The 71,846-nt window shown below is 39.9% G+C and overlaps 2 protein-coding genes across 10 annotated transcripts in view; both read left to right on the top strand.

Moving 5' to 3' along the window:
• Positions 1-22,675: 22,675 nt before the first annotated feature.
• On the top strand, positions 22,676-67,859 carry CPT1A (carnitine palmitoyltransferase 1A). Of its 9 annotated transcripts, none has more exons than XM_080620135.1 (22): positions 22,676-22,789; positions 27,057-27,244; positions 33,122-33,333; positions 36,866-36,944; positions 37,070-37,232; positions 38,034-38,173; positions 38,577-38,748; positions 41,982-42,083; positions 42,875-43,012; positions 43,690-43,767; positions 44,445-44,552; positions 45,561-45,648; positions 47,594-47,789; positions 48,887-49,075; positions 49,638-49,743; positions 51,413-51,529; positions 52,369-52,533; positions 53,553-53,687; positions 56,441-56,593; positions 57,732-57,836; positions 61,567-61,659; positions 64,678-67,859. In XM_080620135.1, exons 5-22 carry the CDS (start codon positions 37,092-37,094, stop codon positions 64,762-64,764), a joined length of 2,313 nt encoding a protein of 770 aa, XP_080476261.1. In that variant the 5' UTR covers positions 22,676-22,789; positions 27,057-27,244; positions 33,122-33,333; positions 36,866-36,944; positions 37,070-37,091; the 3' UTR covers positions 64,765-67,859. The 9 variants fall into 9 exon arrangements, with proteins under 9 accessions (XP_080476261.1, XP_080476256.1, XP_080476263.1 ...); XM_080620131.1 differs by lacking the exon at positions 33,122-33,333 and adding an exon at positions 23,038-23,169 and having other exon boundaries at positions 22,679-22,789; XM_080620130.1 differs by lacking the exon at positions 33,122-33,333.
• Positions 67,860-70,688: 2,829 nt separating this feature from the next.
• Positions 70,689-71,846, top strand: part of TESMIN (testis expressed metallothionein like protein) — a gene marked incomplete at both ends in the record, with an annotated part of 14,742 nt that continues 13,584 nt past the window's right edge. The window contains 2 exons of the mRNA XM_080618190.1: positions 70,689-70,807; positions 71,706-71,846. The exon at positions 71,706-71,846 is cut by the window's right edge and continues 352 nt beyond it. Of these exons, the coding sequence (XP_080474316.1) occupies positions 70,689-70,807; positions 71,706-71,846 (260 nt within the window). The remainder of the gene's footprint in view (positions 70,808-71,705) is intronic.

Below are 71,846 nucleotides of genomic sequence, written 5' to 3'. Positions count from 1 at the left end.
ACAAAACCATCAAACACCAACCCAAAACCCAATCTCAAAAAAACAGGCAGCAACAAAAAAAAGCAGCAGGTCCCTATCTGTAATGATTGTCTTTGATCCAGGAGCTGATAACCTGTGTATATGTACGATAGCATGCATAGCTGGGAAGTGAAGAGTAATTGACCATAATTGGCATATGCAACAGGAACTCATAGATTTCCAGGTTTCCTGGGGTCATGTAGCCTGCTTCTGCATAGTCCTGTTAAAGAGGCCTTCTTGATTCTTTCTGTAGTCTGACTTAGTAATTTTCCTGTTCCCTCTGTTGCTCTCTCTGCCTTCAGAGATAAATTTGTGTTTTATTGAAACTTCATCTAGCACCTAAGACCTGTTTTGTCTTTCCACGAGACTGGAGGTTTTCAGCAATTCTTCACTCTTAGTTTTTTTCTAGGCTAATGCCCTGGCTTTGAGCTGTAAGTCTCTTTTGCAGAATACTGGCCACATCCTTGTCATTCGACTTTCACCGGATTTTAGAAGTAACCAGAAAATGTCTCCTGATGGGTTTTTTTGTTGTTGTTTGTTTGTTTAAATTAACTAGTATACGGGTCTAAAGCCTCATATCACAAAACCTGACTACACCCATGTTAATAAATTTTCCAATGTATTGCCTATAGATTAAAAATTAATTATCAAGAAAGTCAATAAAAGATGATGAATATCTGGCTGTGGCACCAGACCTGTAACCATTTGTTGATTCAACTGGGACTTTCAAATCCCTTTGCTTTGACTGGGAGGGTTGATGAAAAAACTACCAGAGTCCCTTACCACTGCTCCCAGGGCTCTGTAATCCCTCCGAATGCTCATAGGACAGCTCCTGGCTGTCACTGGTGCTTATGTGAAATGAGAGAAATGGATGGAGTGTATGAGGTTTGGCAGTCTCTTGGTGACATCCCTGACAGGAGACTCCGGTAGGCAGCACACTCTCTGGAGAGTACATCAGGTCAGCAGATGGGTGCCTCTGTACCTCTCAGAAGAGGGTTGCCTCTGACTATCACCTGCTGCTGCCTTTTCTTAGTTGTGCTAGTTGTTACACGGGAGCAGACAAGACTGCCTTAGTCAGCTCCACCATCTCCCCTGATGTGATGAGTCTTTCCTCTTTGGTTGGCAGAGAGGTGAAGTGGATCTGCAAGGGCACATCAGGCTTCAGGGGAAGTCTCTTCCTCCTGCAGTTCCTTGCCATTTCAAGCTTCCATTCTTCAGTATTGCGCCCCCTCCCGTCTGTGTGTTGCCGTTGTGGGAGTTTTTGACTGTTTGGCCGTGGGCTGTTGGTCCTCTGCAGACTGCACTTTGATCCAGCGCATTCCTTTTTAAAAAGTATTCATATCTTGTTATGAACATTCCTGAATGTTTTTTCTTGGATAGTCAGTCATGTGAAGCTGTACATCCTCGGAGCAATGCTCAGAGCAGCGTAGAGATATTCCAGCCACTCCAGCCAATGAGCCGGCTTCATTTGGAGCTCGGCTCAGATGCCTCTATACAAACGCCCGTAGCATGGGGAACAAACAAGAGGAATTAGAGATGTGTGCACGACTACGGGAGTATGATATAGTAGGCATCACAGAAACATGGTGGGATGGCTCCTACGACTGGAGTGTTGGAATGGAAGGTTACAGGCTCTGTAGAAAAGACAGGCCTGGCAGCCAGGGAGGGGGAGTTGCTATTTATGTTAGGGATAGGCTGGAGAGTATGGAACTCTGTCTGGGGATGGGTGAGCAGTCAATAGAGAGTTTGTGGGTCAGGGTTAAAGGGAGAGCAGCGATGGGAGACATTACTGTGGGGATCTGTTACAGACCACCTGATCAAGAGGAATCTGTGGAGGAAGTACTCTATAGACAGATAGGAACAGCCTCACGCTCACAGGCCCTTGTTCTCAAGGGAGACTTCAACCACCCTGACATCTGTTGGAGTGAAGGTACGGCCCGGCACAAGCAATCCAGGAGGTTCCTCGATTGTGTGGAAGCCAACTTCCTTCTGCAAGTAATAGAGGAGCTGACAAGGAAAGGTGCCATGCTTGACCTCGTGCTCACCAACAGGGAAGGGCTCGTTGGAAATGTGACGCTCCAGGGCAGCCTTGGATGCAGCAATCATGAGATGGTCGAATTCAAGATCCTCAGGACAGTGAGAAGAGCGTGCAGCAAGCTCACTGCCCTGGACTTCAAGAGAGCAGACTTTTTCTATATGTACGTAGCGAATAAAAGACAGACTAGGGACAACGTAGGCCCCCTCCGGAAGATATCGGGAGAACTGGCTACCCTGGATTTGGAGAAGGCTGAGGTTCTTAATGACTTCTTTGCCTTGGTCTTCACTGGCAAATGCTCCGACCACACCACCCAAGTCTTGGAAAGCAGAGGCAGGGACTGTGAGAATGAAGACCCTAGGCCCACTGTAGGAGAGGATCTGGTTCGAGACCATCTCAAAAACCTGGACATACACAAGTCCATGGGACCTGATGAAATCCATCCATGGGTCCTGAAGGAGCTGGCAAATGAAGTTGCTAAGCCACCGTCCATCATATTTGAAAACTCATGGCAGTCAGGTGAAGTTCCCGACGACTGGAAAAAGGGAAATATAACCCCCATTTTCAAGAAGGGGAAAATGGATGACTCGGGGAATTACAGACCAGTCAGTCTCACCTCTGTGCCTGGCAAAATCCTGGAGCAGATTCTCCTGGAAGGCATGCTAAGGCACATGAAAAACGAGGAGGTGCTTGGTGACAGCCAGCACGGCTTCACTAAGGGGAAATCCTGCCTGACCAATTTGGTGGCCTTCTGTGATGGGGCTACAGAACTGACGGACAGGGGCAGAGCAGTTGACGTCATCTACCTGGATTTGTACAAAGCGTTCAACACTGTCCCACACAACATCCTTGTCTCTAAATTGGAGAGACATCAATTTGATGGGTGGACCACTCGGGGGATAAAGAACTGGCTGGATGGCCACATGCAAAGAGTTGTGGTCAATGGCTCAATGTCCGGCTGGAGACTGGTAACGAGTGGTGTCCCTCAGGGATCGGTGCTGGGACCGGTCTTGTTCACCATCTTTGTTGGTGACATGGACAGTGGGATTGAGTGCGCCCTCAGCAAGTTTGCCGATGACACCAAGCTTTGTTGTTTGGTTGATATGCTGGAGGGAAGGAATGCCATCCAGAGGGACCTTGAAACGCTTGTGAGGTGGGCTGATGCCAACCTTATGAAGTTTAACCATGCCAAGTGCAAGGTCCTACACCTGGGTCGGAGCAATCCCAGGCACAGCTACAGGTTGGGCAGAGAAGAGATTCAGAGCAGCCCTGCAGAGAAGGACTTGGGGGTGTTGGTCGATGAGAAAGTGAACATGAGCCAGCTTCAGTGTGCGCTTGCAGCCCAGAAAGCCAACCGTATTCTGGGCTGCATCAAAATGATGAAGTCAGGTCAGTGGAGCAGTTTGCCTTAGTCAATGAGGAATGGGTTAGAGACCAGTTGAGCAATCTGGACATCCATAAATCCATGGGTCCAGATGGGATGCACCCGCGGGTGCTGAGGGAACTGGCGGAAGTCATTGCTGGACCACTCTCCATCATCTTTACCAAGTCTTGGGAAACGGGAGAGGTGCCTGAGGACTGGAGGAAAGCAAATGTCACTCCAGTCTTCAAAAACGGCAAGAAGGAGGACCCGGGTAACTATAGACCGGTCAGCCTCACCTCCATCCCTGGGAAAGTGATGGAACACCTTATCCTTGATGCCATCTTAAGGCATGTCAAGGATAAGAGGGTTATGAGGGGCAGTCAACATGGCTTTACCAAGGGGAAGTCATGCTTGACCAACCTCATAGCCTTTTATGAGGAAATAACATTGTGGATGGATGATGGCAGAGCGGTGGATGTGGTCTACCTTGACTTCAGCAAAGCATTTGACACAGTCTCCCACAGCATCCTCATAGCTAAACTGAGGAAGTGTGGTCTGGATGATCAGGTAGTGAGATGGACTGCAAACTGGCTGAAGGACAGAAGCCAGAGAGTTGTAGTCTATGAGGCGGAGTCTAGTTGGAGGCCTGTATCTAGTGGAGTGCCTCAAGGGTCAGTACTGGGACCAGTATAATTTAATATATTCATCAATGATTTAGATGAGGGAATTGAGCGTACTGTCAGCAAGTTTGCTGATGACACTAAGCTGGGAGGAGTGGCTGACATGCCAGAAGGCTGTGCTGCCATCCAGCGGGACCTGGACAGGCTGGAGAGTTGGGCAGGGAATAACTTGATGAAATATAACAAGGAAAAGTGTAAAGTCCTGCATCTGGGCAGGAACAACCCCAGGTTCCAATATAGGTTGGGGAACGACCTGTTAGAGAGCAGTGAAGGGGAGAGGGACCTGGGGGTCCTAGTGGATGGCAGGATGACCATGAGCCAACACTGTGCCCTTGTGGCCAAGAAGGCCAATGGCATCCTGGGGTGTATTAGAAGGGGGGTGGTCAGTAGGTCGAGAGAGGTCCTCCTTCCCCTCTACTCTGCCCTGGTGAGACCGCATCTGGAATATTGTGTCCAGTTCTGGGCCCCTCAGTTCAAGAAGGACAGGGACCTGCTGGAGAGAGTCCAGCGCAGGGCAATTAAGATGATTAAGGGAGTGGAGCATCTCCCTTATGAGGAAAGGCTGAGGGAGCTGGGTCTCTATAGTTTGGAGAAGAGGAGACTGCGGGGGGACCTTATTAGTGTATATAAATATATAAAGGGGGAGTGTCACGAGGATGGAGCCAGGCTCTTCTCAGTGGCAAACAATGATAGGACAAGGGGTAATGGGTATAAACTGGAACACAAGAGGTTCCACTTAAACTTGAGAAGAAACTTCTTCTCAGTGAGGGTGACAGAACACTGGAACAGGCTGCCCAGGGAGGTTGTGGAGTCTCCTTCTCTGGAGACATTCAAAACCTGCCTGGACACATTCCTGTGTAACCTTATCTAGGTGTTCCTGCTCTGGCAGGGGGATTGGACTAGATGATCTTTTGAGGTCCCTTCCAATCTCTAACATACTGTGATACTGTGATACTGTGTAAAAGGAGCATGACCAGCAGGTCGAAGGAGGTGATCCTGCCCCTCTCCTCTGCTCTCGTGAGACCTCACTTGGAGTATTGTGTGCAGTTCTGGTGTCCTCAACATAAAAAGGACATGGAACTGTTGGAACAAGTCCAGAGGAGGGCCACGAGGATGATCAGGGGAGTGGAGCACCTCCCGTATGAAGAGAGGCTGAGAAAGTTGGGGCTGTTCAGCCTGGAGAAGAGAAGGCTGCGTGGAGACCTCATAGCAGCCTTCCAGTATCTGAAGGGGGCCTACAAGGATGCTGGGGAGGGACTATTCATCAGGGACTGTAGTGACAGGACAAGGGGTAACAGTTTAAAACTTAAACAGGGGAAGTTTAGATTGGCTATAAGGAAGAAATTCTTTCCTGTGAGATTGGTGAGGCACTGGAATGGATTGCCCAGGGAGGTTGTGAATGCTCCATCCTTGGCAGTGTTCAAGGCCAGGTTGGATGAGGCCTTGGGTGACATGGTTTAGTGTGAGGTGTCCCTGCCTATGGCAGGGTGGTTGGAACTAGATGATCTTAAGGTCCTTTCCAACCCTAAGTGTTCTATGATTCTATGATCTGAAATCAAATATTTCAGTCTCAGAAGCAATCAGCTCTGAAGTGTGTGTAGGGCTTGTATCATATGAAAAACATGCACACATCTCTAATTCCTCTTGTTTGTTCCCCATGCTACAGGCATTTGTATAGAGGCATCTGAGCCAAGCTCCAAATGAAGCCGGCTCATTGGCTGGAGCGGCTGGAATATCTCTGCATTGCTCTGAGCATTTATTGTAGGTGCTGGCAACTAACTGGGTGTGTTGGGATGGAACGATCCCCCCCTCCCCCAACACATCTAGTTTAAAGCATCCTTGACCAGTCTGGCAAGCCTCCTACCAAAACTGCTCTTCCCCTTCTTTATCAGAGCAGCTCCACCAGCCCCCAGTAGACCTGGCCTACAAACTTGGGTTCCGTGTTCAAGACACCCAAACCCTTGACTATGGCACCACCCTTCTAACCATTTATTAACCTGGTCAATCCTCCTAGCTTTTTTGGGGTCCTCCCCTGTATCCTGGAGAATTGAGGAAAAGACAATCTGAGCTCCAGAGCCCCTAACCACCTCTCTCAGGGCTCTGTAGTCCTTTATGTTCTCCAGGCTACTGCTATCTATATCACTAGCACCCACATGGATCACTAGAAGTGGGTAATAGTGGACAGTGATGATTCCCCCAGTTTTCTGGATCCATATAAAGAAGGGCTAAGGCTTTAGATCAGGTTTTGCACCTATTCTAAAGAAAACATTTCTGTCAAAGTTGTTTTTACCAGCTGCGCATGTGGCACTGGAAAGCTGGCAGGAAATCAACATGCATCTTGCAGACACATTAAAATTGCTTTTGGAAAAGTACAGTGTGAGCATAAAGCTAAAGTAAATCTTTGTAGCTCTTACAGGGAGAGCCATCTGTCCACATGGGACAGGATCAATTTCAAATTGAGTGTGCACACAGGAAATTACCTTGAGACTTTATCTTCTAATCCTCAGTTGAAGTAAATGGACAGCAATAATGCGAGCAGTGCAAGACTGGGTCTTCAAAAGAAAAAGCAGTTGTGAGTATGCACTGTTTAAGATAAATATTCTCATAAAGCACATGTCATTTAAATTAAATATTCTGGTAAAACTATCTTTAAAACCCCTTAAAAGTGTTTAATTCTTCCTGCATATTTGTTAATGGTTACAGATAACTTCAGGTATTATGTGGGATCAGAAAAAAAGGTACAAGGTATAAGATCAGTGCTGGTCCCCAAAATACTGCAAAGAGATTACTTATCAAATAATATTTGGATAATAGATAAACATGTAGGAAGTTTATGATCTAACTCATTGCATTAGCAAGTGTTCATATGTTGGATTTTTTCCTTTTCCAGCTAACTAAGAAAATTATGATTAACTTTCAGGTAACAGAGCAATCTGGTTTAAAAATCCTCTATTTAAATGATTTTACTTGGACATCCTAATAAAAATATTGATTATAACCTCACATATTTCAAACACTGGACAAGTTTAGAGTTACAAGTGATCTATTTTTCAATGGTTTTATGACAATCACATACTTCAAAGCAAATTAATGCTACATCAGATGACATGGAATGAGCGTCCCATGCCTAAATACAGAAAGGTTGGTCTAGTCAAGTGATTTTTGTTAGCTTTGGAGCTTCACCGGTTTTCAGGAGATGCACAGATTCCTAGACAACATGCTCATTTTTCTGAGTTAACTTCCCAGAATGGCTTAGATAGTGCCCAGAGACCACTCCTCCTCTCTGCCGCTACCTACTGTTGTGATCAATCACCTATCAAAATGCAAGATTATCCAAAGCTATATTGTTCTGTCAGAGGAAATGGTAAGTCTCCTATCACTGGATGTTTCTGAGATAAAAAGGTCTGTGCCAAGGTTCACTACCCTTGTAGTCACAGGATTTTCTCATGTCTAACCTGACTGCAGTTTGAATTATTTGTGTTCATCAGAGATATGAAGGACAGATGCTTCTCTTCTGCTTTCCAACGGCTTTTTACATGTTTGAAGCTGTTTTTTTGAAATTGTGCAGTTGATAGTTCCTGCCTTAGTTCTTTGCCTTTGTCCTTACTGAATTACATCCCAAGTTTTAATGGCCATTTTCCAGACTAATTAGAAATGAGTAGGCAAAATGAGGTAGAAATAGATAGAAATGAGTAGGCAAAAAATTCAGTCCTTAACAACAGGCCAAACTGGGAGGGAGTTGATTTATCTTACGCAAAACAGCACTAAGGTAGCAGGAACTGGACATGATATTGGGTCAGTAGTGACCTTAGGCAGAAAGCAGTTGAGGTTCTGCTTAGCTTGTGTTCATTAGGAATCTAACTATCCACTTCATGAAAGTTGGTAAGAGGAGTATTTCGACAGCATGCAGCAATTTCAAGTCTTTGAGTTTACGGTTTGAGAAAAATTATGGGCAGAAAATTACTATTGGTCTGGTAAAGTCAGGACTGAAGTATAACTTTCTATGGCTTTATTTTTGTTTTGTTTTGAATTCATGTTAGCATTAAAGGTAAAAATACAATTTAAACAGTGCTGGAAACTCCTTATGTTAATTAACCTCTAGACTCTGTATACAGGTTGCTTATAGTTAGGTATAGAGGTTAAATAATCTCTATAGTCTGACCTTGAGTGAGGAAAGACATAGTTGCTTCAAACAAATTAGTATTTCCTCACAATATTCTGTACTGACAAACACTGGAACCTCTATGACATACACAATGTAAATTATGTGAAAATACAAAAATTAGTCATTGTGCATACTGGTAAATAAATGTATTTACTGCAGAATACCAGAAAGTTTCTTTTAAAAAATTTACTTTGTAAAAACATATTCTTACAGGTTTATCTGAAACTCCATATAGATCTGAACAAAGTGAGATGCCTGACTAATCAAAACAGGTCAAGACAGTCTGGTGTGCAAACAAACATGACATATTACAGGCATTATGAAAGAACATGACTGTTTAAATATTATCTCTCAAGATTAAGATTTTTTTCTCAATTTTGATATTTCCCACCTTTTTAAACCCTATATAATTTAAAGGAAATCTAGAACACAACATACTCAAATTCTATAGTACATCACTGGTTTATTTAAGAAATGCAAAGAGATTAATTAGAGGATGTTTACTTTGAGAATAAAAAAACCAAACCTAACTCAAGTGCTTTTTCATTTTATGGGACTGAAACATTCATGTAGCACTTCATTTTCTACCTCTAGAAGTTTAAGTAAACAAGTCAGAAATACAGATGTATTTTTCTTTACAGACAGATACAGTCCCAGTGCCTTCTAAAATAGGTATTTCTATGGCTGCTCCGAAATACTGAATCTTTCAGACCATCATTAGTTGGATGCAGGCAGTTTTGGGAAATACAAAAACAGTTCATTGTCTGCTAGGAGCTATTAAAACCCAAGCACCTCAAAAGTAATTACTTTTTGAGATACTTCTAAAGGTGTATTAAATTACAGTACATCCTCCATAGATATTTTTTATCCTTGTTTGCCTACTCTTAGGAAACTGTTCAAAAAGGAGAAACAAAAGCCCAGGTCTTGTAATCTCTGCTTGAATCAATCCTACTGGAAAGTCAGCTCAAAGGGAAAAGGAAAAGGGGTGGTTGTCTGTGCTAACACAGACACTTAAATAGAGAACATTCGATAGATTTCTTTTTAAACCTTTTCTACATAAAGATTTTAATTGTTAAAAAAAATTACAAGGGTTTCCAATAGCAGAATTTTTTAGAGATATTTTGCTATAACTAACTCCAAGATAAATTAATATAATGATTTATACTGTCAGTGTGAATAGCTGGGAAGAAAACTGGCTAATCCCCAGATTTCACCAATAGAATTTTTTTGAGATTATGTAGGTGTGTCTGTGTGTGCACAGCACATATATTTGCACATATAACATTGGAAAATACTGTGAAAATCATAAATTAAACCCCCTCCTAATACTGAGAATCCTGTCCTACTGGGTATTTATGTGAACTCCCTTTGTATTTTGTGGAGTTCCTCCACATCTGTAAATGAAGCTTGTTTACACTTTTGTTTGGTTTTCTGTAACTGCACTCCTTGGATTACATATTCCTTTTTCTGGGCTTACGGCTCAGTATATTTTCTTATATGCAATGCAAAACCGTGGAAAGTTCATATAACTGAAAGAGACACAGGTCCCGATTTTTGCCTTCAGGTCAGTATTACGAGAGCTGTAGCTTAGCGCTTTCAGTTCTGCAGTTTTTTTTCTAAGCTTCTATGCATGTCTTTGCAGCAGTGCCCGCTAAGGGGTAACAAGCACACAGGGGACGGGTAACAAGCACACAGGGGAAACCCTTCATTATTAAATAGCAGGATGACAGTAAGCATGTAACAGTTGCATTGCTTAGTGATAAACCCATCCACATAATAAATATGTCTCCTGAGGAGACAGGTCATGCTGGAAAGGGCCCTCCTGGGGCACAGACCTCCTCCTGCTGCGCTCAGCCAGCCCAGCCTGCTGGCAGCAGCTTCTCATCCCCTGCCTGCAGCAGGCTCCTCAGCCAGCCGGCAAACGGGGCCAGCAGGGTGTCAGTAGCTACTTTCTGCAAAACAAACTGCTTTCACCATTTTCCGTGAATCAGATTTTGCAGAATGTATTTACGAATGTTTGCAAAATGTCCCAAAATTAAGACTTTTGAACTGATGACCCTTTGGCCAGAATCCCAGCAGGGACCAGTGATCATAACACCACCCACAGAGACGGTTTCCACCACAATTTATGATGTGGGGAAATACTTCAATCTTCCGAATGTTGGGCTACCAGTCTACAGTAAGTCACAAGGCTGTGTAGATACCCATGGGGTAGAACCACGAAGGCACATTGCTGACACTGCAATGAGAGCACCAGTTGCTGCTGTGATTCTCTAGCTGTTGGAATGCTTGCCAGGCTTTTCCTTTAACCTGTGAAATATTTCTGTGTTATAGTCAACATAGTTCAGTTAAAGTGAACTAAATATTTCTGAGAACACTTAAGTACTTCCAGGAAGTAGATAACTAACCAACCCCTGTAGTCCATAAGCACACCTTAGTTTAATAAGTCATCAGTTACTGGAGATTCTTGCACAATTTTGTGCCTTTGGTGCTGAGTCTGCATGTCTCACAGTACCTTACACTGTGTTGCTTTTTATTGCTATACCTTAAATATATATATTCTTGTTAAAATGATTTCTGAAAATTAACTGGTGGTGGCACCTAGCAAAAGAAAGGTATTTCAAATACCAGACATGCTCCAAAAATACATATACTTCACCTTTTCCTCTCTTATTTGTCACTCCTGTCAGTGGTTTTGGGTTGGTGGTCTTGGAAATTGAACCCCGTGTCCTATTGTCTGGGTTATAAAACAAGTCTAGACTGCAAATCCTAAAAGCAGACTTTAATATAAAAATCACTGTTGAATATAGTTGTTTGAGCATTGATAAAGTTCAGCACTGTCATTTAGATGGAATGCCTGAAAATCTTAAAATAAGAAGTTCAAATACTGTATTTTGTATTAATGCTGCTCTTGGTGTTTGTTAGACATTACACAGCATGTTAAGGACTTGGTGTCCTCTCCTGCAGCCATCAAAATGGAGGTTCATCTCTAAGCACATGAATACTGTCAAGGAATGCATGTAAAGGCTTTAAGTGTTTTGCTGGATTGAAGCCAGGGACTCAGTATCTCACAGTATTGACCTCTCCTGGGAGAAGGGAGAATCTGCAACTGACTTTGGTTCTGTACTTGGTGAGAATCCAACATTACAAATGGTAAGGGTCTGCCCCCAGAAGCCGGACAGAACTATGTGTATTTAAATGTAACCACAATGCAGGTGCAGTAAGCACAGCTAGTAACTTCACAGAAATGCTGCAAATGTTTTAGGCTGTGTGTGCACTATGAGCTGTAGCCCCGAAGAGCATGGATGGGCTTGAATGAACTACTTGGCATAGTGAAGGCAATCAGCTGTCTTGTAGTGTGGGTGTAAATCTTTGTGTAGTTTCTTCACTCAGCAAGCCAATGCCTTTCACAGAGCATGTCATGTGAAAAGTTCACCCTTGGCTCCCAGGCATTGTCATACCATGGCTGTAGCCAAGAGAAGTGAACTGGCTTGGATTTCAAAGGAGACTCCATCAAAGCGCAGCTATTTCCTGGGATGCCCTGTCTTTTTGACGAAGCTAAAATGAGTCACTGCAACTTTCTTGCTTCATTAAGGAAAAATATTTCACATTAATGTTTTGTATCACATCCTTGTTGCTAATTAAATATTTAATTGTTCCATTTATTTTTATTGCATCCATATAGATGCAACACAGATTACAGTCAGAGGACCAGATTTATACCTCTAACTTCCACAACCTAACACTTCACCCACATTGGAAGAAACTGGGCTAACTGTACAGTATTGTGGTTATCAGTGAGAGCAGGCAAGCAGTATTTTGTCATAAACGAACATCACTACACCAACATATTTGTGGAGGAATCCGTCTCACTTAATTCGAGGTGTCAAAGGATTAATTATGTGAATGTACGATCATGTTGAGGGCTCCTTTCTTAGCCTAGAGAGTGATCGCAATGCCTGTGGGCTGTTCTCCAGCTGCCTAGAAGAGGATATGCTGCCAATGCTCTGACGGACCAGACATAATGAACTAAGTGTCGGTGAGCCTCCATGAGGTAAGATGAACTCTGCCTTGATGGCAGATACAGCTGTGACAGCTGCCTGGATGATGAAAGATTTTAATTAAGCCAAGTTGCTGGGCCTAAAAAGCAACAGCTTGGTTTTATGTGCCCTTCTTTTTATTATCAGAATTCCCACTTTAGCCTCCAAAATAAACTGTGGTTTCTCCTTCCATGGCAGAAATCATAAAATCCCCATGTACATGAAGCCATCAGTGCCATGCTTAACCAGTGCAGACTAGGGGCCATGTGAAAAGATCGTGCCACCCTGGAGACCCCCTGGAGAGCTGAGGCACCAGCAGTGACACTTTCTCTAGTAATTTTATCAACCAAGCATGTTGCTTGGTTTTCTTTTTCCTTTGACTTCTGTGAAGAACATTAGATAAACCACTTCCACCATGTCTGGTTGGTATTTGATAGGATTCTGCTGAACAAGATGTGATTGAGCCACACTTTTCCACTTTGTCTGTCAGCAGGTGGGAGTGCAAACACCAGAGTAGGTGACAGTGTTCTAGCACCAGCATTTACAAAGAGAGAAATAAATAAGTTGCTAAACTTCAAACCATATATCTTGTCCAGTTCAAGAGTCCATTTTTTGCAAGGTTGCCAAGTGTTTTTGTGCCTGTGGCCTTCTTTTGAAAGGACAGACTGTTTGAGAAAGACTCCCTCTGTTTGTCCCCACCATTTGTTTTTAAAAGCAGACTCAAAGATCTTCACTGATTCTTGACTGCAGCAGGAACGCTTGGGAGGGAGGGGCAGAAATGAAGAACATACCTAAATTTTCCCAGTCAAGTCAGGTTGTATAGCTGATATTTACCCTACAGATACACTGTTATATGCGTATCGCATGTGCACATGCCACATGCATTACTTAACACACCTGGTTCAGGTAAAGTGTGTGGCCAACTGACAGGATCCTACATACAAAACTCCAAGCAAGGACATCTTTGGTGAATAATGGCTCTTCATGCATTACTGGCATCTCGTTGCATTAGAGGGTTACATTTCCACTTAAAGCCTGCAGGTACAATGTGGGAAGGTCAACCATGAGCTGACAGGGCTAATAATGTTATCAGTCTAATCACCTAATTAGGTGTTAGAGGAGGATTATGAAGGTATGCACCCTGTGAGAAAAAAAAAAAAAGATTGTGCAAGCTTATCTTATTATTACAGCTGCTGGAAAGTAGTGATGGACACAGCCAGGAGCCTTTCTATATAAGCTAACAATGATGTTAAGTAATCTCCAAACAGCCCAAACATATTCGCATCGATACTCATGCATTTTGCACTTTCACAGGAAGGCCAGCAAAACTCTGCACTTTCCTCTTTGGAACACCTGTTAAGCTCAAATCCCATGAGAGGGGTGAGAACTGCAGATATCTGTGAGAAGCCTGCAATGTGGAGGAGTTCTCATAAAGATAAAACCAACCGAACAAACAAACAATCAAAAAAGTTTAAACTTTCAAAGAGGTTTATTCTGAAAAAGTATGACAGCAGAGTAACTCTGCATTTAGCTAATTTCTAAAATGCAGTAATCAAAAACTATTTAATCACATTTCATGCTGGGGTTTTTAAGAACATTGACCTCCATGCAAGTAATCCTGTGCTGCTGAGAAAATTATGAAATAGCAAAAAATCAGTCACAAAAATCACAGGATGAAAAGATGAATCCATAATTTTCTTCCTTTCTCCAAACAGAAAGCTAAAATATCTCCTCAAACTTAGAAAAGCCCAGAAACAGTTGAACAATGTAAGTTTGCTGGGTCATCTAGTCAAATACTAAGATATGACAAGTCACAGCTGCTTCAAAGGCAGGAAGAGATTTCACAATAAGAAAAATGTGAGATCTGTACTTTGTGTGTGTTTATTCCTAGTGGTTATGTTGGGTTGAAGGTGTCCCTGCCTGTGGCAGGGGGTTAGAACTAGATGAGTTTTAAGGTCCCTTTCAACCCAAATCATTCTGTGATTCTATTAAATCCTAAAGTGTATATTTTAGAAGGCCTTTTTTTTTGTTTAGCAATAACCACACGAGGGCAGTAAGCCCTGTCCTCAACTAATAGAAGTATTTTTTCCTTCGGGTTCTGAACATGTTGCTTTATGTGCTTGTTCAGTAGCATGCAGCTGCTGCTTGCACACTAAGGACCTAATGTGAAACAATGCAGTACCTCACCAAGTATTCAAAGTGAGAATGAGTGTGAAATCCTGAATCAAATTCAGGATTCAGGAAAACAAGACCATTTATTCGGGACCTATTATTGTGACATTTTTAACACGGCATTCTTCTAGAGCATGTATTGTTCCCACATGAATTCTTTTTATAAAGTCTTTTTTGTATTTATTTTTAAACTCAAAATCTGCCTGTATCAAGTTCATGATTCCAGTCATATTAGCTTCCTACAAAATCCACTTAAAATCAGTCTCTGGTAGAGTCATCAACACTTTGCTACAAATGTTAGGCTTTCATTAGGATATCCTGAGAAACATTGTTCTACTGTTTTCATGGGTTTTGGTAGAAAGCAATCTTTCCTTGCATTCTGTGATGTTTCACAATATTTCTCTGATACTCTGCCTTTGAAATAGTTCAGAAAAGTCTTTGAAGGAGAGGTGCACTTTCAGTCCCTTCTGTGACCACTTCAATTTCTTCTATATTGTCATATACAAGAACATTGAGACTTCTCAGTTCTGTATGCTTTTAATAATTCCACATACTGATGGCTTTCTTATCTTAGCCATTTTTTCATTGAGCCTTCTGTTCCTTCATTAAACTGCAGGAACATGTTTCTGTGTGGTTGTATTCTAGTAATTGATTGTCATCTCTGTGATTCTTAAATCCATTAGTTTCCTAGGCACAAATGCAAACTAGACTTATTCTTACAGATGAAAGTGTAAAGCTCCAACATGCAGAACATGCAACTTTGCTATAGTCATTTCCTCACTGACAGGATTTTGAAAAGCAGCCTGGCAGATAGGGCTTACCTAGGAAGCTGACCTACCTACAGATTAGTAAATAGCCCACAGAGTCATGTAGATATAATTCTTAAGGTCCTGGAAAACTTGTTTGTGAAACAAGTTGATCTGTGTTTCCAGTTACCTTTCCTTATCTGTTCTTAGTGCTTCATGTGGTTTTGATGAGTGGTTGGAATACACAGAATTTGTGCTTGGTGTACAACCACAATAACTGAGCAGAACTTCACTGAACTAAACTACTCACAAAGTCCAGCGGATGCTCACTTCAGTTCAGAAAGTCAGCTGAACAGCACAAAAGTACTTGTGCATTGCTTGGTTTACTTTCTGCTGCCCATCTTGATAGGAGCTGTAGTTAATGCTGGCAAATAGGTTAGTGAAAAAATTTGCTGTCTGTAACAATACTTATTACTCACTAGGATGGTTTGATGAACATGAAGTTGTTAAACATGAGTAAATACTTCAATTTCTCCAAAACCTGAAAAACATTATAGTGCTTTTCTAAGGCATTTACCCACAGAGCCAATCTTCCATTTGCATATGTTTATGTAAAGAGTACCACAAACTTCACTGCCTCCTGCACTAACTGTAAACCACTTCTTCCAGACTTGCTTTGCTTTTAGATATGTAGACACAACAATGTGCTCAGGAAATATTAAATTATAAAAATATCATAAAAAATGGCATTTTGCCAATTAAGCAAGGCAGAAAAACTAGCATGATGATTTGTTCTGGAAGGGGCTTCCTTGTGCAGCGAGCAGAATAAATACAAAAAGCAGAATAGAAGACTATGAGAATAAAACAACCTTAAACTAACTTTTGAACCTGGCAGTTCTCCAGCCTTCGAACAATTATCCTGTTTAGTAAAAACCAGCTATTAACTTTGTTGGTGTCAGTTTCTGATGAGGTAAAAAAAAAAAAAAAGAAAAAATTAAAGATATAGATCTTTAGCTATAGTTTGAGCATTATAATTGGGATCCATCTGTTGTAACACTGTATTTAAAGCACATTATTGGACAGTCTGCTAACTAGTTCATCACACTATGCTGCTTCATTCTTGGAGAACCAGGCCTTATATCAGCATGTTCTCACTGTGTCATAGGCAGTTATGAAATTTCAGCATAACTGTGGATATTGCCCATTTGGGGTACTATTTGTGAGTATCTGGCACTGCTTTGTCAGCTGTGCTGCTCCACTCACCCTCAGCAATGTTTCTGGAGACCACTAGAGAGGTATGGCAATGTTTGCTTGCCTTTTAAATGCATGTGTTTCCTTTCTTCCCAGTAAGGATGCAAGAAGTTTCAGTGTCATCAGGGCCAGCAAAGGCAATAGGGCACAACAGATGGTGGAAGGGAGGAAAGTGAATACCAGAATCCTCCAACGAAGTTCATACAGGCAGAGTGAGGAACTAAAATACCTTTATGCATTAGCACAATGAATCAATAAAGTAGCTGTGATATTTGCTACCACAAGTACACAAGCATACCAGAGTATGTGATGAGGAAGATGATCAGGTGTGGAAGATGCTGAGGCCCAACAGTTGTGGCAAGGACAACACACAAAGCATCATGCCATGATAGACCTGTCACTAGCAGCAGCCTACACACCGCTACCGCAGATGAGGAGCTGCTTCAGTAACCTGAATGTGCAGTATAACTATGCAGGGAGACTTTAAACTGCTTTTCTTCCAACCAAACATTGTCCATGCCCAAGCTGCCTCTAACTTAGCTTCTCATGTCCTGCTCCAAATTCTGGAGAATCTTTTTCCCTCTTCTTACTCACTCAGCACTCTGCTTTGCTTGAGTTGGTGGTACCATAGATGTTAAAGGAAATACATTGCAAATAAATTATGCTTTATTATGGCTGCAGATACAGAAAGATAAGGAAATTCAATAGAAAAGGTACAAAGGTAGGTTTTAATAGTATGTATGTGTGCATTTGGCTTTGATCGAAGACAAGACTTGCATATGCTGCAAATCTACAGGGTCTTAAAATCTCTTGGCTACGCATTATACGTCTGAAACAAAGTCTGTGGAATTGAGCTCATATTGCAGCCTGTTATAGAAATTTACTGCTGCGATAAGAAAGCAACTACAACACAGAGAGTTTTTCCTTTGGCATGAACGTTGTACTGGAAGTTAGCTACATTTCAAGACTTTGTGTAGTTAAAATACCCTTTTCTTTCCTGAAACAGTAGTTGGGCACTATGGGCCTATGTTTGATTGCTGTGACTATGGTGTCACAAATAGTTAATACCATTGTCCTTGCAGACCTACGTGGGAAGCAAACAAACGAGTTCTGCTTCCATCTGATAGATTACAGCAGGAAATAGTATATACAGTATCTGTTGCCCAATGAGGGGGGAAACCGAAAAAAATAAATCTGCAGTACAAACTCCTTCAGTTATGCCTCACAATTGAAACCGTTAAGGAAAACTATGCTATCAGTTTGTGAGCAACTGACAGTCTGAGTGAAAGATTTTCAACTGACAGTGGGTTTTCCTAAATATTTCACTAGTGCACATAACAGTGTCTTCCCAAAAGCGTCTGCCAGATCCTTCAATCTGAGCAAATGAGCCTCTAAATAACTTTCCAAATAATCTTTACACAAACCTCTACTTTTTACAAAAAAATAATGGTGTGTATTTTCAATCCAGAGAGTTTTCTTTCTCAAAGTTTATCAGAATTTAGGGAGTATCACAAACACAACCACTATTAGCTTGCAACAGTCACCATGGCTTTTTCTAATACACATTGACCTTTATATTGTATTTTTGACTTGTTCCCTTACCTTAGAAAACCTCCAGCTACATACTTTCCTTTCAAAGTTTGGCCAGCCTCCATTTTGCTACTGTTAACATAACCTTAGGTACATGCTGTGAGGATTGTAAGTCATGTCCTTCATACCTGGGATGTCATTCATTGTCTCACATCTGGGATGATATCAGGAGATTTGTATTCCTCACTCAACGTGATTGTGAGAACAAAGACAGAAGTCAGAAATACGTAAAGTCAGAGAAAAAAAGTGAAACATTAGAAGGAGAAACTAAAACCAGCATATCTAAAATTCTGTGTGTGGAGCAGATTTGTCACTTGCTGTTCCTACCAAACAGCCTCTTGATATGTCTTGTTCTGAGTAGAGGATCTCCTACAAGCTTGCCCGGAAGGGCTATCTCATCTGTATGCCTTGGCACTACTATTCATTTTGCTGTTACTGGTCAATACATATTAAAAAAAACTTGGAGAGATAATCAATTGCTTGGAACATGGTGCTTTGGGTATGCAGATGTCACTTAATTTCTTTTGGACTCTTCTGCCAAAGGTGCTCAGGCACTTTTAGAAAATCTCAATGGAGTCTACCCATGGTTACTTGATTGTAAATTTAGCATTTCCTGAAAAACTTAGGTATCTGCTAAGTTTATAAATGTTTTGGTCAGCAGCATATTAGACCTATCACCTTCTCAATTGATATTGATTAGCGCATGTGTTCACTTAGTCCCACAGTCATCTCTTCAGAGGTAATCTTACTACAGGTAAGAATATCTTGGGTGTACAAAATAGCAATACCAGACACTGGGAGCATAACCCCAGCCATGGAGAATTCTTGGATCAGAGATGGGGCAATTAGGTGGGTTTTCACCACCCAAGAAATTGTCAGTGTGTAATTTCTAAAGCAGTAACATATTACTTACCAGTTAAATAGCATCTACAAGTGTTCACTTTCCAAGGAGACCGTAAAGTCTACCTAGTTTGACAGAGCACTGAAAAGGTACACTTGTTTTATTTTCATTAATAAACTCTAAGCAAAACCTGTGGCATATTCTGAGTGAGCATTCTGCAATTCCTTAATCAATGAATTTAAAAACAAAATGCTTATTCCACCCGAGAAAAATTAATAAGCTAAAAGCAAATAATCAGTTCTAAAAATTATATTGTTTAGGAGAAGAAGGTCATATTTATTTTCCTAAAGCATCTTTCTGCTGTTGCAATCACAGATGCACACTATGGTCTCTGCTGGATCTGACTGCCACAGGATAGGCTGATAACCCTTTTGCCAACTCGTCAAGTGAGGCTAGTAGTATCCATTTTATCTGGTTAAAAAAAGCAGGGCAACATACAGCAAATCACTCTGTTCTGTTTAAATATCTGTTGAACTGTTACTGTATCTTCATGAGAAAGTATTTAAGAATGGACAAAAACCAAGGCAGATCAAAGTCTGAGACATTACTGTGCTGGCAGAGCTTGGTGCTGGCAGAGCTTGGTGTTACTCAGTGTAACGACAGTGCCTGAGATGGTTGACTCATAGCAATAAGGAGGCCTGGAAGATAGGAGTGGTCTGGAACATGTAAACTGAAATTTCAATCTGCAGAGGCACAGATAAATATGACTTGTCATTTATTATTTTGATTTCTTTGGATTACAAGATCATAATTAATTACTAGGGAAGTCTTACAGCACCAATCACGCGTGGGCTGTGCTGATGAGACTTGTAATATTTTTTTAGAAATTAAAAATATGTCAATTACAGGGGAAGAATTAACTTACCTTTGCAAAGCAATGAAAGGTTGCTACAGAAACACAGGCCACACTGCAGGCCTCTAGGTGACCACAGTTGCAGCCATGAGAGGCAGAATCATCTTACACCCTTAGCTGAAGAAACATAGTTAGCAGAGGAAATAGAGAGCTTCAGCAGTGCATCTTGCCACAATAAAAGACACAGAATGCTCTGATTAGAACAGTCTTACAAAAGTAGCTGACTTGCTCTTTGTGAGTTAATAGATGAAGAGAGCCTGACCTAAGAATCAGTGTCAGTACCACCGGGACCCATTCACAGGGTTATCTGCCAGCTAAACAGAGCCAAGTCAGGTTTTGCCAAGTTGCAATCTACACAGCCTTATGTAATGCAAAACATTTCATCTCTTTACTAAGATTAGCTGCAGGAGGCTTAGAGTCATGTTGAAGTAAGCACTCTATCCTGGTGTTCCCTAATTCATGACAGCTTGCACAATTACTTGGAAAACAAAATAATTAACACCATTATCTGTTCCCAGCCGACTGATCCCTCCTGATTCCATGTGTAAATGAAAATGTAGACTGCAGTCAGATACGTACAAAACTCCTGGCATAATAAGCAAAAGCAGATTTGGGTAAAATTTTTTATATTTCAAATGGAAAAGGCACCTGGAAGACTGAAAAAAAAAAAAAAAAAGAAGACCCAACAAGACATTCACATATAATGGAAAACATACAGGGGTTTCTTCTAAGCTATTAATTACCTTCTTGTAACTGTCCGCTATGGCCAAAAATACATAGATATGAATATTGCTGAATCTGGGGGTGTAGCTGAATTTGTAGTGATTTATTCTTTTGTTTTCTTTCTCCCCTGCTCATATTAATAGATCTGAATCTATCTTCTTTTTCTCATCCTCCTCTTGCTTTCATCTAGGCTTTGTTTATTTCTGAAAGAATAACATCTTAAAATTGCATCATTAGGATGAGAACACTAGAAAGGAAAATTCTGACCAGAAGGGGGTTTTCTTTTCGTTGGCATGGCATGATCTTAAGTGTAAGGGAGAGGCTTAGTCTCTAGTGTCCATGCTTCTGGATTTGGTCACACGTTTGTGTACTTTGGAGGCTCCTGGAAATTGCAGCAGGCAGGAGTATGTGGTGGGTGGGTCTGCCCACAAAGGAAAAATGTATGAATCCCAACTCATAATAGTTCAAGGAAGAGACTTCATACTCACACCACTGCCGTCTGGCAGGGCCATAACCTCCTTCTGGGACAGAGCAGTCTTCCTGCTATTATCATACCAAAATCAAAGACAGCTTCAGATATTCAAGCTCTGAGCTCTTGAAAGTGACCAGTCCATTACAAATTTAAAAAGTACTCATTTCAAACTGAGGCTGACACATATGATTTATTTTAATTATTTTAATGATTTTATATTTTTTAAAGAATGCAACTACTTTTGCTGAGATGTATTGGGTGTACTTATTTCCTTCAAATCCTAGTATTTGTTGGAGCAGGGAGGCTGGCTTATGCTTCCCAGGGAGGCCAAATTGGCTGCACAGCTTCACTCCAAACATCCAGCTTAGGACTTCCACACAGAAAGGACCGTGACTGAAAGCTGTTGCTGGCCTACACCTTTTGGCAGCCCTTACACAGCCACATCAACACAGGGGCTCTGTGCTTGTGCTGCCTCTTAAGGATCTCATTCACCTACTGCCTCAAACTAGCCAGAACTCATGTTCAAAACAGAGAACCACCAATGAGGCTTCCCATGCAGGCTTGAGCCAGGAGTGAGAGTTGTTAGTGGCCTTCACCTTCATTTGAGGCCCTAATCACAGCCCCACCCTCACGCATGTTCTGTGCTTGCATAGCCTCCAAAGTATTTATCTAACCTACTGCCTAACTCTAGCCACAGGCCAAAAGAGAGAACCTCCACCGAAGTTTCATACTCAGAATAGGTCAAAGCTAAAGCTGTTTGTAACTCTCAATTTTCCTTGGCAGTCCACTCACATAATCACAAATACTAGTGCTTTGCACTTTCTTTTCCACACCTGCCCCTCACTGTATCCAAAGCTTTGGTTCAAAAGAGAAAGTTGTCCAGCTAGGGCTCCTGCTCAGGAGGGGCCAGGACATAAAGCTGTTGCTGGTCTGCACCTTCCCTTGCAAGCCCCATCAACATGGGGATCTGAGCGTATGCTGCCTTCTAAGGATCTCCCTCACTGACTGCCTCACTGTAGCAGAGCCCAGGTCCAAAAGAGAAAACCTCCAGCACAGGTTCCCAGAGGGAAGGCACCAGGGGTGACAGCTGCTGGCCCTTACCTTCCTTTGGAAACCCATTCACAGCCCCACCAACGGTGCCGTTGTGTACATAACTTCAACACCGAACCCTCTGCCTTGCCAGAGCCCGGGAAAGTAAAGGATAGCCGTTGCATAGGGCTTCATGCAGAAGGGGCTGGGACTGAAAGCTGTTTGTAGATCTTCATTTTCCATAGCAGTACCTTCACAGCACCACCAAACAGGTCCCCTGCATGCAGTGCCTTCCAGGGATGCGCCTCTTCCCACACACACTTACACCCCGAGGCCTCTCCTCACAATCCCCACCTCTGCCCTCCCCAAGGCAGCTATATGATCACGGAGACGGTGGCTCCAGGAGCCAGCTTGCTGCAGACTCAGACCCTTCACCTCAGCCCCCTCTGGGCTCCCCTAGCCCCTGTCCCGGGGTCACAGCCCAACCTGCCAATCACAGCCCAACCCGCCCCTCACCGCCTATCAGTGCCCACCTCGCTTCCCGCCTCCGCTCCGCCCACATGGGCCGCGCCCTGCTCCTCGTCCCCTGCCCCGTCCTGGGCCCGCCCCCCTGCCTCCGACAGCCAATGGGGGAGCGGGCGGCAAGCGGGGTGTGTGAGGGAGCGGCGGTTGCTCACTCGCGCCTTGCTCGCACCGCTGCCCTCCTCAGCTTGCCCTCCTTCAGTGCTGGCAGCCGCCATTCCCTCAGCAGGTGAGCGCGTGCGAGAGCGGGGAGCCCCGGTAGACGGCAGCGAGCCCCCGGTAGATGTGGGGCGCAGGTCCACGGCCGCCGGCTTTCCCGGCGCGGCTGGGCTTAGCTCCGACGCCTGGAGGCTGTGGGCTCTGGCTGTCTCAAGGGAACGGGGTAGGGGCAGCGGCGGGCCGTGTTCCGAAGTGCCCGGCTGATTCACTGCGGGCTTCCGCCCTCCCCCTCGCTCCCCTCCTCCCTTCCCAATCCAGGACGCGCCCACAAGCGCACCGCCGTCCGCGCTGGGGCTGAGGGAGGACGAGACCGAAGTCAGGCGGACGGGCTCGGTTGGTCTGGTTTTAACCTAATTATCATCAGGGCAGGCGTGAAGCTGCGTGGTAAATGTGCGAGTGCGCCGGGTGCTGTTTCCCTAAGCGGGGTTTATCCTTGCGGGAGGAAAGTGTGACAACGCAGGGCGGGTGGTGGGAGCGGGGCTGCATCCCGGCGATGCCGGCGGGCCAGTGAGGGAGGAAGGAAAGGCCCTTACAGTGTCCTTGGCATCCAGTTTTCGTTTTCCCCTGGCGTGTGGGTTAGTGCGCTACTGCCGCAGAGGGAGTGGGGGGAGGCACGGGGCAGCAGGAGAGTCACCGATCCACGAAGATGACATCGGTGACCCGCAGCTTCGCGGGTTAGTGGCGCTGCTTTGACCCTTTGCCAGAGCGAGTTTCAGCTCTGTAGAAGTGTGTGTGCGGCTTGATGTAAGCGGTGCGTTTCCAAGTGTGCGTAAACTGAATACTAAGTGTGTGTGTGTGTGTGAGAGAGAAAGACTGGTCCGTATGCTCATGTGATTGCAAGAAATGAAACCTCTAAAAACTGGTCACTGCAAACTGCTTTTGAGGTAAAACGCTTTCTGTCTGTGTTTTTTTCATGGTATGGTAGGTTTAGTGGCTGCGAGTGCTAATTAGACTTGTTGCAAAAGGTATGTTAAGATTTTTGCAGCATCTCGGAACTTTTTTTTTTTTTTTTCCCCTCATTTTTGCACAGCTTTCGTTACTTCCACTATGGTTTTTGGCTTAAATAGAAATAAAAACAACCTAAAATATGACTTCAGTTGTAATAGATCCATACTAGCGTTGATGGGACTGTGACAGGAAGCACCTTGTCTGGAGGGAGAAAAGTGCAAAGCAGGATCAAAACAAATATCTCATTCTTCATCTTACCTGGCAATTTGTCAGCACTTAAAGGACAATCGCATTGGAACTCTGCAGTCCAGAGGAGGTTACTGGACAGAAAACTACTGCTTCCTTGTCACATGTTTGTAGGAGTGTAGCACTGAGAAATGGGAAGATCTAATGCTTTCATTCTCCTTTCCCTAAGCAATTGTATTTTCCTGAGTGTCAGACCTCTTCAATTTCCTGATCTACAAGCTCTTCTTTGTGTTTTCTGGCCACTGTGAATGAATGCTATATAAAAGAAGTACTGTAGTCTTCAGTGGTAATTAGCAGGTTCTTTTCCTGTTTTGACCATACTGATACATAAACTAATTATTACCAGTTAATAATAGCACGGGTGATACTGGAGGTACGTGCTATGTGAATCTTTATTAATTTAGGAAATGTATTTTTACATGATTACTCAGGTACAGGGCTTTGTCACAGCTGTGACTTGAAGAACCCTCAGATCTACTTAGCTTTCAAATTTGGGGATGTCACAGCCTTGATTCGAGAGCTCCTTCCAGGTATAAAACGTTATTCTTGGTTAAAGAAAACTAACATCAAACAACAGAGGGTTTTTGGCACTGAACAGTTCAGTTGCACAAGACAAGTGCACCTTTTTTTTCTCCTCCGGGTTTTGAGATGTCATCGCTTCCTCCATGGCCCCCGGCCCTTCCGCCGGGACTGCCGCGGCCTGGCGCTGGCAGTGCCCCGGGGCCCGCAGCGGCGGGGGAGACCGGTGCCGGTGCACGGGGCGGGGCCAGGCCGTTGTTGGCCTGCGCGGCGCTGCGGCGGCGCGACCTTTCCCCTACTTCTTGGCAGCGGTCACGTGAGCGGGCGCGGCGGGGGGAGAAGGGGTTGAGCCGGCAGATTCCCGCGGTGCGGGAACCGGTGTGGCGCGCTGTGGAGCGAACACGACCAAGTGCCGGCTCTGGAGCGGCCGGCGGGTAGATGTGTGCTAGGCACGGACCGTCCTCGTTTGCTGCGTGCAGGGGTAGGCGCTTCCCGAGCGTGACGGGTTTTGGAAAAGCTTGGGTAAAAGGCGACCTAAGTGAATGCTTGTCTGTAAAACAAACCAACCAACAACCAACCTCCTCCTCCCCTCTCTCCCCAGCTGTATTTTTTTTAAATATTCCCAGACCATTTTCTTTGTTCTGCAGCGTGCTGTGTCATAGTCCTGAACTATGATCAGAGGGCTGGAGCTCCTCTCCTATGAAGACAGGCTGGGAGAGCTGGGCTTGTTCAGCCTGGAGAAGGCTCCAGGGAGACCCTAGAGCAGCTTCCAGTGCCTCCGGGGGCCGACAAGAGATCTGGAGAGGGGCTTTTGACAAGGGCACGTCAAACAGGATGGGGAATGTCGAACATGACAGGACAAGGGGAATGGCTTTAAACTGATACAGGGAACATCTAGAAATGGGATATTACGAATTTACTGGGAGGGTGGTGAGGCCCTGGCACAGTTAGTCCAGAGAAGCTGCGACTGCCCCACCCCTGGCAGTGTTCAAGGCCAGGTTGGATGGGCCTTGGAGCAACTTGGTATAGTGGAATGTGTCCCTTCTCATGGCAGGGGTTTGGAATTGGATGAGCTTTAAGGTCCCTTCCAACCCAAACCATTCTTTGATTCCACATGCTCAGAAAAACAAGATCTAAATGACTGAAAAGCAAGCCTGGATTTTGAATGGTCAATTTAAATATTTTTTAAAAAGTTTGGAACCAGTTATTCAGTCTTTCAACCCTGTACAGCCTGAAAGACCTTATTCAGGTCTTTCCGCCTTGTACAGTAAAATATCTCCTGCAAGAGCAATCCATTCAGTTTGCCTTTGGTCACCAAACATTGGTGTCTCTCTTCCAGGATCTGCAGAGTCTTAAAATGTGACATCATGCATGTCTCTTAGAAGTTCTGCCATTCCAGAAATATTTGCTGTTACAGTGAAGATACTAATTCTTCTTTATTGCATGAGCATAGAAGCTCATTAAAGCAAGGAGAGTGAGAGAAGGGATAAAACTCATATAATCTAAATGCTTAGTTTTGTTTTTCATAGTAATATTAAAAAGAAATACCCAGATGTAGAGCCTACTTTTTAAAGGTGGAGGGGGGAGGGGGAGGCTTCTGCATTATATGATAACTGCCAGTGGTTTAGTTTTATATGCTTATCTCTTACTCAGCAAGATTATTCTGAATTTCTAAAAAATCAGACAAGATAGCTTGCTGGGATGTGTACAATAATAACATGTACTGCAATAGAGACTAGAATAATCTAAAAGTTCTAGAAAGAGTATAGGATATCCTACCCTGTATAGGGGGGAAATAACCTGTAAATAATATGACAGTTGTAAAAAAAATATTTTTATTATATTTGTGGAGCATGTCAGTGTTTTGGAGTCTCTTTTTTTAATTGAAGTGTACATTTTTAAAGCATCTTTTACAGGACCATCCTATTTGAGAAGATGAGAGGCCATATGATTCAGAAACTGTAGGGACTGATATTCCTTTGTGTTAGCCTAGTAATTAACACATTGTGTACTATAGCCAGTATTCTCTACTACTTTGCCTGACTGTCTCAAGTTTGATCAGGTGAGAAGACAACTTGTTATCTGTGGCTTTTCTGCTTATAGTACCAGTGAAAACAGTCTGTTCTGTGAACATCTCTCCAAGAAAACTTAATGACATGTGTTGACTGGAACGGATGTTAAAAGCTTGCAGGTGAACACATGGATGTCTCAAACTGAAGTCTGAAACTAGAGTTGGAGTCTAGCCCCTGAGATCTACTTGCTTATTATACTAGCTAGTGTTCAATATTGAGCCCTCAGAAATGACTAAGTGGGTAGCAGATGAACAAACTTTCACTCCACAGTTGCTCACCAACTCAGTCCTGTTAAATGAAGACTGATTGATCTAGACAATACGTTCATCCAGTGCAATGGAAAGCACTGTTTCAGAACTGCTGTTTATGACTATTCACCCCATTGCCATCAGTTTTTTCTAAAGTGCTTCCAGTCTGATCCAGTCCCTCTGAGCAGTTGAAAGCTGTGTGTGGATTAAAGCTCAAGCTGTTTTTCTTGACTTTCTGTTTCAGAGCTGCAACTGACTGCCATTGCTGTAGTGTAATGTCTATTAGGAGCTAGAAGTATTGGAATGAATCTGCCTCTTATTGTGTCCTAACCCACTCAAGATTCCTCCTGCAGTGAGCTTGTTGGACAGAAGATTTGATTTCTGTGTGAGAAATAGATCTAAAGTCTGCTTTTAAGGAAGACAGCTGTTCAGGTATGCTTACATTTTATTCACTGATCTGTCTCTTGTTATCTCTTCCCTTCCATATATACTCACCCCACTTTACTACTTGGGAAGGGAATAAAGAAATTGGCCCAAGATTCCAAAGGAGATGCCTCCAGAGTGTAGCTAATATTCACCCACAGATGATCTTGGAAAATTGCTGAGGACAAGACGCAAGCTGATAAGTTTGTCAATAGGACAGCAAGTTACTGCAAGCTCCTTAGCTGTTCTGATGCCAAATTGTATGCTGTAAGTGACATTTGCAGTAGGTCACAGTGTTGCTGTACCTGGGAAAATACATGTATTTGGTTCTCCACTTTGGCTTGAACTACAGCATTTTTTAATTTTTTAGATGTGAGAGATTCTTTAAGGCACTTACAATTCCAAGGGACCACAGCTGTCGGCTATAGATGAAAGTGGGAATGTCTGGAGCCAATGATTAGCAATAACCAAAGATGAAAAATTATATGTCAAGTGATTGCTGTTGGAGGAGGAGAAGCTTTTGTCTCTTTCCAAGTGACCTAAGCCACTTCAGTCATAGCATAATAATTTTACTTTGGGGACCCTATGAGAACTGCCACATAAACAACAAACTCAGCTTTTAGGAGGCTTAAACTGATTTTAATTTTAAAACTGTGTAAGTCAGACACAACTAAAGTGGCATGGAAGGGCTTGTCAGTTTAACTTCATTTTCATCAGTCAATTATGATTTGATCTGAATGCCATGTTAATTCAAGTTTTAAAGGAGAGCAGTTCTTTGGTTTCTGATTTGTTTCTATTCCATAGTCATTAGGCTTACCTGAGAAGCCCTGCTGAATTAATTTAATCTATGTGACAATTTATTGCACAGAAATTATTTGGCTTGACTCCTTTCAGAGTTCTTGTAATGAATTTGTGCCTATAGAATATGATTAACCATTACAAGGTAGGTGAGTTATTGGTAAGACTTAAGAGTAACAGGTATCATTATCTTGTATGCTTAAGGATGATCAGATATTATTGAAGGTTAGTATGCAAGGAAGACACAGAAATTCTCAAGAGAATAACAGCATCTGGTTAATCTTTATAGGGAGTTCAGAAGTCAGTGCCTTGCAGAATACCAGGGGAACTGAGTAACCTGTCTAATCTGTCTAGAGACTTTGATACCTTGTTACCTTGTTGCAAAAGTGTAGCATACACTGTAAGAAAGTAGCATTAGCTAGTAAAATGTCCAAGAAACAGGTACAAAAGAAACCGGAGTCTTTCCAGTCATATGTTTAAATGTTTGAGCTGTATATTTTGTACTGCTTACTGAAGATTTTGTAGCTCAAAACCTGTATTTCCTTTGAAAGGCATAAAATTCTAGACAACTCTGATCTTTGGGTTTCTGTTAAACTGAATGTTTTAGCTTTAGTTTTAACTTTGTTCAACTGTGCATCTAAAGAGCACTAGATACACATGAGTAAAAGCGGTTTTGGCATCCTTTCGACATTATCTGGTTAGCTGTCGTACTTAATTGATTCTCTAGCATTAGGGGCAGGATTATTTGGGCATTTTTGTCAGATAGTGGTGCGGAGGCAGTCACTCCCATAAGAGCAGATGGGACCCTGAGTTACTGAAGTTGGACACTACAGTATATGCTCTAGAGCATATACTGTAGTGACTGAAACTGTTGCATTTATAGCAAACTCCATCAAAACACTTTAATGACTTCATAGTGACTCATCCTACTAAATTAAGAAAGCCTGTATTATCAATAATAAAACCAATGTTTCCTCTAGATAGGTATATAGATGTAACATTGAATTTCGATGGCTTATTTTTCATCAGGAGTTTGTACTGTTTGCTTCCATATCACTGCAGTATACATGGCACTTAAGATCAGTTCCAGAAATCTACCTGCTGCCTTAGAGCTAACAGACTCTCATTGGACAGCATAATAGTGTTTAAAATACCAACACACACTTAAAAACCTTGTAAATTGACACACTGGTGCTTTCTTGTGAGGGCAAAATTACTGGAATAATGTTGAAAAATTAAGATGGATCATTGCCTGAAAAGTTCATATAAAATCTCTGTAAAAATTCTACTGCAAAATCTAGCTTCTTTTATCTGCAAAACTAATAGTACTTTTTTGTCAGTTGCAGAAGATTTGCTCTTTTTCGGTGTTTGACTGTTACTACTAATTCTATTCATTTAGAACAACTGAAGCACAGGATTTCTTGTTCAGGCCTTAGTGTTCTAAAGTAAGATTTTTCTTTTATTATTATTTTTTAATTTCTTTTAATTTTTTAAAGCAGATCTGTTCTGAGGACTCCTACATTAAATTTCATGAAGTATCTCTGCTAAGTATACCATTAAAACTATATTAAAAATAGGATTGATGCTTCAAGTCCTTAATCCTCTTAGTGGCTCTTCACTGGACTCTTTCCAATAGTTTCATTTCTTTCTCTTACTGGGGAGCCCAGAACTGGACACAGTATTTGAGATGGGGCCTTGACAGCACTGAGTAGAAGGGAAGAGTCACCCCCTTCAACCTCATGGTAACACTTCTGCTGATGAACCATAGGATTCTGTTTGCTGCCTTTGCTGCAATAGCACCTTCCTGGCTTGTATGCAACTTGCTGCAGAGCTATTTTCCAGCATTTAGTCTCCAGTGTATACTAGTGTATGGGTTACTCCTCCCTAGGTGCAGGACATGGCACTTCTGTTTATTGAATTTAATAAGCTTTCAGCCTGCCTGTTTCTCCAGAGTCTTTTGAGGTCCATCCGGATGGCAGTGAGATCCTCTGGTCTATCAGCTACTGCACCTTGTTTCAGCCCCTGTACTCATAAATCCGTCTGCAGTTTGGTCCTTTCCTTTTTTTTTTTTTTTTCCCCCTCAACTTTTTGACAGCTACTGCTTTTGCATTGAACATCTGGAAGTGTCAAACTGATAAACTTCAGAACTTCTGCAGATAGACAGGTGAAGACATACTTGATGAATGTTACTAAGTCAGCTGCACTTATAAAAAGTGTTTTGGAAGACACTAACCATTTGCATTTGTGTAAGAATAGGTCCTGTTGCTTGATATAAGTGAAACGGTTTTTGGGGGTTAGAGAACTTTGAGTATTTTTCAACAGAAACAAACTTAAGCAACCTTGATTATCTGTAGACTGCATCTACTTCTGGGATGCCTGTGTAGATCAGTGTTGCCATTAAACTGTGGTTGGTGGCAAAGTGTGGAAGTAAACTTATTCACTAGCAAGTTATTTTGGGATTTTGGTACTGGCTTTATTGTGCTTCACTACATAAGGTATTCTGACTTACTTTGTGTAGGTGGTATGAAAGCTTGGGCTGACAGAAGCATCCATAACAGAAATCTGAAGAGAAATTTGGAATAATGCATTAATAGATTTGGATGGACATCTCATAGTTTGGAATTCTCTTGCTTTTCATTTAGAGTCTGGTATGAAATTAACAGATTTGAGCATAAAGAATTACTCATTGGTTTCTACAAAACAGAATGCATTAACAGTTTTTGTCTTCTAGAAGAGCAGAAAATGCAGATTTGTAGTAATAGCTTAAATAGGCAAGAGAAAATACTTGATAGCTGTCTCAGCACAAATACAGTGCAGGTGTTCTGGTGTTTTAATACTGGCTCCGATTTTAAGTCTGTCCTCAGACTCCAGGAATTCAGTGAGCTATCCTGAAGTGTCAAAATATGTTAACAAATGAATATACAGATGGAACTTGTCTGTTTTTCTTCCTAAAGTTGTAGCAAGCTCATCTCCAGAAGTGAGATCTGATATCTGGACAATGAAATACTAGATAATCAACTTCTTCAGTGTTTTCAATATTTAAAAAAGTTTCAGAGAAGTCTCCTCTTAAGAGAAATTGCTGGAGCTCCAGAATTGTTTTCTGTTCTGTATGACTGCTTGGAACATTCAAGCAGTAACTCTTACTGCTTTGCATGTTGACAGAAATTTTTCCTTGAAATAAACTGTTCTGGGGACAAAGACACTGGAGCACTTGCTTGGTTTCCCAAGAACTTCTGAATTCAAGGTGTCTAGCTTTAAATGGAAATCTTAGTATAGTTCTAAGTTGTTTCCTAACTAAATTTGGCTTTAATGTACTTTCAATGACTATCTCTCTTCACTTCCCGTCTTTAAAACTTCCTTAAACAATGTAATTGTAAATGATACGGTACCATTGTTTTTTTCTGCACCAGTCTACCCCAATGTGAAACCTGAGTGCTAAGCTAAATTTTGAAGTTGTAAGTTTATTTTTAAAAGGGAGTGAATTCTTTAATGTCAGGTTTTTTGTTGGTTTTGTTGCTTCTCATTTCTTTGTTGGTGGTACCTTGCAGCTGTATGATGTTACAAGGGTTTCCAGGTGCGTCAGAATTCAGAACGGCCGTCATACTTCAAGATGCAGCATGTTCTAGCTCTTAGCACAGGGACATGTAATGCTGCAAGTCTACTCACCACCTATGACCAGTCAGTGGCTTGGGTGCCAGAGATGTCTATTTGAGGGCTCTAAAGGTATGAAACCTGTGTGGGGTGGTATGTAGCAGTGCTCTTGGAGAAACTGTATGCAGCAGCCAATGCTTTTCCAAGACAACTGTCAACCTTTTATTGCCAAAGTAGAGTAATTAGAAATAATTGTTTTGTGAGCTTAGTCTGGTTACTGACAGGTGTATGCCCTTTATATCTATAAATAGATATCAAAAATCCGTGAGGAGACTCTCAAAGTAAATTGTTGAGATAGCTTGAAAGTGGGGGTCATAGAATTACGTCTTTCATCAAGGTTTTGGCTGTTCTGAGTCATGTGAACAAGACTTCTGCAGTTTTCTTCTTCATTTGTTAACTTGCTGCTTTGCAGGAAAAAGAGCTATAGATGTGAAAACTACATTAGTTAAATAGTGTGTCACTTTCTGGTGGTTGTTTGGGCTTCTGCCAAGGAGAAATGGCAGGGTTTCCTCTATTCCAAGAGGAACAGGATGGGGGGGGGGGGGGGGGGGGAAATGGATTGCATAAGCCAAGCAATGTATGGGAAGCGAGTGGCTAAGATGAGCTCTGATGTAAGAAGTGGCATCCCCTCAAAGCAGAGGAGTTGCTTTTTTTGAGATGGAGGTGGTGACTACTGTCGTGGTTTAAGCCCCAGCTGTAAATTAGAACCACGCAGTCTACTTCCCCCCCCACTCCCCAGAGGGATGGGGAGGAGAATCGAAAGAATGTAACTCCCACGGGTTGAGATAAAAACAGTCCAGTAACTAAGGTATAACACAAATCACTACTGCTACCACCAATAATAATAATGATAAGAGAAATAACAAGGGAAGAGAATACGATACCGCCCGCCGGAAAAGAGAGCCCGACCGAAAAGAGGACGTGCCCTTCCGGCTAGCTCCCAGTTACATCCCCCGGCATGACGTGCTGTGGTATGGAATACCTCTTTGGCTAGTTTGGGTCAGGTGTCCTGTCCCTGCTTCCTCCTGGCCCCTCCTCCTCCCTGGCAGAGCATGAGACTCACAAAGTCCTTGGTCAGTCTAAACATCGCTGTTATCAGCTTTGTTCCCAGGCCAAAAGTCAAAAACACAGTGCTGCAACAGCTACTAAGAAGGAGAAAAAACTGACTGCTACTGCTGAACCCAGGACAACTACTCATTCAGGGAGGGGTTTTTTGTGGTTTTTTGTGTGGGTTTTTTTTTGTTTTTTTTTTAGCACTATCATTTTATCCATACAAAGCTTATGAAATCTACAGAAACAAACTCAACAGCATTTCCAAAATTCATGCTTCAGGAATTAATTCCTTGTTTTGTGCAATGTACTGTAATACATTTAATTTTTGTATCATGGCTTGATGCTTTTTAAGATGCACATATTAATTCTTTCACTGTCTTTTAGACATTGTGTTCTGTGTTACGTGCTTCAGAGGGACATTACCAACCACAGGTGACTTCTTGCATGCCTGACTAAATGGAAGCATCCTACACATGGGATCTCTTTTAGCTTCAGATTTTCCAGGGCTGAGGCCCTCATCTCCTCCTGTGGTTACAGGTGCATGTAATCCCCAATACGGAGCTGACTATTCAGTGTCTGCAACCTGAAATCATAAGGTCTGTGAGTTAAACCTCCATCTTCATAGTATAAATATCCTGAAACTGCGGAAATAGCAGTCTGAGGAAGCTTCATGCATAGTAGTCATAGCAGCATAGTTTTTCAGAACATCAGGTCTATCAGGACTCGGGCCTTCTAGTATGCTATGTGTTTTCTTGACTTAAAAGTGACATTTAACCCAGCAGTTCTTGTTTATAACAATGGAAAAAGATGTGGTAAGTTTGGATTGGCTCAAGCAGAGGTATGAAAAGGGAAGAGGAGAAACATCTGCAGTTGTTACAGCATGTCAGAACTGAAGTAAAACCAGAAAAGTGCAAGGAAGAGGCAGCTTTCTCCTTTAACTAAAAGCAAAACCAGCACAACCCTCCAACTTTAAAGGAACAAGTGTGTTTTTTAAGATACATTAATATTATGAGAGAACACTGAAAGGAAAGAAAATAGCTGTTATCAAAGTAATCTATTACTTTTAGATTACCTTTAGAAATTATTGTGAATTGTTTTTCCCCTTTAAGCAGGACTCAGCCAGACTGCGAATAAAATCAAAAGCTCTTGTTTGTGGCTCTCTGTTGGGAATGGGGTTAATTGGTATACGCTGTACAGAAATATTTTGCTGACCAAAATCCCTGAAGTTAGAAGAAGTTATTGTTTCAGTGTTAGCTGATTGATGTGGGCGCTGCCCTACTAACATTAGCAAGTCAAGTTTGTAAGTCTCAACGCATGCTCCTCTAGCCTGTGCCCTTTTACCTACTTAGCTAGCAAGCACGTGACAGCAGAGGAATGCAAAGCAGGGGAAGTGTACAGCCACTTATGATTAAATAGGCTTTTAAGGAGGAAAATAAATATTCAAAGACAGGGACTTCAGGAAGTCTTTGGTGTTCAGCCATCGTAATTCAGAACAATCTTAAAGGCTTAAGAGTTTTCTTAAGTAAAGGAAAAGGATATGAAAAAACCCAAGATTTTTGATTGTTTCACATCTGAGGGTCAAGTAATACAGTCATAGAACTAGGCTTGTCTTTGTTTTCAGGGCTTGTTTACTTGATTCAGGATTAATTCTTGTTGGATTAGCATATTTTTCATTTGTGAATAAGGAATATATTCCTTATTGAAGCATATTGACTATTTATTTATAATCTTTTCCTGCTTTGGACAGTAGAAATGCATATGCCTAAAAAAGGAAAGGTTCCTGAAATTCTTACCTTCAGAAACAGAGAGGAGGGTAGTCAGAAAGTCACAGAGGAGTTGAAGGTAATAGAAACTAGTCCATCTGGTACTTAAGACACTGGCATTCCAGAATACAAAATTCAGTGAGTGAACTGGAGAGCTGTTGACCCTTCTTGAGACAAATCCAGGTGCCTGATTCTCTCTATGGGGAGATAGTTGTTTTTGTTGGGAGCATGTGGGGGTTTTCATTTTTTTGTTTATTCCAGTCTTAACAGCACTACAGTATTGCTAAACATACGATGAATTTTGAGTACCTTTTGCAAACCCTGTTAAGTCCAGGGTATTCCATGGATTGCTGCTGCCTGTATCCATTTTATTGCTCTCTTGCAGTTTTGGTCTCAGTGTCCAAGCATACAATTTAAATGAATGAAGGAACAGCTGACTTTGACTTCCTGGTACTTGTCTCCAGCAAGGCCCCTGTGAATAAGTAGTTTTTAGTGACAGTCATTAATTACTACAAATGGCAGCTGTTACTAGGGCATACAGGGCTTGTCTTAAAGGTTTCAAAACTGGTGTTCAAAGCTGATTTGATTTCTTTGTTGTCCTAATCAGACACTGTACATGCATAGATCAAATTGCATGCTATCTGTATAACACAGTGATCTTCAGCTACCCTTCTGGAAACCCAGAAGCCTGATTCACCCAGGACTCTGCCTGTAAAACTTGAGCAGTGGCTGATGGATTTAGGAGATGCGTGAATTACTATCAGCCACTATAGCAGTACTGCAGAGGTTGAGCACTGGGGGCTGCTATAGGGGCACACACTTTCAATATTGTAAGCAGTTGCTACCAATTAGTCACCAGCCTTGCCAGATTTTGTGCAACAGCACTTTCCTTGTTCTTCTCTGCCTAATGCTCCTTCTATTCCTCTGTTGGGTGTTTATTTCCTAAGCTTACTATTACTGCAACATTCCCAGTTCTTATATTACCTAGCTGTCTACTCATACACCTTTGCACTCTTCTTCATGCTTCAGATGACTTTGACATAGTAGAATGCTTAAAGACTAAAGGAGCAGTACTACAGTCTAATAGTCTGCTTTTGAAGTGCTCAGCTAAACTGCACTGATAGCTCTCACTTGCAGGGGTTGAATGTCTACCAGAATTTAAGCTTAATTACAAAGCCTAAGCTTCAGGTTTGCAAAAGAAATTTAAATTTCAGGCCTTAGGATTCAAAAGGCATGAAGTAGTTGTACCTTCTTTTGATTTTTGTTTAAATAGAAATGCCAGTGCTGCCTTGAAACATTTAGTATTGATAGCATTGTATTTTGTACCAGTAAAAATGTCATATTAAAATTTGCCCTTGAATCCTGCTCTACAGATGGGATTATGGATTTCTCTACTTCTAAGAGGATATTGTTTTTAGAATTATGCACAGAAGTTTTGGTGAGCTAATAAATGAATGTGGACAAAATACTTTGAAGTCATGATGATCTCCTTAAGAATATGTAGTTTGGACCATTTTAATGTTATATGGTCTGCAAAAATCTATGTTCTGATTGTAAGTGCTCAAACAATATTAGTCTGAATTAATTATGAGCAGGGGTAACTTCCAGGATGTTTATGTAAAAATGCTGGTTAAAGAAAGAAGGAAGCTATGAAGATGAGCTGATAAATATGAGTGTACATTTCAGTTTGAATTGGTTGTATCCTCAGAGAAAGTTGGGATGTGACTGTGATTCTGTTTACATGTTTATATTCGTTTTAACTTCAAGTGGTATGTATTTGAGCCAGTTATGCCTACCTATTGTGATGGTCTATATTGGCATGGTCACTGATATTTGTGGGTAATTAAACTGAGCTACAGTTGAATGACATTTCCTCTTCATTTCAGATTTGTTTGTGTGAAGGTCATCTTTCCGACAGCTGTGATTTTGTTTCCTCAACTCTGCATAGTTTTGATTTGGCATTTATTTGCCAGTCCTGACTCAGTCTGCACTCAGGCTATAGTGTCAAATGGCTGGGACGAATCAGCTTGAAATTAATATATGAAAAAAAAAATCAGAGGAAAATATGGCCTGAAGCAGCTCTGTTTTGCTAGCTGAGGTGAAAACTTTAAATACCTTTTGTTTCAAAATGTTAAGAGGAAAAAAAAAACCCAAACAAAAAGCAAACCAAACCCCAAAACATTTTCTGAATCTCTTTTATCATTACACAGAGAGATGCTGTGTACCTGCCATTTACTTTTTCTAAATACTACAGCTTTAATTTTCTGCTCTGAATTTTTATATATTGCATGCACACACGATATACAGCTTGCTATGATCCTGCCAAAAGGCCTGAATTACATGAGTGTTTTGCTTCCATTTTCAGCTGCTGTGGTTAGAAGAAGTACCTTAATTAACACAGCGATACTCAAGACTGAAGTGCAAGCATAGCCTGTAAGGAAGAGGCAAGTACTGTATGTAAATTTGGTGTCCCAGAATTAGGGTGTGGAAGATATCTTGCTAGAAATGGACTAGTTTCTGGTTCCTTTGAACAAAAAGGAAATAATTTTTTAACTTTGCTTTTTGACAGAACTACAGAACTCACTTTGAAGATGGCAGAAGCTTACCAAGCAGTAGCTTTTCAATTTACAGTAACTCCAGATGGGATTGACCTGCGAATGAGCCATGAGGCACTCAAACAAATTTACCTATCTGGTGTCCATTCATGGAAGAAAAAGTTCATCAGATTCAAGGTATTTCAAATTCGTTAAGCCCACCAAATTTGAGAGTTATTTAATGTTTTATAGATTTGTTGAAGTTCTGTTTAGGTAAAAAAAAAAATTCCTTTTTTTTTTTCTTTCTTTCCTCCTTTATGGCAAATAAAGTTCTTTATTGTGGAAGACTTTTATGAGTTTTAGTTAAGAGAAGGGATACTGAGGAAGGTAACATGGGGTGATGCTGTGAAGACTGAAAGGGTACATGTGTTGGATTTATTCTGTGGAAGCAAGATGTAATAGATATTGAAATTAATGATAGATTTAATATACTTGATTCTTTTTCATAATACCTCATGTAATTATGTAATCTTTTAACGTAAGTCAGAAATATAACTAGTTGCGATTTTTAGTGTCATTACTTAAAGGTACAAGACTACACTCTTGATTTTATGTATTCTTTGCCAAAATTAAATTTTCAAATTAATGAGAATCTCTGCTGCTTTCAAAAAGTTACCTGAACATCTATCTTGTATAAGTTATGCTAAGTAGTAATGTTTCTGTTGAGGTATAGATTGTTGTAAATTTATTATTCATGAGATTATAAATAGTAAGTATGTATTATATTAGTAGCAAACTAGATAAGATACAGGCTAACTTCAACATCTCTTTCAAAAGCATATTTTTAACAGTAGTCTTAATAAAATCTTCTTACAAAGCTATGAGAAGGACTGTTTAAAACTATATGACTTAAATGTGTTGATTTTTGTTTCCTTCCATGGTAATATGAAGTCAACCACTTTGGTATGAAAAAAATTATGTGAAGGCTTTTCTTTCCAGAATGGAATTATCACTGGCGTTTTCCCTGCTAGCCCATCTAGCTGGTTTATTGTACTTGTGGGTGTGATGTCAACAATGTATGCCAAAATTGATCCTTCTTTAGGATTAATAGCTAAAATCAACCGAACACTTGACACAACGTAAGTAGACTGAAAAGGTACTGTTTCTCTAAAGGAAACCAATTTTCTTTGTCACTACTCTTAAAGCTAATCCTGTTAAAGTGCATCAGTTTTTGAACAGTATGTTTGTGATGGAGTAAGCCCAATAAGCAGATGTGTGAGGGCATGAAAAGAGTAGGTTGTTATACCAGTATTACTACATTGTTTTCTGAATTTTTGGGAAGCACATTTGGCAACTTCTGTGGCCTTTGATCTTACTGCATGGGAGGGTGTTTGGAAAGGAGTTTATGAAAAAGGGCTAAACAGGCATGGAACTTGTGTAATGCCTGCCTGCAGTACCATTAGACTTTGGTTTGCAATATTAGGTTCCCTTCAGAACTTAAACTGATGTTAACTGGCACATGCTGGTTTTTGTTTTAAATAGTGGCTATATGTCAAACCAAACACAGAACATCGTGAGTGGAATACTTTTTGGCACAGGACTTTGGGTTGCCCTTATTGTCACAATGCGCTACTCTCTCAAAATGCTGCTTTCCTATCATGGTTGGATGTTTGCTGAACATGGCAAGCTTTCTTCAGGCACCAAGATTTGGATGGTAAGGATCTATTTTCTTAATGTTTCATCTTTTATCTGATCTGCACTTTAAACTCTAAAAATAAAATTTGTAGGTTTTTTTTCCTTTCTTGTGTTTTCTGTGTCATGGGACAGGAGGACCCAACAGGCTGTTGGGTAGATGTTTCTACTAATTACTGTCATCCTTCTGATACTGTAATTAAGTTATTCAGGATGGCCTTGTAGAAGTAAGAGTAAATGCTGCAAGAATAACTTCAGTATTTGCCAATGCCTTGGGGCTGTGTGACTCAAATACACCTACTTTTTCTCTACATGCAAGTACAGCTGGAAGAACTTGGGCTGCAACTGCACCAAAGAATCTTGTCCTCCCCAGAAAGTGCTATCCTAATTCTTTGTTGAAATGTTAGGATTTATAGTCATCTGTTATTAATTTAATCTTATGCTTAAAGACAATACTGAATGTCCTTTCAATTGATTTTATTCTAGCCTTCAAAATGAATTGGAAAAAAGGCTTAAGGCTGGTAGCTTATTACCCAGTTTTCACATAAACGTAAGGTGAGAGTGATCTGGCTCTTGTTGATTACTCTGGTGCTTTGGAAAAGGATCCTTAACGGATGTGATAGCTATAAAGTGAGGAAATGTGTGTGTATATATAGGTGGTCCAAGAGGTGAAGTGGGTTTTTGTTTCTTGGACACAGTTCTTTCAACTCACTTTGGCCAGTATTGTTGTAGAAATAACTTGTGCCCTATTATGACAGAATCAGTCTCTGTAGTGTCAAAAATGAACTGATGTGTGTTAGACTTAACACCGTGTTATGATTTATTATGAAATATATTCAAGAACAGGTATCCAGAATGGTACATTAAAATAGAATTTAATGTTCATGTGTTACAAATGAAATTTCTAATTGATAGTTTCTCCTGGAAGCGGTATCAGGAGCCTCATGACACGAATTTGTACAGTACAGGCTCTGAATGGTAAGGCTTTCTGTCAATTGCTTGAAGCTGTAGATGCCTGGGGTTACAGCATGTCCTATCAGACAGATATTTTAAAGCTGTTAATATTGCCTTATCAACCTTAAATAGTATGAATTGTAATACTACTTACCATGCTTTGTTGCATATTGTATTTGCAAATTTTTGTCTATTGAATGTTGCATATGTATTTTGTTGTGTATTATATATGTTTTAAAAAGCAGAACACTGTAACGGTGTATGTCCTGCAGTGTCTTCTCTATACTTAATATGAAGTTTTATTTTAATACCTTATTCTCTTTAGTTAGCCCCAACAAAAGAGAAGAACGGTTTCTTTAGGAAAACAGTATAAACTACCTCAGTTTTCTAGATTTTTATTATCCTTTACTATTGTCTAATTGTCTGGACATGTTTTTTCTGGATTTTGTGTTTCTTTTTTCTTAACTATTATGAATATACTGTCTTCTGTTCAAATAGTCAAGCAGATCAAAAACCTGAGCTCTGGTTTCAGTCACATTACAAAGTGATTTTTTTTTCAGGCTGGTTGAAAGTTTTGTGGCAGTTTTAATGTATATATTTAATCTCCTAAAGTCAAATTTTCTGTACTAGGATTAGGAGAAAAATGCAAGTATTAGTTGCAGTTAAAAATAGTTAAATAATAATAATCTGTGAACAGGTGCAACATATGCTAGGATGAGATTATTTGCTGTGTTTGCACATGAAATCAGAGGTGTAATTAACTACATGTGTCTGTTGGATTACTTTATTGGTGTCAGACTGTCACGTATTCTCTGCAACTTTACTTCAGAGAGAAATACTTTGAAATGTGCTTGCTGTTTTTGCCGTTTGAGCAGGTACTCTCTGCCTGAAGTTAATTTCAGCTTTTCCTGTCTGAAGAGTTCTGGAATAAAATTGTCTCCAAGTATAGAATTAAATTTTCATATGAAAAACTGAGATTTTTTTTTTTTTTTCTTTTTTCCTCTCACCTGGCTTCAAATTTATCTTGTCATGAAGCACAACTAGTTTTCATTGGGCTGACCACTGTGGTGCATCATGTACATCTGACAGCTCTGAAACAGATTGTCCATTGCAGGGAGGTCTTTGTTGTTGGTGATATTCTGCAATTCTTAATATTTTTATGCTGTGTTAAACAACCTCCTCTTTCTGTGCTGACCAAGGAAATTGATTGAGGGGAAAACTCTTAAGATTTAACAAGTAGTTTTGTCAGTTGTGGAGGGTATAGAAGGAAGAAATTTAATTGTGCAATGGCATGCTTTGTCTTCGGTCTTTAATCTTAATTTGCCTATTGATTTGAATTCAACAATAAAGGTTCCACTGGATCCTTATACTTGACCTTACTTTTATGCTGAAATAGGGTGATAATGTCAAAATCCTTTCCTGTGTAGCATGTAAGTTGCATAATCTAGACTTTCAGCCTGGTGTGTGTCACAGCTAAAAAGTTGGCATAAATAAGAATGTTGCTTCTGTCTTCGGTCTACCGTGGAAAACGGCAGATGCTCTAATAACTGAAGCTAAAAGGGGAATGGTCATCTCTGCCTCTTTCGTTTTGTTTTGGTGTTTTTTTGTAACACAAGCACTGAGTATAATACTGGCATGCTTGCCCAATTTGGTGTGTTCAAATCATGCAGTAGACTACGTGAGATACACTCATGCTTAAGAAACTCCCTGTAACATCAATGCTATTAATGTTGAGCTATGCCTTTGGAAAATATTAAACCATGATTCCAAAGCATTATTACTATTTTTAAAGGTGGCTATAGGTATCCAGAATCCTTAGCTGGGTCATGGCTAGTGCATGGGCTTGATTAATGATTCCTGTTTTCAAGCACAACATAGATATTTTGCAGTATCTATTATATAGTAGAAAATCAACTGTTAGACTTGATTTTTTTAATATTTACAGAGGGAAATGTATGAAGAAAAGAAGTGCTAAGTAACTGTCTTCATTTTCTGTTGAGCTTAAGGTGTGCCACTTATAAACAATATTGCCTAATGACCAGTAGATAGTCAAGAATGACTATAACTGTCTCTCTTCCACTGACATGTTGTTTAACCCTTAGAAAGTTAGTTTATGTCAGTGCCTTTTTATTTGTGAAACAGTGATAAATATGATAGTTTGCTAAATTTAGTACTGTATAATTTACCAGTGAAAAGAACTGAGTTACACTTTATTTATGAATTACAGTTTATTACTCCACCATTTTTCTTTTGTTGAACTTAGTAATTTGAGGTGTGTATTTTGTTTTTGCTTTTCTTCAGACACTTGTAAAACTCTTCTCGGGACGTAAACCTATGCTGTACAGTTTCCAGTCATCTTTACCACGATTGCCAGTTCCAGCTGTTAAAGACACAGTCAATAGGGTGTGTATATTTATTAATTCATTTTAGTCAGTAACATTGAATCCATATTTAGATGCCCTTGAAATTGTTGGGCTTTTTGTGGGTTTTGGGGTTTTTTTTGTTTTTTTGGTTGTGGTGGTTTTTGTTGGGTTTTTTGGTTTTGTTTTGTTCTTTTTTTTTTTTTTTTTTTTTTTTTTTTACCATGTCTTGTAAGAAGTATTATATGGTGGTATTAATATGGTGTCATGGATGAAAACTTCTGCATAGAAATTAAAACAAAGGCTGTGACAAACCACTGAAACTGGTGACAATTTGAAGCTAATGTAATTCATATTGGATGATGTGATGTCTGATGTAAAACTATGCAACAGAGTGTGATTTCCAGGGTTTTGAAACTTTATGGTTTTCTTATCTTCCACAGCTTGAACATAAAATGTGTTTTAGGACACAAAAGCTCATAGCAAAATATGTAAGTAGGACACTTTGTTGTAGAAACCACAGGTTGGATTTCTAGAGACAAAAAAATGCCTGATACTGAAAAAGCTGCTTGTCTTCTGCGTGGAAAATATTTTGAGAGAAGTAGTCTCTTTCATATGTGATTTGCTGACAAATGTCTGAAAAAAGATCTCATTTCTGTAGTTTGCAGGCAGATGTTTAGAAGAGTATATACTCTTATTTTAACAACATGGTATTTGCAGCCTTATGAATTGAGCCTGGATAATCTTTGCCTACAGTTCAAACGCTTTGCATAGGAATGGTGCAAAGCTATGCATTAGTTACATACTGATACTGATTCTTCTCCTGTATTCTAGTATCTGGAATCAGTTCGGCCGCTTATGAATGATCAAGAGTTCAGAAGAATGGAAGGTCTTGCCAAAGATTTTGCATTTAATCTGGGACCAAGGCTTCAGTGGTATTTGAAGCTAAAATCCTGGTGGGCCACAAACTATGTAAGTATATAAATAGGAGGCTCAATTGTTCAATAGACATACTTTGTTGCCTGTTGCCCTTTTTGGCTTAACTTTCACCTTTCTTAAATGTAAAAGAAGGCAATTGAAACTGCCTCATATTTTTGTAAAGTGCATCAGAGACCACCTGATTTGCACATAAATAACTTGCATAGTTTGATAAACAGTCTAGTGAATGGAACTTGAAAGAATAAATCCTCATTTTGTGTTCATTATCCCAGAGCAGGTGATTTAGCATTTGCTGTTATGATTATTTTTTTTTTCTGTTCCGTAGTTTGGTTTTTGGTTTTTGGTGGGGGGTTGTTTGGGGGTTTTTGGTTGTGGTTTTTTGGTTTGGTTTGGGTTTTTTTGTGTATGTATGGTTTGGCTTTTACATTTAGGTTTTTGTTTGTTGTTGTTTTGTGTTGCTTGTTTGGTTTTGGTTTTACCAAAAAGAAAACCCAAACCCAGCATTGTAGTGAGAACTTTAAGATAATTCCTGATTTTTCCCTAAAGTTTAACACAAATTATGTTTTTCTTTGTTTCTCTTTTTTAAGTAGGAAGGCAAGCTAGCAGTTTCCTTTCTGCATCTGTATTGAATGTTGTATTGTGGAGTCATTAACATAGAAGACAAACTGTGGAAGTAATGAGATTTTACTGGTTTTGTCTTCCTACTGCAGGTTAGTGATTGGTGGGAAGAATATGTCTACCTTAGAGGACGTGGACCAATAATGGTTAATAGTAATTATTTTGCAATGGTAAGTAAATAATATAAACACCTTATGGGCCAAAGAGGCACAGAAAAATTTCTGCCAGGTGCTTATTTCATTATATCTTTCTGCCTAGAAATCTATTGCCACTGAATAAATGACCTTGGTTTTATTTCCTTTTAGGAAAAACCTTTAATGTGCACCCAACATCTTCAAGTACAGTGCTATGTTAATAACAAACTTTTGCCACTTAGGCAAACTCATGTAATAGTGACTCTACAGTTTTGTTCTTACTGCAATAAGTAATGCTTTCAAAAGCTCTATATAAAACTTCATGGGTAACACAATTCAGCAAGGTGTGTGCTCATATTCACAAATGTCTTTACAGGAAGTAAAATTGTAAAAAAATGTTAAAATTTAAAGTAGAAAGAGGAAATTTGATAGTCTTGGATTTAGTTCTAAGTAGTATTGTCTTTTCTACTGGGATGATGAGCAGCTATCATTTACATTTCAGGACTGATGCTGTTTAAGGAGATTGGCTGTTGAAGAAATTTAAGTTTCAAGTCATCAACTCACTGCACTAGTGCACTTAATATATTTTAAAGCCTTTTCCATATTAACCAGAATAAACTATAAGGAAGTGAATGAGAAGTACTATCAGTACTTCTTTTTATTTTAAATGTAGCCTGGTAATCATTGACTTACGTTTCTTATGTACTTTATAGGACTTCCTTTATTTATCTCCCACAACCATCCAGGCAGCTAGAGCTGGTAATGTTATCCATGCCATCCTGCTCTATCGGAAAAAACTGGACAGACAAGAAATCAAGCCAGTATGTATATCGGTTTAAGTGGCCTTTGGTCTTTTTCTAGCATAATCTGCAAGCACTTGATCTGTTTTCAGAATGGAGAGAAGAGGAATGTTTTATTGTCAGAACTACATGTAAGATGTTTGGGACCACAAATTTTGTTCCATCTTGGGTTATCACTTGAATTGCACATGGCAGAAAATACCAATTATCAGAAATACAGGATTCTGTCATGACAACTAATTGCAGTATTTAGAATTAATGTATGTATTTGCCCAAAAGACTGAGACTTGTACTTGAATATGTTAAGCATTCCATATAACAGATGCTATTGTTAGGTACTTAGCATGTAATGGTACTTTTGAGCTCCTGAAGTCTGAAAGTCTGTAAGTCTGAGTTATCATGTGATGTGAGCATAAGGGGTGGTTGGGACAAAGGACTGGACCTTGAGGCCAAGAGTGAGCCAGTGGCAGCTGAAGTACAGATAAAATCCTGTGTTGTACTAATTTCTAGGTAGCAAACATCGGCAAGGTAAATCCCATTCTGAATTTCTGTTCTATTCAGGGCCTGTATGTTGTACGGAACAATATTGTGGAAACAAGTAGTTTTGTTGATGGTCAGTAATGTGACTAATTGTATGTAACTACAAATCTGAGAAATGTGAACTTTTGTTCCTACACACCCAGAAATGGCTTTAAAAGAAACAATTAAGGGGTAATGCATGCTGCATGTTTAAGTTTTGCATCTGGACTGGCCACTGAGAGCTTTTTGTATTTCAGATGCTAGCTAGGTTCAGTCATCCCTCCTCAAGGGTGAGCTTTTGGTAGGAGGGGAAAAAAATACAGCTACTGGAATGTTAGTGGAATCTTCTACACGTAATTCAAGAAAACACAATGGGGGTGAGGGGAATCCTGAGTTTATATATTGTGAATCTTAATATTCTACAGCCTTCTAGCCAGATCCTGGTTTTTTTTCTTTTTCTAATTGTATATACCAAATATATGAACATTTTAATGTATATTCGTGGCACAGATTCTTCTGATGGGATCCACTGTTCCACTCTGCTCAGCTCAGTGGGAACGGATGTTTAACACCTCTCGTATCCCAGGAGAGGAATCAGGTAAGCAGGACCAGCCAAGAAAAATAAGCATCTTAATGGAATTCAGTTTTGGAGGTATTTTGTGCTAAAATGCCTTTTTTTCCCAGGTAAAGATCTGACAGACACATCAATGCTGTGTTCCACTACTCAGGAACTAATGAACTCCTACAGTTTGCTAGATATTTCAAAATACCCTAAAAGGAAAAAATTTCTTTAGTTTTCTCCATTCTACTCTTTGAGGATCCTTTGATATCCATGGGTTTATGTTTGTTGAAGTTGTGTTCTCCTATCTCAACTATATTAAAACCTTTTGCTTGCTTGTCTTTAACTTTTTTCCTTTCAGTTTATGGTTCACAACAACATCCCAATGAAGTGTTCTCAATGTGAATGTCTAACTGGTTTAGAGGCAGGTAGAGTCTTAGTCCTGTCAAGGTTTTCAGCATCACTATTACCTTGACCTGTGCTGTTACCTTACATGTGCGGTAAGACACGAGCTAAGTGAAATCACTTGTAATAAAGCTGGTGTCCAAAACTGTCTCTGTAATACATTAAGAAAATACATACTTTGAGTTTTGTTAGTTCCTTCCCTGCCCTAACTCCCAGCAGTGGTCTGATTATCCAAAGCTATGAGTAACTAAATTTTCACATTTTAATTTTGAATAGTGGGGTGCACCTGTTGACTTACAGCAGGGTCATTCTCTCCTGAATCTGTTCCTGCAACTTCCATTTATTGTGGAAGACTAAGGATATGCCTATATGATCACAAGCAATCATGTTAGCTCAGTCAAAAAAACCCCAAAGTCTCTGTGACAATTCATATACACTTCCTCACTGTAGGTGTACATATCCTCTCATTGCACTCATTTCATTAACACTTGGTAGATTATTGAGGAATTATTTCCTGGTTATGGTTCCACTTCCTTTATCTGCAAAATGGAGGTGGTGATTACTCCCTGAACATGAACTGGTAGCTTAAGTAAACTAGCAGTTTTTAAAATCTATATTATACAGGTGTACTATGTGAACTCTTGTTATTTAGAGTACTTTTAAGCAACCCTTGCCTCCTCCCTGCCCTCAATAAAATTAAAGTATGAACTGTTTGCAGTTAACTTTGGTTTTGGCATTCTCTTAGTCTGAAATCAGATTTGCAAAAAAGCGTATCAGTAGCCCATTCTAACTATAACACCTGATTATAACATACCTCCTGTATATCTTAATGGTTCTCCTCAGTTTCTTTCAAATTTAAGTACAGTAATGGTTCTTCCCAGATTCACAGTAATGTAATGGTTCTTTAAGGCAGTGAAGGGATTCAGTCGACAGTTTTCATCAATTGAGGGCTTTCCCTGGCTTCTGCAGAAACCTTCACGTGTGGTTTGATATAATGCTTTCGAGATGAACTTTAGGCTTATGACAATTAAGCCATATAAATAATAAAGTTAGGAAAAATTTGTGGCTTAGGTTTTCTGCTTCACTGATTTCCATAACACTACACTTCTTGGCCACAGATGGAGCATTCATTCTGTACCTGTCAGGATACATATGAACAAAACTTATGGTACTTAATTTGTGCGCTTTTAAGACTCCCCACAGATTATACCATGAATTCTCTAGAACTTGAATGAAAATGATTTAAAAGTACCTTTCCTCAGACTCATCTAGTGTGTTCTTTTGTTGACTACATAAATGAGACTACAGTACTAGTGCTCACTTTTAATATTGGCCACCAGAGTGGAAACTTGTGGTACTACGCATACAAATTATTGTCAAATCTGGATATTTGACTTGTTTCATGCAGGAATCTTTGTGCTGAAATAAAATGGGGGATTGGTTTATCTCACACTATATTACTTTGTTAAAATAAATAAACTGTGGCTAACTGGTAGGGCATGCAGTAGGCATTTGGTGTTTAGTGCATTAGTGTTTTGAGACTTCAGCTTTGTTTTCACAAAGTGTTTGCAATTTCTAGATACTGTCCAGCATGTGAAAGACAGCAAACACATTGTTGTGTATCATAAGGGCCGTTACTTCAAAGTATGGCTGTACCATGATGGCAGACTGTTGAAACCCAGAGAAATTGAACAGCAGATGCAAAGAATTCTTGATGATGGTTCAGAGCCTCAGGCTGGTGAAGAGAAACTAGCAGCTCTTACTGCAGGAGATAGGTAAGATCGTTATTATTTTTTAAATATACTTCAATATTTAGAGATAGTTGGATAATATACTAATTCAATACTGGCTTTGGAATTTTAAAATAGTCTGCAGTCAGTTGATTATACCTTGATCCCTGATTTTACGTATTGCTAAGATGCGAAACCTCTTCAGTCATTTGTAACTACATGGAGTTGAAAGTAATTTTGCAGTGGCATCCCTGTATACAGATTACATGTACTTAGCTGGAGGAGTTTGGTTTAATTGTGGTTATCATAAGGGTGGTAATTGGAAGCTTTACAGTATTACACATACTGAACTACCTGAGTTTTATATCTACTCTGGGGTTCACTGGCATTTTAACAGTATCATAAAACTTAAGATCAAGAATGTGAATCTGATAACTGTTACTGCATATTCATGATTTTCACCTACAAAATAAAGCACTATGTACTCGGTTTTAAGTACAAAATCAATGAATTCAATTAAATCATTACAAGTTTAGATCAATCTGCCTAATTGTTTCTGGACAGTGACTGTGGATTTTGATATGCTTTCTTACTAGGAGTTCCTTTTTTTTCTCACTTTCTGCTTTAAAACAAGCAGATATCTTTTTTCATTTGGAAAACCACAGAAACATGTAAATATACATGGTGCAACTGTACAGAAATTACATTGTTCAGAACTTCTTTAACTTCAGTTCTGTTTCAGGCATTTCCAGTGAAACTTTTTTTGACAATTGTCCAGACTCAGGTTTAGATGTTACAGCAGTTGATATTTGTCTGATTTTTTTTCATTATTATTACTATTTTCTTCCATATAATAAACATTTTGTTTTGTTCAGTTATAAATGTAGATGATCTATACGCATTGCATGCTGCAGAAATATTGAATTTAGATTAAGCTTTGCATGTATGATAAGTTGAATTGGTTCATAGGGTTACATTGTACATGTATTTTCAGAACTTTTCTCTGCTGATACAGTTTAAATGCAATGAAAGTAGTTGCTTCAAATTTGATAAAAGTAGCATTAATGTCATAGTGATTTTAAGAGTGATAAAATGTTGTCAAATTCTCATAATCTGTCAATAAACAAAATTGGTTTTTGCAGGGTACCATGGGCTAAAGCTCGACGGGCTTATTTTAGCCATGGAAAGAACAAACAGTCCTTAGATGCTATTGAAAAAGCAGCATTTTTTGTAACATTAGATGACATCGAGCGAGGGTACACGAAAGAAGACCCAGTAAGGTCACTGGATGTATATGCAAAATCCCTAATACATGGCAAATGTTATGACAGGTACAGTAGTGACTCTGGAAAACACCTCTTTTTTTAGAATTTCACTAATTCACCTGACTAATGCATATGAATTAGAGACTTATAAGCTGATAAATTTCATTGAATTGCAGAATAGTTTGCATTGGAATAAACCTTCAAAGTTCACCTCCTTTACCATAGGCAGGGACATCTTTCACTGCATCGAATTGCTCAAAGCCCAGTCCACCTGAGTATGAACACTTCCAATGATGGGGCACCCACAGCTTCTCTGGGAAACCTGCCCAGTGTCTCACCACTGTTATGCTAAAAGACACTTTTCCTTTCTGTCAGATGTAAATCTATCTTAGAGTTTATAACCATTGCCCCATATCCTGTCTAGATAGGCCATGGTAACAGTCTTTCTCAATTTTTTTAATAATCTTTCTTAATATATTGAGAGATATAAATATACTATTACTGGGGGGTGAGGGAGAAGCCACGAACTAGTGCATTTGAATGGGATTTTTTGAGAGAGATGAAGTTAAAGTGTAAAAATGCTTTTGTAATGTACAAAACTATCAGGAAATCTTAATTTCTTTTGTAGGTGGTTTGATAAATCATTCACTCTTATAATATTCAAAAATGGCAGAATGGGTCTGAATGCAGAGCACTCATGGGCAGATGCTCCTATTGTCGGACACCTCTGGGAGGTAGGTGTTTCGTACAAAAAGCTAATGCAGGAGATAATGGGATACGGTCTGTGCAGTGGTCCTGAAGATGGCCAGTTACTACCAATCCTTTGCGTTCACATTGCTGTGAGTGATTACATGCTGGTGTCTATAGCAACTGTAGACTTTAAAACCCTGCCTCTTGCTTAAAAGAAAAGTATAAATGAAAGGTTTATATTCCATTTTAATGAGTATAGATGTCTCATAGAAAAGTGATAGTTTCCCATTTAACTTGTTTATAAGATTCAAAATCAATGGATTTGATATAGCATTGTATTTTGCATATATACGTGCTCCTGTGAAGCACTTAAGCTTTCTTGCATTATAAAAATCCCACACTTACTTTCAAAATTTAAAGAAATGGTTCAGAGTTAAACTTTTCCTCTACGCTGTTGTTTGATGAGATGCAGATTGATATATTATCTCTTGTGTTTGTTTACAATAAATTGAATAAATGCATTTTTTGCCAGGTCTGTTCATCATGACCTTAGCTTTTTACTTGAAATCCTATTTAATTTTTTTCTTTTTGAAGCTTAAACATATAAACAGTTACATGATTTAATCACTCAAAACTACTTCATAAACAGTAGCTGATTGTGATTTTATTATGTATGCAAATGGGTCTTGGGTCTGAATGGCACCCCAGTGTACCAATTTTATTATATGAGTGCTTCCATCTGTGTAAGAACACACAAAAAAAACCCCAAAAACAAAAACAAAACTAATTTCTTTTGAGCATTCTCTAAACAGGGAAGAAAGAAGGCTGAACTGATTTGAGATTGACTTGACAGTGCAGTTTAGATTAGCTCAATGAGAAAAGAGTTCCCTTGGTTTCTTTTGAGTGTTGTAGCATGCTTTAGTTCATATCTCTGTACTTACAATTAATCGGTTCATTTTCTGCTAAGAATTAAGATTACTAAAATAAACTAAGTAGGATTTCAGTTCCTAAAAAGTTATCTGTTGTTATCTCTTTATATAGCGCCTATTTTTTTAATACAATGGTTTAAGCTTTTTTAACATTTGACATGTTCTGACAAATAAGTGAGAAAATTAAAATAACAGAACTATATATAAAACATGCAATAGATCTTTGTCAAGCTTTATCTTTCCATATTGAGCAGCTTCAAATCTATTGATAATCCTGCATTATTTATTTATTTGTTCATTTATTTGTTCTTTTTTACATTGAGGATGTTGTTTGAAATCTTGTAAGACTGAGCTTATTTCGTCTGTTGTTCCAAGTTCTATCATTCATGTTGGAAATATTTTAGTTCTCCACCTAAGAACTCTAGTGCACATACAAAATAATCGATTTTGAGTGGGATGCAAATCTTGCCGAAACACTCTAGAGTGTAAATTGATCAGAAGTGGTGAAATCTAAGCCTCTAAGATTTGATTTTTTTAAAACTTTTTTTTTTTTTTTTTTTACTACTAGTAAGTTGAGGTGGCTTTCTAATGGAAATATTTTGATTAATTCAGTAGCATCTAACGAAATGTACAAGTGTAATTGATGTTTGCATATCTGGTATTTTTCCCACTCAGAGTATTTCATTGGGTAGTGAAAATGGGTTGTATTGATTTCACAATGAAATCCTAATTTCACCACAGTATGTAATGTGCTGCAATTCTGAAGAAGTATCATTCTTTGCAGAATGTAATGGCAACTGACTATCTTGAACTGGGCTATTCAGAAGATGGGCATTGCAAAGGAGATACCAATCAAAATATTCCTGTTCCTACCAAACTGCAGTGGGAAATTCCAGAAGAAGTAAGTACAGAACAGCTAGTGGTTTGAGGAAAAAGCTCACCTTTTTCTGAGCAGTCAAACCATTTAAGTATTTATTGATAACAATACAAATTAGCTTAAAATTCCTTTGTATCCTGTAAGATGTATTTCATGTGTGGACAAAACTCAGTTTACTTGGAAAAGTATCAGGGGTTTTTAATGGTCACTTTAAAAATTCTGGCCAGGAAATGCCAACTTTTTTACTAGAAACTTTCTTGGGTGGCCACATGTCAAAAATAAGTGGCCACCTATTTTGAATAGTAATTGTATTAAAATGAAGTTGAAGTCGTTATTATCATTACAACAAATGCTTTCCTGTAATAGTTCCTTGAGATTAGCTGTCTTTTTTGAGTTCAAAATTTTGTGTAGATGTCTAATAAGGTTTGATTTATTTACTTTTTGGCCTGAGTTGAAGACACACTGCCACCATCTAGTTGGATTTTAATTTTTAATAAAAAGGTAATGGTTGGTGATATGCTTAATTAAGCATGTATGGCAGATTGGAAGCCACACAGTTATTGCTGTTCTACCTCTGTGGGTTATTCTAGTGATCTGAACAGTCTAAATGCTGGTGGATTTTTAAACCCTAATTTTTGGAATCCAGAGGTATATTGCTGAAAACTTTTTATTAGCATTTTGAATTTTAACTTTCTGCCAAAGGTAGCGTCTCATCAGTCTCCAAAGGGAGATTATTGGTAATAGTTTCTGGCATGCATAAAGGCAACATTTCTTAGTTATCAATTAAAAATACTTGCACTCTTTCAACAGTTCTCTCAAAAGCCATTAATGCACACATATGCATGCCTGTGTATTTATTTTAGTGTCAAGAAATGGTTGAGAGGTCTCTGAGCACTGCTGTGGCTCTGGCAGATGATGTGGACTTCAATTCATTTTACTTTGATACTTTTGGGAAGGGACTGATAAAGAAAGCAAAAACCAGCCCTGATGCCTTCGTGCAACTTGCCCTGCAGCTTGCTCACTATCGGGTAAGAAGAACAGTCTGTTTCTGACTTACAGAATCTCATTAAACTGGGTATAGCATGTTCTAAACAATGTTAAACTTAACTTTCAGTTTGGAGTTCATCCTTAATGCAGTAGTCACTACTACACTCTCAAAAAGGATTAACAGAAATGCCTGCCTGTGTATTCCTCTGTTAGTTCATCGTTTCTGTAGCATGCTTTCAGAAAATACCAGTATAGCAATGTCCATGTTTTTCATTTTGCTTTTTGGTTGTTGCTATTTAGAGACTATTCTAGGCTTTTTAAGTAATTCCAAATGTTTTTCCAAAGCACCCAGGTTTCCTGGCTGCTATCAACATTGCAGTCTGTCTTATACGGTAGCTACATGGCAAATAATTTGATTATCCACCCATCTCTTTCAATTTGAACACCCGTCTTCCATATCTAAAACTGGAAAGACTGTCAAAATCTGTTCTGATATATATTTTATATACATCACTTTCTAAGATGTGTTAGATAAACTTCTGTCATTTGGCAACTTTTAATCTGTAGATTGTGCACATCTACAGAAATATGGAAGCCACATTCCCTGGATTTTGCAGATTGTTTTCAGTTCTCACATATCTTAAAAAACCCCACACTGGCATGTGCCTCCATGCTCTTAAATTTTTAACTGAAAATACTTTTAAGAATGTAAGTTTCTTAATTATTTACCACAGCTGTCTTAATTAGGAAGTCCCTGAACTTTTAAACAGGTTTTTGCGTCATCTTTGGTTATAAGCTGGAGAAGACTGAATATAAACCAGTGAGGATAGTCCTTGCTAATTTGGTTGTTCTATTAGCATTTATCAAATCCTGCTACTAATCTCATTTTTGCCTTTATGTTTAGGCAAGTCTAATGATGGGCTACTAAAAACTTAATGTTGAGTTTAATTTGTGGAGAGATTGATATCCTGTGTGCTTTCCTTGAACTGTGGATTAAGAAAGTGAGGCTAAGTCTGGCTAAACCCTTAAGATCTGATTTTTTTTTTTTTCCCTTTTCAAGGACATGGGAAAATTTTCTTTAACGTATGAAGCCTCTATGACACGCTTGTTCAGAGAAGGCAGGACTGAAACTGTTCGTTCATGTACTGTTGAGTCATGCAACTTTGTTCGATCTATGGAAGACCCAACTGAAAGTGTAAGTCCATGGTATTGTTCTGTATAATTCCACAAGGCACATGAATTATCACTAGATATCAGTTATATATTCCTAAATAGTTTTTAAACCCTTGAAATTATGTTTGTTTTTTAGGAAGGAAATGCAGCATAAAGTTAATTGTCCACGTTGTCTGTCAATATGGCAAAAATTCAAGGCTATACCAAAAGAGAATGGCAGTAACTTAGCCAAATATGCCATTTCTTATAGTTCCTGAACTCCAGAAAACTGAAATTACTTGTGAGATTTTTTTGACTTGAAAAACTCAAACACAGATTTGTGAAATGAGTAACTTCCTACCAGTTAGGCTTTTCTTTCTGATAGGGAAGCAAGTATCACTCACATGCATCTTTCCCATGGCATTTGACTGGCAAAAGAAGCATGGTCTAGGAAAAAAAATCTTCTTTGTTTGGAAAACCTAGACAATACTGGGAAGTGTGAGAGCTGTCTGTTCTTTTAATCTACTGTTAGTTGTGTTTTTTAGGCACAGTTGATGAAATAAATCATTGTATCAGCAGGTTTTGCTAAACTGAATGGAATTTTCAGTTCTTCAGAATTAATAAAAATTTGAGTTTAAAAACAGAGTTTTGTTAAATAGGAATGTACTCAAGGTATTGCATCCAAGCCAGAGTAACAGCTGCATGGGTAGAAGTTATAATGAAAAAGATCTAGGACTGTAATAATCAGTAAATGAATATTCAGTGCTATGCCATTGGGAAAAACAAAGCCCTCACTTAAATTACTCTTGCTCTTTGTTTTTAGTAGTCTGTCATTCCCAAACATTTTTCCTATACAGTATTAGCTGGGATGGTGTGTCCAGTTTTGGACACCACACTTGAGATATGGATTTATAGAGACAGATTGGAGACAGTCTAAAGAAGAGAAAGAAGGATGGTTGGAAACCTCTGAAGAGGATCTGTGAGGAGAGTTTGAACTCAGTTATTCCTGCCTAGCCTGAAGAAGAGAGAACACTGTGGAAGAGATAGGAAGCCATGTTGTACTCTAGAGGATAAGAAAGGCTGATGCAGAGATGATGGGAACAATCTATTACCTGCCCCAAGAAGTAATGGACTTAAATTTCAGGCAGAAACACATTAGGGAAACATTTTCTGCTAGTAAGGATAGTGAGTAAAGAGGGCAATAGTGAGAAGCCTGAAAGCCCCAGGCCATTACTTTGGGAGGTTGTTTTTTCACGTTGACAGTCTTTGAAAGTACGTTGCATAATGAAAAGAATTTTAGTTGATCAGATCTTGGGGCAGAGAAGTCCAAGCAGATGAATAGTTGAAGTTCTTTCTTCAGAAACAAAGAACCCTATGATTCTATGAATAAATGTTACTGCAAATAAACAGATGCACAGAGAAAAAAAACGAACTTTTTTCTCCCTCCTCTTTCTGAGAGTTGTGTATAGGTAAAATCCCCCTCAAAACGTTGTGCTGGGAGCTGTGATCGGACCAGTTCAAGTCTGAAAATCCAGCCCTCTCAAGATGTCATACACAGCTGTATGGTACAGCTACTGTGCAGCTACCATGTGTATGCAATTTTGACATAGTCCTAATGTCAAAACTAAGTGCTGTTACATCTCCACAGTCAACATCTACTTTTTTGTTGAAGGAATAAGATAACCCCATACATGGCAAGATATATATACGTAATATGCATAATTCTGCTCATTTTAAATTTTTTATGGTTACTACAAACATGATTCTTTCAGACTTGTTGATTCATTACTGCCCTTCATCTGGAATTACCAGCAACAGAGCAGAGGAACCCTGCCTTCATAGTGCAAGTTTGGGGTTTGATATGTTATGAAGATATATTACATGCATTTATATATTATTTCCAAAAAAGTTGGCTGCCTTTACTGTTTGTTCTACTTTTTTCTCGGAATTTCCTTGAGGCATGTATCTTCCATGACTTATCCACAAAACTTTAGTCCTGGATGCCAATGGTGGGCATATTTAGCATGACTGCAAGTGATTTATTAGTTTCTCTTGCTGAAGCCATATAGGCTGTTCACTATGTCCCATATAAGTGGTGTAAATTGCAGTGATGCTGGAGATAAGAAGCGATAGGTTGCCATACACTCGGTAAGTTTATTCCACATCATAAAATCTTAACAGAATGGCTCACTGTTTTGAACAGGCACTTTCTTTCAGCTCTTACAACATTCATACAGTGTTCATAGAACTATGGGGTACCTCAGGTTGGATCCATAAGGATCGTTGAGTCCAACTCCCTGCTTCTTACAGTACTACCTGAAACTAAACTGTACGACTAGGAGCATCATCCAGACATTCCTTGAACAGGCTTGTTGCCCTGACCACTTCCCTGGGGAGCCAGTTTCAGTGACTGGCCAGCCTCCCAGTGAGGAACCTTTTCCTAATGTCCAATCTGAACTCTCCGTGATGAAGCTTTCCATTCCTGTTTGCATGACTTCTGACTGGAATTGCCTGCTCCTGAGATTTTAAGAGAAGGCTTTTAAAAAATGACCAGCATTCATGAACCCAATACCTTCAGTGTTGCCAGTCTGCCTTCTAAATGGCTGATGCAGTTCCATCTTTTCTTATTGTTCTTCTGTAACTCTAAGACCACTGTCTCTAGACACTAAATATACAGTAATATACTGTACTTGACCATTACACGTTCTAGCCTTAAGAGCCATTGCTGTAACTTGTTTTCCACACCTCCATCCAGTTCACTTAACTGATTTTTCTTCATTTTTGTTTCATTGTCAGACTGAAAATAAGCTGAAGTTCTTTCGGCTTGCTGCTGCCAAACATCAGCACTTATATCGTCTTGCCATGACTGGTTCTGGCATTGACCGCCATCTCTTCTGTCTTTATGTTGTCTCCAAGTACCTGGCTGTAGATTCTCCCTTCCTTAAAGAAGTAAGTGACTTTTATTGATAACTATTAATTACAGAAAAAAAATCCTTTTTTAACCTAGCATTTTGTGGTATCTGCTGACATAGTTGTAGAACTCAGGTTTTCCTAAGAAAAAAGCTAAGAGCTAACATTGCTTAATATCTGCTGATAGATTACAAGTTAGTTTCATTTTGCTCTATGTATGCACTTATTAATAAGCCTATAGTAATGCTTTCTGTGAGCTTTATAGTATAATACGTGTTGTTAAGGATTGCAAGAAAGATATAGTCAGTATTAAAAAAAAACAAAACAAAACCCAAAACAAACAAACAAAAAAAAAAACAAAAAAGCAAACATTGCTTGTGGTTTTACATATTTTCAAGGCAGCAAAAAAGGCTGTGTTTTCTCTCAAGAATGTTCTTTTGGAACTGTGACAAAATCACTTTCTTTTACTGTGAATTAAAGGAATTGTATATTGTGATTTTTTTTTTTAATTTTTTTTTTATGCACAACATTCATATCAGTGTTTTATTACCATAACAAATGTTTTATTACTTCAACTAGATTTTAAGCTTGCACTCTATAAAAGTAATTATATTGCAGTTGTTCATGTTTCCTGATTAATAAAAAATGCGTTCCAGCTTGCCTTCAAATTAAGTTACTCACATTTGTCTGCTTGCCCTCCTAAATGTCACTAGGGGTGAAGTCAAGAATAAAACAACTTTCTACAGATTCTGCAGACTTTCAAGTTACATACACCTGTATTGCTAGAGAGTTTAACAGCTTCTAACTTCATGTAGTATCTTGCCAAGATTTCACTGTGGCTGTTAATGATCTTGTTGTTAACAAGACCTGTTATGCAGAACTTCCCTGGCTATAGACCAGATTAATCTGTTGTGAAACAGTGTTTCTACTGAAACAACTCTTATTCTGTTTGAGGAACTGACATCATGACCTCATGTTAAAAGTTTGCGTATCAGGACAAGTTTAGCTATTTCTTTTAACCCTCTTAATTGTTCATTCTGTTGAAGTGGGAACTGGAGTCATCCTTACTATTGCTTTAGTGAGTGTTTTCTAACTTACCTTGACTAGTTTTTGGGAAAGTTGCATGTTCTTAAACACTGCATGATACTTGTTTGCATCTGTTTCATATCTAATAAAGGTTTTGTCAGAACCTTGGCGGCTGTCAACAAGTCAGACACCACAGCAACACATTGATTTAAAGAAGAATCCTGAAATGTTATCCTGTGGTGGAGGATTTGGACCGGTATGTTTGCTAAATACAAATATTCCTTTAAAACCAGTTTATTTTGAATATGCCACTTTAAAAACTTCAGATCTGTAACACTTTAATATTGTACATCAAAAGTGCAACACATGCTATTAAATGAATGTGCTTAATGCTTTCTCATTATGTGGGTATGCTCAGAAAAACTTGCATCACCTTTTTGTCATATCCCACTACAAGAATGGATTATTTGTAAGGAAAGACACAGTTATCTAATGTGGTAAAGGCCTACATGGTGGAGAGATTGGATAAAATGTGGGCTTTTACCACATTACATATGCCCAGAGATTCTCTACATCAGGCTATTATTACACTGACAAATGCCTTATTACTTAAACTATATTTTAAGGTTGGGATTTGTAAGAGTAATTATACTTGATATGTTCTTTATATTTCCTGATAAGTTTTAAAAAATTGTTCATGCTTTCCTCCAAATTAAGCCACTCATATTGTTCTACTTGCCCTTCTAAGTGTGAATAGTGGCTAAGTCAAAAATAAAACCATGTTCTACAGCTTCTGTAGACTTTCAAGAAATTAGTGTATTGTTAGAGATTTCACAAGCTGCTGACTTGCTGTAGTCTTTTTCTGGGATTTGAACATTTGATTATGACAATATTATTGTTAACAAGATCTGTTAAACAGAATTTATGGGGCTATAGCCTAGACTAAACCTGTTTTCGAAAAGCTTTTCTACTAAAAGAATAATGAGAGGGATCACAGGACTGCTCTTTGTCACACAGAGATTAGGATGACAGGTATAGCGTATTTTGGCTAGTTTGTCAAGATGGAATTTTGGTTTTGTTGTTTGTTGTTGTTGTTGTTGTTGTTTTGTTATTGTTTATTTATTCACGTTTGATACAGCTTTTAGTAGTTCTTGAGATTGGAATGAGTTTAAATTGCAATATCAAGGAAGCCTAGCTATTGCAGTGCTGCTCATATGTGAGAAACTGGCTTGCTCCAGCCAGTTACAAAGTCAGTATTTAGAATCTCCAAAAAGGTGTGGTCTGGCAATAAAATAGGGTTTTGGCTACAGGAATTTCTAATGCTTCCCTTTTGTTTTTGCTAATGCTATATTAACTGCTCCCTTCTTACTATTTCTTCATTCCTCTGATTTCCTTTCTTCAGTTGTTTGTCTTTCCTAATAACCCTGCTTACTTTTCCCTTCATCATAGAATGGTTAGCGTTGGAAAAGACCTTAAGATAATCTACTTCCCTAAACCCCCTGCCATGACCAGGGATACCTCACACTAAACCATGTCACCCAAGACTCCGTCCAACCTGACCTTGAACACTGTCAGGGGATGGAGCATTCACAACTTCCTTGGCCAACCCATTCCAGTGCCTCACCACCCTCTCAGTAAAGAGCTTCTTCCTTATATCCAATCTAAACTTCCCCTGTTTAAGTTTGAACCCGTTACCCCTTGTCTTATCACTACAGTTCCTGATGAAGTCCCTCACCAGCATCCTTGTAGGCCCTCTTGAGATACTGGAAGGCTGCTATGAGGTCTCTACGCAGCCTTCTCTTCCTCAGGCTGAACAGCCCCAACTTTCTCAGCCTGACTTCATATGGGAAGTGCTCCAGTCCCCTGATCATCCTTGTGGCCCTCCTCTGGAGTTGCTCCAACAGCTCTATGTTCTTCTTATGTTAAGGACACCAGAACTGTACACAATACTCCCAGTGGAGTCTCACGAGAGCAGATGGGCAGGATCACTTCCTTTGGCCTCCTGGACATGCTGCTTCTGATGAAGCCCAGTATATGACTGGCTTTCTGGGCTGTGAGGGCACACTGCCCAAAATGAAAAATAATTTCTTGTATCCTTACAAAACCTGTACTTTGGTTTGCAGAAGTAGTCCAAAGATTCAGTACATCAGGCTTTTCCATGTGTATACTGGTGGTTGTTTTTGTTATTTGGTTGGTGTTTTTTGTTTGTTTGTTTCTTTGTTTTCCACGTGTTCTGTAGCCTATAGCCTTGTAGCATTAAGAGAGAGCAGACTTTGAGGCTGCTTAGCAGCAGTGAGAGCAAAGCTCTTGAAGGTTGTGATCCTTTGAGTTAGGAAAGAGAAGGGTAGCAGCAGGATAGTCTGTTTTTACTAGGTATACTTAGATTATAACCTCAGACTGAAACCTGGTACAGTTAATGCTGCTAATACTGAAATTGGACCAGAGACCAGTTATAGTAGTTATATTATGTTATATTACCAGTTATATTAGCAGTTAATGCTGCTAATACTGAAATTGGACCAGAGACCAGAACATATCTGTTCATGATATGGGTGTTCAGAATCATATCTTTGCAGGAGGGTCAGATGACTTTGCCTTTGGGTAATTTTTCATAATATAAGGCTTGCATACTTTGCATTTATATAATGTATTTGTTTACATCTGCAGAGTGATCTTATGAAACAGTAAGTTCAGGTATGCAAATGAACTATTTTATTCCTAAGAAAGTTGGGGCTGCTCAGCCTGGAGAAGAGAAGCTGTGTGGTGACCTCATAGCAGCCTTCCAGTATCTGAAGGGAGCCTACAAGGATGCTGGAAAGTGACTCTTCATCATGGACTGTAGCAATAGGACAAGGGGCAATCAGTTTAAACTCCAACAGGAGAAGTTCAGGCTAGATATAAGGAAGAAATTCTTTACTGTGAAGGTGGTGAGGCACTGGAACAGGTTGCCCAAAGAAGTGGTAAATGCTCAATCCCTGGCATTTTTCAAGGTCAGTGTCCTGGGTTCAGCAGCAGCAGTCACTTTTTCTCCTTCTTAGTAGCTGGTGCAGTGCTGTGGTTTTGACTTTCGGCCTGGGAATAATACTGATAAAGCCGATGTTTTCAGTTGCTGGTCAGAATGTTTACCCTGACCAAGGACTTTGTGAGTCTCATGCTCTGCCAGGGAGGAGGGGAAGCTGGGAGGAAGCAGGGACAGGACACCTGACCCAAACTAGCCAAAGAGGTATTCCATACCACAGCACATCATGCCCAGGGATGTAACTGGGAGTTACCCGGAAGGGCACGTCCCTTTTCTCTGTCGGGCTCATTTCCGGCGGGTGGTATCATATTCTTTTCCCTTGCTATTTCTCTTATCATTATTATTATTGGTGGTAGCAGTAGTGATTTGTGTTATACCTTAGTTACTGGACTGTTTTTATCTCAACCCGAGGGAGTTACATTCTTTCGATTCTCCTCCCCATCCCTCTGGGGGGGGGAGTAGACTGCGTGGTTCTGATTTACGGCCTGGGCTTAAACCACAACAGTCAGGTTGGGCAGAGTCTTGGGCAATGTAGTCTAATGTGAGGCAGGGGGTTGGAACTGGGTGATCTTAAGGTCCTTTCCAACACTAAGTGTTCTATGATTCCTTTCTACTTACGCATGTAAGCTGTATAGCTGTTTTGGACCAGACTTTGACAGCAGAAGGTCTTTGAACAAGTATTCTATTTAAAAAAAAAAAAACAACAAACAACTAAAGCTGGAAAATACTACAGACATATATTCAGAAAATGTTAATTCTATGCACTTCAGATGAGACTAGAACTCTTTTCTTAAGTGGAATCAGCCTTCAGAAATGATGCATTAAATGCGAAAGCTGAAGTTTTGCTGAAGGAGAAATTGCAACTTGTTTTAAAAACTGCACAGTAAGAATTGTGTAGTTATGTATAAGATAATTTAGGAATGGAAGGGAAAAAGTTCAGAACTTTTTTTTTCTCTTCTTCACCTAGGTGGCTGATGATGGTTATGGTGTTTCTTACATCATCTTGGATGAAAACTCCATCCATTTTCATGTCTCCAGCAAAATATCTTGCTCTAAGACGGTAAGAATCAGTTCTTTGTACAGTTTAATAAGTCTGTTCTGATATCTACTTATGAAACTGTTCTACAAATTCTCTAAATGAAATTAGGACTTGCAACATACAGTTACAATTTGCCTTTTCTTCCTCAACACATGCTGTTTTGTTAGGGGTGGTTTTTTTGCCTCCACTTTACAAAAGTAATACCTTTATGAACCAAGGAAGCCATATTCTATTTCACTTATGCTTTCAAGCATAAACAAAGCCTGTGGCCCACAGTTGTCTTTACGTATGAGTAGCTCCTTGGAACTCATGTAAAATGACTCATATCTGTCCAATAAACAGTAAGATTATTTTTTTTTTTCCTTACAGTTTTGCTTTGATTTTTCTCTGGTTGCAATTGTAAAGGCAGAGTAAAATGTATGCTCCCTATTCTTCAGATCTTTTTGGTTTAAATAATACTGAAAGAAGTTGGCACATAAGTTGTAATCTGTGCTTGAGAAACATAATTAATGAAAAATTTATTAGAATAACACCCATTATTAGAATGTAGTAGATGTCATCTATTGAGTAGTCTGCTGTTGCAGAGGCATGCAAATCATCCTTCCCTTTTAGATTTTTATGACTTTAATAAACATGCTGAGTTTGTTCAGGATAGCATAACTGAACTAGTTTTCCCTGTTTGACCTTATCTTGTCTGAAAGATCTTGGTGCTTTTGGTTAATCATTAAAGATGAAGAAATACAACTTTATTTTTTCACAGTTCAAATTGTTCTTCAGATGACTGTTAGCTTGTATGTTAAATTTCCCTGTGTGTTTTACTTACTGGTCAAAGGTCCATACAGAAAAGACAGCATTTCATGTGCATGGGATTGATATTCCTAGGGTCTTTGTAGTAGATCATAGAATCATAGAATAGTTAGGGTTGGAAAGGACCTTAAGATCATCTAGTTCCAACCCCCCTGCCATGGGCAGGGACACCTCACACTAAACCATGCCACCCAAGGCCTCATCCAACCTGGCCTTGAACACTGCCAAGGATGGAGCATTCACAACTTCCTTGGCCAACCCATTCCAGTGCCTCACCACCCTCTCAGTAAAGAGCTTCTTCCTTATATCCAATCTAAACTTCCCCTGTTTAAGTTTGAACCCGTTACCCCTTGTCCTGTCACTACAGTCCCTGATGAATAGTCCCTCCCCAGCATCCTTGTAGGCCCCCTTCAGATACTGGAAGGCTGCTATGAGGTCTCCACGCAGCCTTCTCTTCTCCAGGCTGAACAGCCCCAACTTTCTCAGCCTGTCTCCATACAGGAGGTGCTCCAGTCCCCTGATCATCCTTGTGGCCCTCCTCTGGACTTGTTCCAACAGTTCCATGTTCTTTTTATGTTGAGGACACCAGAACTGCACACAATACTCCAAGTGAGGTCTCATGAGAGCAGAGGAGAGGGGCAGGATCACCTCCTTTGACCTGCTGGTCACGCTCCAGGATACGGTTGGCTTTCTGGGCTGCGAGCGCACACTGAAGCCGGCTCATGTTCACTTTCTCATCGACCAACACCCCCAAGGCCTTCTCTGCAGGGCTGCTCTGAATCTCTTCTCTGCCCAACCTGTAGCTGAGCCTGGGATTGCTTTGACCCAGGTGTAGGACCTTGCACTTGGCATGGTTAAACTTCATAAGGTTGGCATCAGCCCACCTCACAAGTGTGTCGAGGTCCCTCTGGATGGCATCCCTTCCCTCTGGTGTATCAACCAAACCACACAGCTTGGTGTCATCGGCAAACTTGCTGAGGGCGCACTCAATCCCACTGTCCATGTCACTGACAAAGATGTTGAACAAGACCGGTCCCAGCACCGATCCCTGAGGAACACCACTCGTTACTGGTCTCCAGCTGGACATGGAGCCATTGACCACAACTCTTTGCATGCGGCCATCCAGCCAGTTCTTTATCCACCGAGTGGTCCACCCATCAAATTGATGTCTCTCCAATTTAGAGACAAGGATGTTGTGTGGGACAGTGTTGAATGCTTTGCACAAATCCAGGTAGATGACGTCAACTGCTCTGCCCCTGTCCATCAGTTTCGTAGCCCCATCATAGAAGGCCACCAAATTGGTCAGGCAGGATTTCCCCTTAGTGAAGCCATGCTGGCTGTCACCAACCACCTCCTTGTTTTTCATGTGCCTTAGCATGCCTTCCAGGAGAATCTGCTCCAGGATTTTGCCAGGCACAGAGGTGAGACTGACTGGTCTGTAATTCCCCGGGTCATCCATTTTCCCCTTCTTGAACATAGGGGTTATATTTCCCTTTTTCCAGTCATTGGGAACTTCACCTGACTGCCATGATTTTTCAAATATGATGGCCAGTGGCTTAGCAACTTCATTCGCCAGCTCCTTCAGGACCCACGAATGGATTTTGTCAGGTCCCATAGATCCTGTAATGTAGCTAATAATTTATTTTTCTAATACTACCTCTTCCTTGTACCTTTCATCTCACACTTAGAATAAACAGAACAAGTTCATAGTTTGTTTACACTTAGATAACTGTGATTTTAATTTTCAATATTTTAGGTAATTTTTCAGTGGCAAAAAAATCAGGGATCTCATAGGAACTCAAAATAGAAAAACTTTTTCTGCTCTTTCGGTATTTCTATGTCATTAGTGACAGACTTTTTGAACACTGTTTTGTTTTCTGAAAATTAGCTTTTGCAAAATCTTGTGTAAGAAAACAGTCCTGAAACCCAGCTATTTTAAAGTCACAGAAAGCTATAAAGGCATCTGATTTCAAAAGGAGATGATCTCAGTTCTGTTTGTAGGAAAGTAAATGCATAATGGTGAACTCAGTCAGTAATAGCAGAAGCCTGGATTAATTTGTATAACATTAAATATTTTTGTGATATAAATTCCTCATTTTATGGTAAAATAGACACTCTAGTTCTGTAAGCTCCAAAATTAAAAAATGCTAAAAGGTTCCTTCTTTTGCCTAAAAGATAACTGTTGATTGACAGTACAACTCTTTGGTTTTGTTTTTTTGTTCCTTTTTAAAGGATTCTCATCGTTTTGGGAAAAACATCGCAAAAGCAATGGTTGACATCATGCGTTTATTTAACCTTAGCAAAAACTGTAACAAGTGATTTGCATTACTGGTACCAAGCAATCTCCTGCTGTGGGATGTGAACTCTTCTGTACAGTGAACTAAAGCAAGGTTTGTCAAAAAGTAGCTGGTGAAGAAACTGAGTCAGCATCTCCTTGATCACCTATGAAAACCTTAGCACTGTATTGAATGTTTTATTAATTTTTTTCAGTAGTTTGGAAGAGTTTGTTCCACAAAGGATGGCTTTTGAAATCTTGTCTGTTTCTAGTGATGTAGTATCATTGCATGAAGCCATGTATATTCTAACTCCTGCAGTTTTCTCTTAATTTGTACACAATTGCTCTTTTCTTACTTGAAATTAGCCTACTTGTATTCCAGAATCAGAATGATAAAACACACCATCTTAAACGCAAATATTAGAAAAAGTTCAATTTGCTATGTATTAATAGCAGAATGTTCTTCAATGCCTCTGCTGCTTTATGTCAAAGAATGACAAAACTTGTGGCTGTTTGCCTTTACTGTTTTCTGTTGTTTGGGTGGTTGGTTTTTTTTTTGTTTTGTTTTATTTGGTTGGTTTTTTTTTTTGAGGTTTTTTTAAAAGGAAATTTCTGTCAAGCAGACAAAACCCCCCTGATATAACCCACTGTAACACAAAAAGTTGTAAAAACTTTGGGCGTTTTGGACAAAAAAACCCCCACAACATTGTTGTAGTAGTGCTACATCAGGTAGTAAATTGTGTCACCTAAGTAGCAGGTACCACATTTTTCTTACTACTTTACAAGCGTGTTTGCCACATTGTTGATTTTCTCTATAAATAAATGGACCTGTGTGCTTGTTCAATTGAGTGCCTTAAAAAAAAAAAAAAAAAAAAAAATCCTAAACCCAGGAAAAATCGGGTTGTGGGAGCTGGTTTTACATTGTCTTAGTGGTGAAGGAGGTGAAGTAATAGTATTTCAGATGTAGTTTTCAAATTGTAAGTTAGATTGATATGGCATGAGTAGAATTTAATATGTTGCCATGTGGTGGGTGCAGTTAGGTTTGCAGCTCTAATGAAATGCTCCCATGAGTACCAATGAAATGCAGGAATAATTTTTTTTTCAGACCTACAGATACACCTGTTTTTAGGTTGGTGAGTGGTATCATTGGTCATTTGAGATGAGAGCTTCTGGGTCCAAGGGAATGCAAATTTAGTTAAAAGCAACCAGTCTGATAGCCTATGAAGCAAGCTGCTGGGGAGGCTGATCAGTTGCAGGTTGCCTGCTTTCAGCCTGGAAGGACCACTACTACTTTACCAACCACCTGCATGAGAAGGACATGCTATCAAAGCAGTGGAAAATAGCTCCAGAATGGGAAAATTCTGGCCACCTCAAACTCCTCCTGGTGGATGGTTTTGGTCAAGCAGTATCTGAGGGATACAAGAAGAAAGGGGAGAGCTATTTCATTCAAAAAGGAGCCTAGTGTTTCCAAGCACAGAAATACAACTACAAAATAGAGTAACTTTGTATGTAATGCTTCTCTTCCCTAGGCTTTTAGGTGTGGTTTCTTTTTACATCCTGCAGTGCAGTAAAGTGTACCTGTTAGTGCAGCAAGTCTTTTATTTTGTTTTAAATGTAAGGTACATGCTGTTCAGAAATACAGTGAATGATGCTCTACAGCTATGCTGATTTTAAAAGGCCTTTGGGGGATGATATAAAACTTCTCATTAGACTTTGAATGTTTTCTGGCCAGTATTTCTAAACTTTTTATGCCTTTTCATGTTTTAGTTCTTTTCGTTTTTACTCTGATCTAGCTATTAAAACACCTGTACATGTATGTTTGAGGTGGATAACTTCAAAGATCCCAGATGCATGCTTATAAAGGAACTTTCACAGGAATTGGCCAAAGACACTCATTTGGACACTTTGAAATAAGCCTTACTGTGGCTGGCAGGCCTGGTATTTGTAAAACTACTGCAACAATTTTATAGTGATATATTCTTTGGGAGCTGCAGAAATAATGCACTGGGGTTCCCCCCCATTTTATTTTATTTTATTGACCACTGACCAATCTGTGCTTAAATTAACATTAGGGCTTGTAGGATTTTCTTCAAAAAAGTTTAGATATGACTCTCAGGTTTTAAATGTTTCAAGTCTAATTGTAGTTAGTGCAGCTATCAATGCAATTTTACATTCTTAGAGAGTTAGAATAGTTGGCACAGAAAGCTCTTTTTTTTTTTTTTTTAATTATAAATGTTTTAAACATTTTGTGGGATTAAATGTATCTTTTTAATTTGGCATAGATCATAATTCTTAAACAGATAAGATTTTATTTCATTTTCTTTAAAATATCTAAGCGTGTAAATAAACTATGCTTTTTGGATGTAAATCTTGGAAATCCACAGTGAATGTAGGTTCTTAATAATTAATTTAAATCTTGATGTTCGATATTGTGTACATACAGTAAAACTGCTTGCTTTTTTGCTCAAAAGCCATAGGTATGTGACTGAAATTACCTAGATTTAAATGAACCTTTCAGTACAATGTACTCTATAATAAAGTTAAAAGTTCATATTCCAGAAATATACATATATTTCTGGAATATTCATATATTTGTTTATATTCATTTTCAGGAAAACTACTAATTTGTTACTAAAACCTTGATTCATTTATATTTAATTCTCAATTAGTGATTTAAGAGTTTAGGGTTGAGTAGTTAGTGGAAGTCAGGTTGGATGATAATATCTTGACGTGTTTATTTAATAGCAGGGTAGAATTGGTGAAATACCTCAAATGTGCATTTTTCAAATTTCTTATTGCCGCTATTTCATGCCAGAAATTAGGAAAGCATTAAGTACCTTTAAAGGCTACCATTATTTAGGGCTAACACCATACCTAACTAAATATTCTTTAAAGGTTTGGGTTTTTTGAGAGACTAAGGAAGTATGTGACTGACCTGGAAATTCGTGCTTCTAATTCAGCCTTTGTACCAACTGTTTTCTCATATAAAAGGATATTAATTTGAGCTGGTTTGTGTTCTTTTATATTTTGTTCAATTACTCTACGTCTATGGTTGGTTATTTACATCCAATGCTTTGTTGCTTTTTCCTACCCTCTTCAGTGACTTCAAAAAGTAAAATAAAATTTCACAATTACACTACCTAGTACAATGTCTAATATCTTTTGTATCTTCTTCCCAGCTCCCTTGCTGCTGTTTCTAGACTTGTGAAATCACTGCTGTTAAATCCGGTTCAGAATGGTAGTAGCAGACTGCTCAGTCTATTTTAGAAGTAACCTATACATGTCTTGCTAATTACTAGGGAGTGTGGTAATGGACTTCTCTTTTTTTCAGGTTCAGTAGAAAGAAGAAACAACACAGGTCTTGCTTTACATGAGCTTTTTTTGTATGACATAAATAATTGATGGAATGTTTATGTGAAACAGTCTGGTTACAAGCTAGTGGATAGCACTGGTTTGATCTTTACAGTGAATAACCTGTAAAGTATGAATGGTAAAGCAGTGGAGAACTAGTTCTGGCACGGAAAGTTGACCTTGTTATATAAAACATTACCTCAAGCCCTCTACACAACCTGCCACTTTTGTGCGATAGATCATTTTCATAGTCATTTAGCTTGCTGCTTTTCTGGATGTTGCAGCCTTAGCTACTTGAAAGAACACAGTGATTTCAACTTCATGGTTCATCTCTTAGATACTCTTAGCTCCTGCTTCTGTTACACACGTTGCCCACCAAAGCTGGATACTGAAGTTGTAAACCCTGTTGTGTTTAATCTGAACAAAAAGACTGTATAGAAGCTTTCTAGGCACAGAAAATAAAGATTTATTTTGCCTTTCCCCCCCTTCCTCAAACTGAAGACATTAATAGAGAAAAGGAAAAGTTGAGGTTTAATTTCTCCTTTCAAGGGAACTTTTTCTCTTACATGGCCATACGTAGTGGAGTGTTTTCTCAGTTCAGAAATTGTTGTGGCACGGGTTCAAACATTCCCAGATTTAGAGTGAGTTGTAGAAAGGGCTCGAAGCACAGAAGCTGGAAGTCAGCTATTTCACAGCATCACAGAATGGCTGAGGTTGGAAGAGGCTTCCAGAGGTATCACAGTATCACAGTATGTTAGAGATTGGAAGGAACCTCAAAAGATCATCTAGTCCAATCCCCCTACCAGAGCAGGAACACCTAGATAAGGTTACATAGGAATGTGTCCAGGTGGGTTTTGAATGTCTCCAGAGAAGGAGACTCCACAACCTCCCTGGGCAGCCTGTTCCAGTGTTCTGTCACCCTCACTGAGAAGAAGTTTCTTCTCAAGTTTAAGTGGAACCTCTTGTGTTCCAGTTTGTACCCATTACCCCTTGTCCTATCATTGTTTGCCACTGAGAAGAGCCTGGCTCCATCCTCGTGACACTCCCCCTTTATATATTTATATACACTAATAAGGTCCCCCCGCAGTCTCCTCTTCTCCAAACTATAGAGACCCAGCTCCCTCAGCCTTTCCTCATAAGGGAGATGCTCCACTCCCTTAATCATCTTAGTTGCCCTGCGCTGGACTCTCTCCAGCAGGTCCCTGTCCTTCTTGAACTGAGGGGCCCAGAACTGGACACAATATTCCAGATGCGGTCTCACCAGGGCAGAGTAGAGGGGAAGGAGGACCTCTCTCGACCTACTGACCACCCCCCTTCTAATACACCCTAGGATGCCATTGGCCTTCTTGGCCACAAGGGCACAGTGTTGGCTCATGGTCATCCTGCCATCCACTAGGACCCCCAGGTCCCTCTCCCCTACACTACTCTCTAACAGGTCGTTCCCCAACCTATATTGGAACCTGGGGTTGTTCCTGCCCAGATGCAGGACTCTACACTTTCCCTTGTTATATTTCATCAAGTTTCTCCCTGCCCAACTCTCCAGCCTGTCCAGGTCCCGCTGGATGGCAGCACAGCCTTCTGGCGTGTCAGCCACTCCTCCCAGCTTAGTGTCATCAGCAAACTTGCTGACAGTACACTCAATTCCCTCATCTAAATCATTGATGAATATATTAAATAATACTGGTCCCAGTACTGACCCTTGAGGCACTCCACTAGATACAGGCCTCCAACTGGACTCCGCCCCATAGACTACAACTCTCTGGCTTCTCTCCTTCAGCCAGTTTGCAGTCCACCTCACTACCTGATCATCTGGTCATCTGGTCCAACCACCTGGCTGCTCAGGACCATGCCCAAAGGGTGTTTTGAGTATCTCCAGGGATGGAGACTCCATAACCTCCTTGGATTACCTGTGCCAGTGCTCAGTCCCCTACATCGTAAAAAAGCAGTTTCCTTATGCTCAGAAGGACTCCTGTGTTTCAGTTTGTGCCCATTGCCTCTGGTCTTGTCAACAGGCACCACTGAAAAGAGGCTGGCTCCCCTTCTTTGTACAGTCCCTCCTACTTTGTATTTCCAGGCTCAACAGTCTTGCCTCTCAGCCTTCCTTCATACAGGTGCTCATATTCACACATATGCCCTTAGTCATCTTTATGGCCCTTTGTTGGACACTCACCAGTACGATGCTGCCTCAGCACTGGACACAGTACTTCGGTGTGCTCTCACTAATGCACTCTTCTACATGGGTGGTAACACACAGCCCCTTACTCGGTGCCGGGGTCCTGGTTCCCCTCTGCCTCCTTGAACCGCGGTGTGATTTCCCAGCCGAACTATACGTTACATCCTAATGAACAAACCTGCGGGCGCTCTGTGCGCGTTGCGAGCGGCGCCCCGCCGCGCGCACGGCGTCCGTTCACGTCGCGTCCGTTAACGTTGCGTCGCGCGGTGCTGAGCTGCAGGCGCCCGTCAGGCGGGAGGAGCTGCTGTGGCGCAGGGTGAGCGGCCGGAGCCTTGTCTTTTTCCGCCGGAGGATCCGCTGCGGGAGGCGGCAGGGCACCCGCAGCTTCCGGGCGGGGCTCGTCTCTCCATCCAGCCCTAGTGGTGGTGGTGGTGATCGGCGCATATGGGTCAGAGAGCCCTCAGCGCTGATAGATCCCGGGCTGGGCCGGAGGCATGGGGGGCTTCGCCCTCCCCATACTGGCTAGGTCTGAACCTTGGAACAGTGGTGGTGGCAGCACAGGGGTATGTTGGCCCGTGTTTTAAAAACGGGGCCTCGTGGTGCGTGGGGGAGAGGTGCTTTGGATCATGTTGCTTGTTGGAATGGTGACATGACAGATAAGGTTTGGTCTTAATGTGCTACTTACTGATACAAACTTAAAACTGTGTAATTATCATAGATTCATAGAATGGTTTTGGTTGGAAGGGACCTTAAAGCTCATCCAGTTCCAGCCCCCTGCCATGGGAAGGGACATCTTCCACTAGACCAGGTTGCTCCAAGCCGCATCCAACCTGGCCTTGAACACTGCCAGGGATGGGGCAGCCTCAGCTTCTCTGGGCAACCTGTGCCAGGGCCTCAGCACCCTCACAGGGAAGAACTTCTTCCTAATATCTCATCCAAATCTCCCTTCTATCAGTTTAAAGCCATTCCCCTCCATCATGTCAATACAAGTCCTTGACAAAAGGCCCTCTCCAGATTTCTTGTTGGTCCCTTTAGGCACTGGAAGCTGCTCTGAAGTATCCCTGGAGCCTTCTCTTCTCCGGGCTGAACAACCCCAGCTCTCCCAGCCAAGCTGTCTGAGTGTACTACATCACTTTTTTTATTTTATTTTTTTTTTTCACTACTAAAGCCAAGTAGTAAAATTCTGATTTAAGTCTGAATGCTGTTAACGCATTCAAAATGCACAAAGAATGTGCTCTGGTAAAAGCAGTTTGTTTGTGTTGGCATGGTGGCCTGCATTTTCGGACAGATTCCGAACCCCAACAACCTCTTCTAGATTATAAATTCCACAGTTTTGTGTTAATTGGATTAATCATTATTATATTTCCGTGTTGTTTGATTAAGACTATTTCATTCACTTCTAGATAGAAAAACTATTCAGAAGAATATAAAAATATAAAATTTAATTATCTTCAATGGGAGAAAGAAAAAAGAAGCCATTGACAGTCTGTCCATGAGTATGGAGAGATCCTTTGATATAATAGACAGTGGGCTTGTGACTGTAATATTTAGTCAAAATAGTGCTGTTAGTTCTGAAAACTTAAATCTGGAAACTGTAGTAAT

Source organism: Psittacula echo (assembly GCF_963264785.1).
Source record: "Psittacula echo genome assembly, chromosome: 5".
NCBI classification, from domain to species: domain Eukaryota; kingdom Metazoa; phylum Chordata; class Aves; order Psittaciformes; family Psittacidae; genus Psittacula; species Psittacula echo.
This window is presented reverse-complemented; position numbering and strand designations above follow the sequence as displayed.

What these genes read in the sequence shown, in the direction of transcription:
- CPT1A (XM_080620130.1), top strand. Translation starts at nt 37,092, where the DNA reads ATGGCAGAAGCTTACCAAGCAGTAGCTTTTCAATTTACAGTAACTCCA. An exon ending in AACCGAACACTTGACACAAC is followed by an intron (nt 38,174 to 38,576) that starts GTAAGTAGACTG and finishes TGTTTTAAATAG; the next exon opens with TGGCTATATGTCAAACCAAA. An exon ending in TGGAAGACCCAACTGAAAGT is followed by an intron (nt 53,688 to 56,440) that starts GTAAGTCCATGG and finishes TTTCATTGTCAG; the next exon opens with ACTGAAAATAAGCTGAAGTT.